This window comes from Gossypium arboreum, chromosome 2 (genome assembly GCF_025698485.1).
Source record: "Gossypium arboreum isolate Shixiya-1 chromosome 2, ASM2569848v2, whole genome shotgun sequence".
In the NCBI taxonomy this organism is placed as follows: Eukaryota; Viridiplantae; Streptophyta; class Magnoliopsida; order Malvales; family Malvaceae; genus Gossypium; species Gossypium arboreum.
The window spans coordinates 3215282-3287153 of record NC_069071.1 but is presented as its reverse complement, the minus strand read 5'-3'; the positions used below and the strand labels follow the sequence as shown (position 1 = coordinate 3287153).

At 32.9% G+C, this 71872-nt stretch overlaps 6 protein-coding genes and 2 pseudogenes across 9 annotated transcripts; 4 read left to right on the top strand and 4 right to left on the bottom strand.

Moving 5' to 3' along the window:
- Positions 1-20469: 20469 nt before the first annotated feature.
- On the bottom strand, positions 20470-24760 carry LOC108470284 (casein kinase II subunit alpha-like). 2 transcript variants are annotated; one of them, XM_017771579.2, is made up of 10 exons: positions 24236-24760; positions 23964-24096; positions 23675-23869; positions 22748-22905; positions 22459-22549; positions 22016-22081; positions 21177-21259; positions 21025-21088; positions 20864-20932; positions 20470-20769 (listed from the first exon to the last, which is right to left on the bottom strand). In XM_017771579.2, exons 1-10 carry the CDS (start codon positions 24625-24627, stop codon positions 20713-20715), a joined length of 1308 nt encoding a protein of 435 aa, XP_017627068.1. In that variant the 5' UTR covers positions 24628-24760; the 3' UTR covers positions 20470-20712. The 2 variants fall into 2 exon arrangements, with proteins under 2 accessions (XP_017627068.1, XP_017627069.1); XM_017771580.2 differs by having other exon boundaries at positions 23964-24093; positions 24236-24759.
- Positions 24761-29174: 4414 nt separating this feature from the next.
- LOC108467571 (casein kinase II subunit alpha-like) lies at positions 29175-33612 on the bottom strand. Of its 2 annotated transcripts, none has more exons than XM_017768246.2 (10): positions 33143-33612; positions 32866-32995; positions 32577-32771; positions 31445-31602; positions 31173-31263; positions 30733-30798; positions 29882-29964; positions 29733-29796; positions 29572-29640; positions 29175-29473 (listed from the first exon to the last, which is right to left on the bottom strand). In XM_017768246.2, exons 1-10 carry the CDS (start codon positions 33505-33507, stop codon positions 29417-29419), a joined length of 1278 nt encoding a protein of 425 aa, XP_017623735.1. In that variant the 5' UTR covers positions 33508-33612; the 3' UTR covers positions 29175-29416. The 2 variants fall into 2 exon arrangements, with proteins under 2 accessions (XP_017623735.1, XP_052879638.1); XM_053023678.1 differs by having other exon boundaries at positions 32866-32998; positions 33143-33599.
- Positions 33613-35846: 2234 nt separating this feature from the next.
- On the top strand, positions 35847-37769 carry LOC108467837 (uncharacterized). Of its 2 annotated transcripts, none has more exons than XM_017768637.2 (2): positions 35847-36043; positions 36361-37769. In XM_017768637.2, the coding sequence occupies exon 2, from the start codon at positions 36400-36402 to the stop codon at positions 37483-37485; it is 1086 nt and encodes a 361-aa protein (XP_017624126.1). In that variant the 5' UTR covers positions 35847-36043; positions 36361-36399; the 3' UTR covers positions 37486-37769. The 2 variants fall into 2 exon arrangements, with proteins under 2 accessions (XP_017624126.1, XP_052879637.1); XM_053023677.1 differs by having other exon boundaries at positions 36353-37769.
- A 155-nt stretch (positions 37770-37924) lies between these two features.
- On the bottom strand, positions 37925-39691 carry LOC108468447 (linamarin synthase 2-like; annotated as a pseudogene).
- Positions 39692-45613: 5922 nt separating this feature from the next.
- Positions 45614-46315, top strand: LOC108468446 (uncharacterized). Its single transcript, XM_017769330.1, has one exon. It carries the CDS (start codon positions 45614-45616, stop codon positions 46313-46315), a length of 702 nt encoding a protein of 233 aa, XP_017624819.1.
- Positions 46316-47181: 866 nt separating this feature from the next.
- LOC108468445 (uncharacterized) lies at positions 47182-53461 on the top strand. The gene is made up of 4 exons (XM_017769329.1): positions 47182-48288; positions 51587-52179; positions 52400-52616; positions 52700-53461. Exons 1-4 carry the CDS (start codon positions 47182-47184, stop codon positions 53459-53461), a joined length of 2679 nt encoding a protein of 892 aa, XP_017624818.1.
- Positions 53462-53891: 430 nt separating this feature from the next.
- LOC108468444 (uncharacterized) lies at positions 53892-63519 on the top strand (annotated as a pseudogene).
- Positions 63520-64706: 1187 nt separating this feature from the next.
- Positions 64707-67839, bottom strand: LOC108467615 (peroxidase 73-like). Its single transcript, XM_017768322.2, has 4 exons — positions 67566-67839; positions 67269-67469; positions 66347-66512; positions 64707-65375 (listed from the first exon to the last, which is right to left on the bottom strand). The coding sequence occupies exons 1-4, from the start codon at positions 67782-67784 to the stop codon at positions 64969-64971; spliced, it is 993 nt and encodes a 330-aa protein (XP_017623811.1). The 5' UTR covers positions 67785-67839; the 3' UTR covers positions 64707-64968.
- Between the last annotated feature and the right edge of the window lie 4033 nt (positions 67840-71872).

Genomic DNA, 71872 nt, shown 5'->3' with positions numbered 1-71872 from the left:
CATATGAGTAGAATTTTTTGCCTAAACAAGCAATAGGAAAAAGAGAATTTTGTTATGGAGAGAGTAAATAACCCTTATACTTGGGTGTTTTGTTATGACCATTGTCATTAGGCGGGGTGAAGCCCGTTCTCTTGGCTTTTGGTTGATCCTACCAAGAGGGGATGAGACATCTCTATTTACTCTTCAAAGGCGTGATAAGGACGAGACCTCGCATCTTATCCAATTCCTCAAGAAGGATGAGCCCTCACACATTGACCTTTTTTTTATTCTAAAAAAGGGGAAGAAACCTCACAATTTACCCAATTCCTTAAGGGAGACAAGACCTCACACCTTAGCCTTCGTTTGCCTCTACCAAAGGGGACAAGACCCCTTAAGGGAGACAAGATCTCACACCTTAGCCTTCGTTTGCCTCTACCAAGGGGGACAAGACCTCTCACATTGGCTTATACTTGTAGCAAACCATTTTCCAATAGTGTCAGAAACAGTGGTTTCGGGACAACCATTTTGATGTGTCAGTCCTTAAATATTAATTAAATTTTGGTGTCAGAAATTTTAATGTTAGATTAGTTAATTAAAGACAAAATGATTAAATCGTAAAAAAGTGAAAAAGTTAATTGTGTATTCAAGTGAAATAGGATGATTTAATATGGCAAATAAGTCATTTGAAAAGTTAGTGGTCCGCCATGTGGTTGTTATTTGATTTTTTTAAAGCATAAAATGTTATTATATTAATATTAAAATAGTGGGAAAAAAAAAAGTAACGTTTGATTCATCTTCTCCATTAATCATTTTACAAACTGAAAACCATTGTTGAAAGCTTAAGGGTTCGATTACCTATTTCCACTTGCATGTAAGTCTATTTTGGGTTATTTTCCATGAATTTTAATATTTTTGTGATCATTATTAAGACCTCTAGCTAGCTGATGGATTATTTTGTGAAGTTGTGTTAGTTTGAAAATTTTACCATTAATGATTTTGAAGCTCTTGAATAGTAAATGATTTTATTGGAAGCTTGATGGTGATTTTGAGTTGGTTTGTATAGTATTTTAGTATAATTTATATGATTAGGGACTATTTTGAAAATAGATTAAATTGGACATAGTTTTCATGGAAAATTTCAGCATGTAAAGATTGTCCTAGGGTGTTATATGAATTCGGCTCATAGGTATGGGGAATAATTGTGAAAATAATATTGTTTTGGTCTTAAGGACCAAATTGATTATAAGGTAAAAGTTTAGGGTAAATGTGTAAAATAACATTAAAGGGTCGATTACATGAATTTAATTATTTTAAAATGTTTGAATTAGTTAATTGAATTAATTATTATATTTAGATCAAGAAACAAGTCCATCGGTTGTTAATTAGGGAAAAAGAAGGTCATCGAGTAGGTGTTGTTGCATATTGGTAGGTATCGGATCTCGGTAAGTTCGTATTATGTAATTTATGGTATAATTAGTTGCTAATTACATATTCATTGAAGTAATTATTGTTATTATGATAATTATCGTTGGTTTGATGAAAGATTAGTTTTGAGATTGAAATGTATCAGAAATGTACAAGTGGCTCGAGTGAACTTGGCAAATAGTTGGAATACAAATGACAAGTTATTAGGAAGAAGCAGGCTTTGAGCTGGTGTATTTGTACCAGGCCTCGGGCTTAACAGGCTTTGAGCCGGTGAATAATTATATTGTGTATTTCATACCAATAACTTGAGGTCAAGCATGTGTTGCATATTCTCTTAAGCTTGATGTGTCGATTAATGTCATATAGTTGACATGTTTGGATATTTCTCTTCCATGTATCCAAAATGATTTATCATTGTTCTTCGGGCCAATTGATTGTTTATATATATATCATGATTGAATAACATGGTAAATTGATGGTGTGATGATTACAGGTTGAATTGTCTTGGTTGATTAAGATAGGTGAATTATGATCGTTGATCTTATGTTATGTTCTAGTATTAATGTAATTAAATTGTCGGGTATGATATGTCATTTTGGTAAAATTGGAATGGTCATTATGTGTAATTGAGTAAGAATGTTGTGTTTGGTAAAATGGATGCTAGTGAGTTGGTATGTTTAAGTTATTATGAAATATGTGAATATGGTAGTTGTCTATGATTTATTTTAGTGTTTGAATTGTGATGCCAACGAGGGCATATTGGTTAAGCACATAGGTTGAATAATTTTGGCATGTTTGAATATGTTTTAACCATGTGAATGTGTTTGGAAAAGGATTGGTTTGGTGTGCAAGAAATGGTTGATGAATTGGCTTACATTAAAGGTCATTTTGGATGCATAAGGGCTGCCACACAATCATTAACTCTGATAAAGAAAGATGTGATCTGGGTCATAGTTGATCGGTTGACAAAGTCCGTACATTTTATACCTGTACGTACAAATTATTCACTTGATAAATTGGCAGAGTTGTACTTTTCAGAAATAGTCAGATTGCACGATGTTACATTATTAATAATCTCCGATTGTGATCCAAGGTTTACTTCCAGGTTTTAGGGTAAATTACATGAGGCTCTGGGTACTAAATTAAACTTTAGTGCAACATTTCATCTGCAAACAGATGGTCAGTTAAAATAGGTAATTTAGGTGTTGGAAGACATGATATGGTGTTGTATTCTCAATTTTGAAGGTAGCTGGGAAAAATATCTGTCGTTAGTTGAATTTGCTTATAATAATAGTTATCAATCCAATATTTAAATGACACGATTTGAAGCTTTATACGGACGAAAATGTAGAACACCGTTATATTGGTCCAAGTTGAATGAATGCAAGTTAGTTGAAACTGATTTGATTCGTGATACTGAAGACAAAGTTCGTAATTGTAACAGATTAATTTTTCAATGGTGTCGACAACAGTGGTTTGAGGCCACCAATGCTGGCAAGTAAGTTCGTAAATATTATTATTTAATATTTACGAGTCAAATATGGTTTTAAAAAGGTTTTTGATTTGGTAGTTTATGTTTTACAATGATTTATTAGGTCAAGTGGTTTTAAAAAGTGAGGTATCAGGACCTCGTTTCTATAAACCGAGCTATAAATATTTTTATAAATATTTACAGAGTGTCATTAAGGTAATATTAACGTTTCGTTGAAAATTTTTAACGTTTCGATAGTTAATTAATTAAAAAGGACTAAACTTGAAAAGGTGCAAAACTTGCCAAATATAATAGTTAAGTGATTAATAATAAAATAAAGCCATTCAATGGCAAAATTGTAATTTAATTGAAATTAAAATGAAACAAATTGAAAATTTTCTAGACATTTCTTATTGTTTCGGTCTAAACTGCCATAGGAGAGAAAGTTTTAAGTTGGTTCTTCAATTTTTGCTTCTATGAGTTCAATTCTTACCCGTTTCTTGTAATTTTTATGATTTTGAGATTGTTACAATTAGGTCCAACTAAACCTTACCTTAGTTTTTGATTTTATTAAAAAATTTTGGAAGTTTCCATTGATAAATATTAGATGTTTTTGATGAATAACATGGATTTAGAGCTTTGATTATGTTGTATGATGATTTTATAAAGTGATTTTCTTAAAGATTGATTTTAGGATTAAATTTTGAAAATATCGAAATACTAGGGTTTGATAGTGAATTTTGGGTTTATTAAGGGCTATACGAAAGCCTAGAATATTTGGATAGATTATTGATTTAAAAATTAGTTAATTTGATAGATTAACTAATTAAGGGATTAATTGTAAAAATTGTAAAAGTTTAGGTAATTGTGTAAATTTGAAAAATAAAAGGGTATTAATTGTAAAATAAATTGGAAATGAAATATATGCTAATAAATGAATAATTTTATATTTTAGATTAAGATCCCGTAGGTACTCGAGAAAAAGGAAAAATAGCAGAATAGTCTCTAAACTTCTACAATTACTTCAATTCAATCCAGGTAAGTTCGTACGGTTAAAATTTAATATTTGTATTAATTTGATGAGTGGTATTATGCATTTATTTTATTGTTGGAAATGAATTATTATTAGAATTATAATATTGAATTGGATATTTGGTGTGAATGGAACGCAGGATTTGAGTACATTCGTGATTTGGTGTATAATGGTATTGAAAGGAGATATCAAAATTTTACCCAAGTAAGCTAGGGTTCAGCATTTGTTGCGAACTCTCCTATTTTACTTTCTGTTTGGGGTAATTGGGTGGATTAGCTCTTACGAGCTTCTGTTCAGCTCTCATGAGCTTCTGTTTAGCTTTCGAGCTTCTATTGACGATGTACTCTTATCCATAAGTCATTTTTCGAATGGAAAGATTTCAGTAAGGTGATTTATTAAATAAATTTGAAAGACATGTTATTTATTTTTATATTTATTTGAATACGGATGTATTTATCAATAGAAGTTATGAATGACAAGGAATTTGCAGTGAATGATAAGGAATTGATATGAATGATTTTAGTTATTTGACTTGTTATAGTAGGTTCAGTAAGATTTTGTTTAACCCGTCGAACTTATTAAGCTTTATTAAGCTTATATGTGTTGTTTAATGTCTTTGTAGATTTTCGAAAGGTTGGACGATCAAATCAGCACTCAAGTCACACTAACCAGCTTATCTCGGTAGTTTTGAAACATTAAATACGATTTATATGGCATGTATAGGCTTTTGTACGGACTTAGTCAAAGTTAGCTTATGTAAATATTATGAATAATATTTTGTTTATATAGCGAACATACATATTGGAATGAAATTAAAGTATGATTATGATGTTAGTATAGGTTATATATGTATATATATAATTGAGTTAAAGTGAAATTTGGTAACTTGGTTAGATAAGTTAATTAAGTAAGGTTGTTTACTTGGTTGACATGTTTTTAAGTTATCAATTGAGGTGCCTAAGGGTATATTAGTTGTATATGGTGATAATACATGTTTAAGACTTAATTTTATCTTGTGTGAATTCATTGCTATGGCTTGTTGATGTGCATTTTGTTGAGGTTAGGTTGATGTCAATTTGGGTGAGAAATGTGGCCTAGAAATGACCTATTTTCGTCCACACAAGTGGAGACACGGGCGTGTGTCTCAACCGTGTGTGACACACTGCCAGGTGACATGGCCGTGTGTCCCCTGTATCTTCTTAAGAATGCAAGTCAGTATGCTCACACAGACTAGCATACGGGCGTGTGACTTGGCCGTGTGACCCAAGTCAGCATACTTACACGGGCCGGACACGAGCTTAGACATGGTTGTGTGTCCCTATTTTGAACGCCCACACGGTCTAAGACACGGGCGTGTCTCTTGACTATGTGAGTCACACGGCCTAGCCACACCGCCGTGTGACCCCTGCAATGTTGAAAATTTTAAATATTTCTGAAAAATTCTCTGAGTTTCTAATTTATTCCCGACTTATTTCTAATATGTATTTCAGGCCTTGAGGGCTCATTTAAGAGGCAATATATATATAATTTTGATTGGTTTTATTATGAATATTGATATGTAATGAAACATTTGAAATTTCTGTCTAATTAATCCGTAAACCTTGTTCATGCTCTATAACCCTGTTCCGGCGACGGATATGGGTTAGGGGTGTTACGATATTATTTGTGAGTGTCTGAAAGTTACATCATATAGAATTTGTCGTTAGCGATCGAGTGTTTTAAAAAGTTTTACCATGGAAAAAGATTTCATGGTTCGGTAGAAAAGGGAAACTGAGTCCAAGGTTTATTAGGTCTTATGAGATTATTGAAAGAATTGGTCCTATAGCTTACAGATTGGCTCTATCTTTTGAACTTGAAAAGATTCACAACGTTTTCAATGTTTCGATACTGAGGCGATATTGACTAGATCCTTTACATGTGATTTTTCCCAGTGACATTGAATTACAACCTTATATGTCTTATTCCAAAGAGTCTATTAAGATTTCAGCTCATGAGGTAAAAGAACTTCGAAATAAACGAGTGTCGTTAGTAAAAGTTTTGTGGCACTGTCACGGTGTCGAGGAAGTTACCTGGGAAACTAATGAATCAATAAATTTGCAATACCCGAACCTATTCTCTTGTAAGAATTTCGAGGATAAAATTTCCTAAGGGATGAGAGTTGTAACAACCCGTTTTTCTAGTAGTGTCAGAAATAGTGGTATTGGGACCACCATTCCGATGTGTCAGACTACAAATATTAATTATTTAATATCTACAAGGTTATTTATTAAATTTTGGTTCAGAAATTTTAATCTTTGATTAGTTAATAAAAGAAAATTGATTAAATCGTAAAAAGTGTAAATGTTAATTTTTATTAGTGTTTTAGTGCCAATTGTATATTCAAGTGAAATAGGATGGTTTAGTATGGCAAATAAGGCATATGTAAAGTTAATGGCCGACCATGTGTTTGCTATTTGATTTTTTTAAAGCATAAAATGTTATTAGATTAATATTAAAATAGTGAAAAAAAAGTAAAGTTTGATTCATCTTCTCCATTCATTATTTTACAAACCAAAAACCATTGTTGAGAACTTAAGGGTTCGATTACCTATTTCCACTTGCATGTAAGTCTATTTTGGGTCATTTTCCATGAATTTTAATATTTTTGTGATCATTATTAAGACCTCTAGCTAGCTTATGGATTATTTTGTGAAGTTGTGTTAGTTTGAAAATTTTACCATTAATGATTTTGAAGCTCTTGAATGGTAAATGATTTGATTGGAAGTTTGATGGTGATTTTGAGCTAGTTTGTATAGTATTTTAGTATAATTTATATGATTAGGGACTATTTTGAAAATAGATTAAATTGGACATAGTTTTCATGGAAAATTTCAGCATGTAAAGATTGTCCTGGGGTGTTATATGAATTCGGCTCATGGGTATGGGGAATAATTGTGAAAATAATATTGTTTTGGTCTTAGGGACCAAATTGATTATAAGGTAAAAGTTTATGGTAAATGTGTAAAATAACATTAAAGGGCCGATTACATGAATTTAATTATTTTAAAATGTTTGAATTAGTTAATTGAATTAATTATTATATTTAGATCAAGAAACAAGTCCATCGGTTGTTAATTAGGGAAAAAGAAGGTCATCGAGTAGGTGTTGTTGCATATTGGTAGGTATCGGATCTCGGTAAGTTCGTATTATGTAATTTATGGTATAATTAGTTGCTAATTACATATTCATTGAAGTAATTATTGTTATTATGATAATTATCATTGGTTTGATGAAAGATTAGTTTTGAGATTGAAATGTATCAGAAATGTACAAGTGGCTCGAGTGAACTTGGCAAATAGTTGGAATACAAATGACAAGTTATTAGGAAGAAGCAGGCTTTGAGCTGGTGTATTTGTACCAGGCCTCGGGCTTAACAGGCTTTGAGCCGGTGAATAATTATATCGTGTATTTCGTATTAATAACTTGAGGTCAAGCATATGGTGCGGATTCTCATAAGCTTGATGTGTCAATTAATGTCATATAGTTGACATCTTTGGATATTTCTCTTCCATGTATCCAAAATGATTTATCATTGTTCTTCGGGCCAATTGATTGTTTATATATCATATCATGATTGAATAACATGGTAAATTGATGGTGTGATGATTACAGGTTGAATTGTCTCGGTTGATTGAGATAGGTGAATTATGATCCTTGATCTTATGTTATGTTCTTATATTAATGTAATTAAATAGTCAGGTATGATATGTTTAATTTTACGAACTTACTAAGCTTTGCATGAACTTACCTCGTTTTGATTCTATTTTTGTAGATTTATCGAGATTGTGACATCGATTGGATCAACTCAAATGATCACACACTATCCGCTATCTTTTTGATAGTCTTTTTGTCATTTTGGAACGGTTAAAAGTGGCATGTAATTAGGGTATCCATGTGTAACACCCCCTAACCCCAAACCGTCGCCGGAACGAGATTATGAGGCATTACCGGACATATTAGACAACTTACGAATAATTTACAATTAATATAACTTTCATAGTATAATATAATAATTAAGTCCCTATATTGGACTCTCGAAGTTCAAACACGTATTAAAAGTAGAACGGGACTTGTTCGAGTATTCCGGGAATTTTTTTTATAAAAATTTCAAACATTCGCTTATTTTACCTAAAACAAATTCAAACCAAAACAACCAACACCAATGTTTCACATTCATATAACTAATATTTATATCATTAACATAATTTTTAACTTAATAACTAACACAATTTTTAACTTAATAACTATCATAGCATCATTCTAAATTGATTAAAACTTCATTCATTTAACCATTTAAATCTTATAATTCATCCTTCACTACCCAAAGTAATATACATATTCAAGTGACTAAACAACACCTATTTACATGCCACCTTTACCCAAAAGAAAAATATACATCACCAAATTTGTGTTGGAGTCAGGATTGTTCTTGTAACAACCCGATTTTGGGCCTAGTCGGAACAGTAGTTTTGGGACCACTGTTCCGAGGCCAGAGAAAATTATTTTAGTATTATTTTGTGTTATAATATAATTTTATAAGTGCATGTAAATTTTGGTAAGTTAATTTTAGCGATTTCTAGTCCAATTTCAAAAAGGACTAAATCGTAAAAGGTAAAAGTTGAGTTTTAATACCTAAAGATGTTAAATTGCCTTGTATTTTAAATTGGGGGTCTTTAAAGTGAAATTAGGCCATTTAAAGAGTGATGGACGGCCATGAGACAAGGAATGAAATGGTCAAACATGTTAGGTAAGTGTTGGGTGACTTATTTGACAAATAAGTAATAAAATAAAGAAAAGAAAATATCATCTTTTCTTCATCTTCTCTCCACCGAAAAAAATGGCAGCAAAGAAAGGGTTTAGAAGCTGGAAACTTTCAGCAAAGAAACTCCCTTTATAGCAAGTGATTTTAATGCTTTTTCTTGATGATTTTTATATTTTTGGAACCCCTAAAGCATGAGCTTTCATATGAGGGGTCTATTTTGCAAAATGATGAAGAGTCTAGGGTTTTTCCATGAGAGTAAATGTGTTGTTTGCTGTGTTTTTATGGAAGATTATGAGTCCTAGTTGTCTAATAAACAACTTTTGTGAAAGAAATTGCATGAAAACACCTTAAAAAGGGCTAGATTGCTAAGTTGTAAAATGAGTTGTAAATGTGTGAAATAGTTGAAATTATGAGTTGCTATAGTTATGAAAATGGTTCATCTAGACTCAAGGAGTAAAGAAATGTGATAAAAATTATTTTACGAGCTTAGGGGTAATTTGGTAATTTTGGCAAAATATAGGGCAAAATTGTAAAATTGCCCAAGTGTGTCAATGGACTAATTTGATCAGTACATTGTTTTAATAAGTTGAATGTGATATTTTAGATGATGAAAATTGAGATTTGGACCTAGAACGGAAAGAAATCGATTAAGGGATAATTACGCTTTTTTTTCACCTTTGTGGTATCGAGGTAAGTTCATGTGTAAATAATGTAGCATAATTGTTATTTTTAAGTTATTGATGTTAAATATATGATATGCTGATTTTATCATGAAATATATGCTTTGTGGTTATTTTCAATAAAATGCAAGTTATGTGTATTATCTGTTAAATATAAAGTGCTACCGAGTATTGGTTTCGGTATTTTACGGAAGATGGCAAGGATATGTGTTCGAGGAAAATCCCGTTTGAACCTTAGGAATAGATTAGGATACAAGTGACATGTCACTAGGATGGTTAAGCATCCGAACTCGTTGAGTTGAGTCCGAGTTCACTTATGGATGCGAATGTTCGAACTCGTTGAGTTGAGTCCGAGTTCGTGAGATGTAACTAGGCATCCAAGCTTGTTGAGTTGAGTCCAAGTTCACTTATGGATGCGAACGCCCGAGCTCGTTGAGTTGAGTCCGAGTTCACTTATGGGCGGGTTACATGGTAGCTTGGCTACATATGTGGCACTTATGTGCAAACTTTCCATGTATCCGAATTATATTCCGATGTGTTCAACGGGTAAAATTCTACTCAAATGGAGGAATACTAGAGATGAAAGGGACGTATTGGTAAATATTGTGAAATGGATACTTTGAACAGGTATGTACTTAACCCTCGGGTTGAAAACTCGACATAACAACAATATGGTAAGATGGTAAATGAAAATGTGATATGAATGTCTCGGTGATGATTATACAAACGATGTTGTATTAATTTTGTGAACAATGATCATGAATGAGTAATTTAGCCTTGACAGATTTGAGTTACTGCAGTAGTGTAACTTTGAAAATACACTAAAAATAGTGGAAAATGAGTTAGAGGCAGAATAAAATATGAGATTAAAGCTTAATGAGTCTATTTTCACATGAAAGAAACAGGGGAAGAAAAAGAATTCCATATTGTGTGATATTTGAATTCTTGTGAAACAGGGTCTGAATGAATTCGAGATCCCCTGTTCTGACTTTATAAATTCACCAAAAATTGTACAAAAATTATTAAGAGTCATACCTTACATTCATGGATTCCTTATTGAGTCTATTTTTAGGTGAAATAAACGCCATGGTCGTTGGAATTTTTTACAGGGAGAAACTCGGTTTGTAGTGCACAGGGGTCAGAGTGGTCATACCCTGAAACAGGGGAGATTTTAACTAATAAACTGTACTAATTGGCCCAACCAAAAATTCTAGAAAAAAATTAGTAAGTATACATATGAGTCTAGTTTCAAGAGAAATAGACAAGAACATTATTCGGTCTTTTAATATGAGATAATTGAACTTTAGTACAGAAGGGTCGGAACTGTCAAACAGTGAATCAGGGGTAAATTTGAGGAATAAACTGTACTATTTGGCTTAACCAAAAATTCTGAAAATTTAATGGAAGAAAGGAAAATAAGTCTAATTTCAAGGAAAATTAACGGAACTTAATTCGTAGTTTCGTAGCTCCAGATATAAATAATTTAGTGACCGTTGCTCAGAAAGACAACTTGTAGTGAACTTGAGAATATGTTGTAAACATTGATAAAACAAGTTAATGAGTGCTTTTTGTTTTCATATGAACTTACTAAGCGAAAGCTTACCCCCCCTCTTCTTTCCCATGTTTTCTAGAGTTTCCAGGTTAGCTCGGGTTGGAGGCCGTCAGAGATATTATCACACTGTCAAACTAACGCTATTGGTGTAGTGATTTCAAGTACTTTGAGCCTATGGCATGTATAGGAGTTTAAATATTAGAGTATGTGATATGGCTTTAACCATATGTGTTGGCCTATTTTGATTACGGTGTTGTAAATCTATTTTAATTATGCATGCATGTGCTATGGTATTATGTGATGAGTTTATAATGATTATAGTATGAATGTGGTAAAGATGTGAGTAAAATCTATGATATCTATTGCATGTGAAATTGCCATAATCATGACATGTTAGGAATGTTTAAGTACCTAATTTTGTCATGTTGTATGTTATTGTATAAGTATGTGTGTATCTATTGTGAGTGTGACAAAATGGCTTAGAAAATAGCCTTGTATTTGTCCAGGTTTTTGGACACGGGTTTGGGACACGGGCGTGTCCCTAGCACACGGGCGTGTGCTCTATACCCACACGGGCGTATGAAGCCTTGATGCAAGAGATTTTCTAAGTTTTTCATGAGTTCTCGGTTGGGTCCCGAACCACTCCGGATGTATGTTTTGGGCCTCGTAAGCTCGTATATGGGACAGATTGTATGTGAAAATAAAAGTTTTTAATTATTTGAGATTTCATGGCCCTGTTTAGTATGGAAGTGTTAGTAAAAGTCAGGTAGCACCTCAACCTCGTCCGGCGTCGGATGCGGGCGAGTGGTGTTACAGCTTTTTGATGCTGAGCCGAACACTTGACTTCTACTAACTCAAGCACGAAATAATCCGTCTGCGAGTATGGATATACTCATGGTATTACCATAATTCAAAATATATCATCAATAATAAAAATATAAATATTAAAATACATAACAATTAATTTCTCAAATACTAATTCATACTTTATTTTTATTTTTATTTTCATCATTTCATAATAACAATTCAATTTAATTATTCGTCAATCAATGTATTTTCACAAACTTGAATTTAAACCACTTATGAACATTTAGTTGATACTTTTCTCTTTCTATCACAATTCCAATTTCTATTCATAATTCAATTTCTTCTTCTTCTTTTTTTATTTTTTTTATTTCAATGCCTTAAATTCACATTTCAATTTTTCACCCTATTAACGTAACTCGAACTTTGGCGGATATACGGATCCAACCAAACACACCAATATGGCACCCAGTGCTTCATCGGATAGTTCGAAGTAATAGTTGACACCCAGTGTCTCATCGGCCTAGCCGAAGTAAAGTTGGTACCCAGTAGCTCATCGAATCTATCCAAAGAAATTTAGCGACACCCAGTGTCTCATCGACTCGAGGTCGAAGCATCCCTAAACACTTCTAATCCTATGGCATGCCAACTATATCCGACTCAGCCCGACTAGTTAATAGGGTATTCAATTCACTTTCTCAATTCTATATCACTTTCAATTCACAATTCAAATCACCATTCATTTTTCAATCAATACACTTTTCAAATAATCACATATTCCATAATTCACTTATTCTATTCAATTTAATTCAATTTGCATCACTTTCATTTTCACTCAATATTCATATCAATTTCACATACTTACCTCAAGTCTTGCTTACCATACATAACAATTAAAATTCAGCAATCAATAATAATTAAAATTGAATTATAGTAATACACACGTAATTCTCCGCTTTAGTCCTCGATGACTTTCTCCTTTCCTTTTGATGCTGATGCTTGGGTTCTTTGTTGGCTACTGAAAATAATAGTAATTTACATTATTATTTACAGCATTAATTATAATAAATAATTAAATTTCTAAACAATTCCTACCTTATTCCCAATTTAATCCTAACTAAACTTAATTAATTTTTTAATCCAATTCACTCTCTTTTTCTATTCAAATTTTGTCTAAACTTATATTTAACTATAAAGTTTCTTGCATATTTCCCTAATTTCGAAATTTCTTCAATTTAGTCCCTACAACATAAAACTTATGCCTAGTTTACAATTTAATCCCTTAATCAATTCTAACTTAGAATTCGTTCAATTAAATCCCTAATTCCATAATTTGTCCAACATGAACCATATTTGGAAACATATGAACTCTTGAACTATCAACTTAATTTCATCAAAATCTTGTTTCAAAGCTTCTAAAACATCAAGATTAACTAAAAAGGACTTAATTGACTTACCAATTTAACTCCAAGCTTCAAATCCTTAATTTTCTCTTTTTTTTCTTTCCTTTTCTTTCTTTTTCTCCCTGCTTACCGTTTTCAATTATGTTTCTATTCCTTTTGTTTCTTTATTTCTCTTTTATATTTATTTGCTTTAGTTATTTAGTTAGCATATATTATAATATATTTATTTTAAATATCTATTTTAACATCATTTACATATTTTACAATTGTACACATATTTAATTCTACATTTGTACCAATAATTTTATTACATTTGTCATTATTTAATTTGTTTCTCAAACAAAAATCTCATAATTTAAAATTTTAATTATTTAATTAACAAATATCTTTTACTTAAATTATAAGTAATTTAGTATTTAAATTACAAATGTACTAATATAATTTTTACACATGTATATTTTATTACCATATATTTATCAACTATTTAATTTATTTAAAATATAATATTCATTAAATAATCATAATAATTATAAAACTATAATAATAATAATTTTAATATATATAATACATACATTCAAGAAAAATATTGATTTTTCTTCCATTTGCCATACTCAATTTATGTAAATGGCTTAATTGCCATTTTGATCCTTTTTATTTTCTATTACTTTAGAATTAAACTTTTACTCCTTTTTCAATTTAGTTATTTTTGCTAATTATTCTAAATTAAGCTAATTTCACCTAATTAAATCTAATTAGACACACCACTAGGCTCATAAATATTTTTAATAATTATTTTCGAACTTATTTCACTAAGACGGAGGCTCTATAACTCACTTTTCCGGTGCCCATGGATTTTGGGTCATTACACCATGTGTATATATTTTAAACATGTAGTTGTTAAGTAGCTATGGTGGAATGATATCTTGTGATTATCATTTTGATACTTGGCTGGTGTGGTTGGTAATATGTCAATTAATGGTAGCTATCTTTTAGTATTTTGGTAAAATTGAAAGGTCATTATGTGTGATTGAGTAAGAATGTTGTGCTTGGTAACATGGATGTTAGTGAGTTGGTACGTTTAAGCTATTATGAAATATGTGAATATGGTAGTTGTATATGATTTATTTTGGTGTTTGAATTGTGGTGCCAATGAGGGCATATTGGTTAGGCACATAGGTTGACTAATTTTGTCATGTTTTAGGTATGTTTGAATGTGTTTTAACCATGTGAAAGTGTTTGGAAAAGGTTTGGTTTGATGTGCAAGAAATGGTTGATGAATTGGCTTGCATTAAGGGTCATTTTGGATGCACACGGTCTGGGACACAAGCTGCCACACAATCGTGTGCCACACACGGCCATCACACGGTTGTGTGTCTTATTAATTTTAAGTCCAGGATTTTTCACACAATCACAGTTAGTTAAATGGGCGTGTGGAGTAGCCACACGGGCGTATGGGGTAAGCACACGGCTATGTTCTAAGTGACACGATTTGGGCTCTGTCACACGGCCATATGATCCCCTATTTCCAAAAAGTTTCAACTTTTTCATGTTTTTCAGTTTTGATTCAAATTAGTCCCTGGTTGTATCCATAGCTACATCCATACTTCCATACTAAGAACAATTTAACAATTAGCTAGAGCTTTAAATGTTAACTCAGATATAATATGTAACATATTTAAAGTATATAAATTAAATTTTAAACATGTGTATATCTATCATCCAAAACGTATCAAAATAAGATTGCATCGATACATCTAATACTCAGATTATGTTATGTTAAGTTAATAGAATAAAGATTTATTTAATATGATACTGATATATTAAAGCTCCAATAAAAATATTCTAAAATATATGTATAGTTTGGGATGTATCGTTTGAGTTAACCCTATTATAATCTAAATATAAGTAATATAATATATAGTCCCTTGAAATGAGCTTTCGTATAATCAAGTTTTGGTGACACGTTGGGAACAAGCATTTGAATAGTAATCTCAATCATGGAGACAAAATAACAACTGTCCAAATTTTTGTATCATACATTTATATAATATTATAAAGTTTATAATGTTGTTTGGTGGATTTCTCTTTTCCTTTTCCTTTTTCTTTTTGAGGTTTTTCATTTAACAATTTTATTATAGGTTTTTATCAAAGCTTTACACAATATTTATAATTATTCATAGCCTCTTGCTATCCTATAAATAGGAGAATAATAAGCTTCAGCACGCTCGAATTCACATCCTCCTGCATTAACAATAATACTCATACTAATCAAATTAAAACTCATTCAGCAAACCATTAGAGTTATATCAATAATAATCAATCGAGTCAATCATGTTTTTAAATTTCACAAACATTATAAATGAAGCATATTTTTTTAAAAATCTTAACATTATTGAAAATTTTATAATTATGGATTTAGAACACATTGTTGTGTTTAAAAGTAATATATAATAAATAATAAAATATATAGTTTAAAAATAATTAATAATATGTATAATATTAAAATAAAAATTAGATTAAATTGTGAGTAAAACGAAATTTAAACACATAAATATATCAAATTAAAAATATTAAATGCACAACAATTGATGAAACTAATAAAATGTCCAAAATATTTCATGATTAAACACTAACTGGTTGAGTGATATAATTAAAATTTTATGAATCCAAATTTCATGAGTTCAAATCCCACCATATGTAAATTATTTATTGTTTTTCAAGTAAAAGACTAAAATACCTTAGATAATGTAACTTGTTTTAAATATTGAAGAGTATTTTTCTAATTTCACTAATCGAGTTGGTATCTGATTGACTTGTGATAGCAACTCAGTTAAAGATTTTTTTTATTTAATAAAAAAGAGATTTAAATAATAATATAGATATCAGAGAATATGTAGATGTATGTGTCTTTACTTTTATTTGGGTTTTTTTTATATGATCCATCTAGACCTGATCATGGGTCGAGCTACTCGATTTCAGGCAAAAATACAAGTCCGAAAAATGAGCTTGAACAAAATGAGTCTGATATTGTATAACTCTTGTCTTACTATTAATTTTGCTACTATTTTAGAAGCATTTGTTTACTAAGTTTCAACTATCTTAGTATTATTTAATTATAAAAACTTTTTTTAATGTATTTTTAATTTGTTGGGAAACATTTATCTTAATGTTTTTAGTGTATTTGATGTATAATATTTTTAAAAAATTTTTATTTAGAAAACAATCTAAAAGAAATTAATACGGGCGGACTGAGTCGGGTTCAAGTTTAGCATCTTTAATTTGGGCCAAGCTTGGATAAAATTCTAAGCTCATTTTAGGGTTGGGCCCGAACTAAAATTTTATATAAGCCTGACTTGAACGTGACCCGGTCCAACATATGATCAGGTCTAAATATATCATGTTGTATTATATGTATCTCTAATAATTAGAGACCATTAAAGAAAAAAATACAAATATATATTTAATTATATATATATTTTTGGACGTGATGACCTAAAAACCTTAAACCCTTATATTATAAATTATTAATGGGAAGAATTACAAGACAACCAAAGTACATTTTAACTAATAATATTTGTCCTAAAAGAACTGAACTTGTAAGAGAGATCATAGGCAAAAATAAACTCTCTTTTTATCATTAACCAGCATTCCACGACAATCATACCTTAAATGATCAGTTTTGTTCATACATAATCGATCATTGCAATTAGATCCTCGTTATTCATGTTTTATGTAGATAGAAATAAATAATGAAGTTTATGAAACCCAATATAAGTTTCTTTTAGTTCAAATTACTATGCAGCTAAATTTGAGTGATATTATATGATTATAATTTCCTTGATTATGATTAATTTATGGGGTGAAAAATATGTAAAAAATATATATTTATTATTTAATTAAATTAATTAATAATATTATTTGAACCGGAACGAATCAACTGGTCAAATGGGAAATCAATCAGGATATTGGTTTGAAAAAAATTACTATACTGGTTGACTTAAGAATCAATATGAACCTGTTGAATCGAAAAAAAAATCAGTTGAATTGATTAAACTGTTTTGCTAACAAATCTGAGGCTACGGATAGATAATAATTGGAAACCCTTAAGAGTTTAGAACAATTGCAATTCCTCCAATTATGTCATTATGTCAATTCTGAACAACACTTAAAGAAAGAGATCATTGTGAAAAGAGGTCATCCAAACTGATAACCAATTGGATCCTTTATTATCTGTTTTGACAAAAGATATCAGAGAAAGAGTCAGGAATCGATTGGTAAAGGTCAAAAATTCTTTTAATTGTACCAATAAGGCAATGGTTGGACTCTCGAAATATGAGAGTAGATGTGGTTTTTCTAAGAGCGTACATTTCTACTTTCGTAATTTAAAAATAAAATATTTTTTTTAGTGGAAAGCACAAAATTAAATATAGTTTAGATTCAACGGTTTAAATTTAACGAGTTAAATGTAATATTTGGCACTTAAATTTAACTTCAACATTTAATTTGGGATCTAAATTATTTTTGTCTCAATTTAATATTTGAGTTTGATTTCAATGTTCATTTTGGTACTAAAATTTTTTCTGAATTTGATATTTGAATATTTTTGTCCCAGTTAAGTACCTAAGTTTAACTCTAATGTTTAATTTAGTATCTAAAATTTTCTTTATCCCAATTAAATACCTATTTTTTATTATAGCACACATGTCAAATATTTATTAGACTACATGAAATTATTTTATTTGATAATCAAATTAAACATCTAAGCTAAGCTTAAGTACTAAATTAATATAAAAATATTTAAAATTAAACTATATTTAAAAAGAAAATAAACTGAACAATCGACAAGACAGTAAAACGTGCCACGTCGACAGTTGACTAGGCAAAAACAAAAAATTTCGCTAAATAAAAAAAGTGTAATATTTATATATTTATATATTGAAATTGTGATATTGGCTTATACACATAGTGGTAAGACGACACATGTAAAAACATGGTGAGAGCGAGTGCTATGGCAAAGGATAAGACCAAATTCAGAAGACCTTACACGTCGTCGTTCAGCTCCCATCACCATCACAATCTCGTCATAATCGTAACATCGTATCATAATCTCATGCACATGCATCATCTAGTGGCAGAGTAAAAAAAAAAATTGAGAATCGAAATTAAATTGTATATTTTTATGATCATTATTTTAATAATTTATATTTTATAACTTTTAAAAATTAAATTAGATTTTTATCATTTTGAAAGATTAAAGTGTAATTTTACCATTAAAATTTAAAATTTTATAAATTATAAAGAGTTCAAATAAAAAAATTTTATTTTAAGAGGACCATTGACATCATAACTCATATGATGTAGGATATATTAAAATGTCTATATATATTATCAACAAAATTAAATGATATCATAAAAAGAAATTAAAATTTTAATTTAATTTTTTAGTAATGTTTTATCATTTTATGTTTTATCAATAATATATAAAATCGAAAGCTCTCAATAAATCAAATATTAACCCTATTTTTATTTGATTTTTTTTCAAAATTTTGTGGTTCATAATTCAATTTGACTTCCTTACCAACAAGTTATAAATTCGATAGCAATGTCAGCGGCCATTGTACTATGTATTTGTATCAAGTGGATGGTTTTGGCCAAATCAAATAGTGAGTTTTTGAGCTAGAATTTAATTTGAGTTTTATTGAAATCCGAGTTTAGTTTGTGATTTAAATAATTTGATTAAATTCGATTTTTAATTTTGTATTCAAGACCAAACACGATTAAGATTTTTGTATTTAAATTCTTTATATAATAAAGGTAAAAATATTAGAATTCGACTTGATAAATAACTAAGTTTAATAATTATTAAATCAAATTTAAATATTTTTTCAAGTAGAACTCAAATTGCTTACTAATATTTCATTCATACCCCATATTCATGAGTCGAAATTCGATTATATCCTAAAAATTTTATATTTATTATAAAATATGAAAAAAATTATATTATTAAAAAATTAAATTTAAGAAAAAACAAAAATCTGAATTTGTTGAAACCAATGGGAATGAAAATAAATACTTATGTAGACCACACTAATTGCCGGGCCGACCTGTCGGGCCGTAATTTAAAATGTCTGAATAAGCAGGTAAGCTATGGGATTCCCATGTCCCAAATTTGTCTCCAATTATATGATGATGCAATTTATGTTTATTTAATCCTTAAAATCTCTTCTTTTTTTTTTTCAGTAATCATCAATGATTGGTGAGAAAATACTTTTATGAATTTGGGGACACAATTCACCTAAACAAGGCATGTATTGCATTATTCATCGAGTTATGATTTTTGGCAACTTGATACTGTTGTTGTAGTGTTGGTCGAAATGCGCTTAATATCTTTTAATTTAAAAGTTGAGGCATGATTTAATATATATATTTTAATTCCACGTAATTTAATTATTTTATATTGTTGTTAATTAATTATTTCTATTAAAACTTTCATAATATCATTAGTAAAAATAATTAATAAGTAAATTATATTTAAAATTATTAAATTATTAACAAGTTTAAGTTTTCATTACTCAACTTTAAAAATTATAAAATTTTCATTTAAATTCCTAAACTATTCATAAATTTCTATTCAAGTCCTTGAATTGTTTGAATGTTTTAGGTATTTCACTGTGTTAATTATTTTTTAAATACAACTAATAAGTTTTGAAAATGATTTGACAATGAATATAATGATCGATTTAACATTCAATATCAAAAATCAAAAAGAAAATTTAGATTTTAAGTGATAAATTTGTAATATTCAAAACTACAACTTTAAGATACAAGTGACAAAAAAAATCATATAACAATGATTTTAACAACTCAACAATTATATAACATTTATGAAATTGAATACCCGGAATATAAACTTCTTCCTGATAATTTAGTGATCATAATTAACACAACATTTACATGGATTTTTCTTAAAACACATTTTCTAGCCCATAATCCAGTTGTTTTTTATTAAAAAGAAGTCTTATGTATATAACACGTCAAACATTTTATCAAAATAAATAACAAATATAAAAATAAAGAAACCATTGATCTAATTAATGATATTATAAAAAGTACAGGGACTACACTATGCCAAATTGAAATACACAGGACTAAATCCTACATTGGAGCATAATAGAGAATCAAATTCATAACTTTATCTTACATTTTACAAAGCATAATATTTTATTAACACACAAAAATAATTATATTAAGGGAAAAAGGATAACGTAAGAGTTAACTAATAGATAAAGGAAATTAACAGAGAGCATTAAAAGGATGAATTAAAACAAAATAATATTATCATAAATGTAATTCAGTACTGTTTTTCATCTGAAAAGAAAAAACACAAATATGGTATAATTCAAAATAAAACATAAACATTTCCCTTGGGGGAGACACGAAAATCACAAAAAAAAAAAAAAGACTTTAATCTTCTGCCATTCTATAAAGGGATATGGATCTAACCATGCATATGAAGAAAGAAGAAGATGCCATGCCTTAACATCATCATCGTGAAGTTGGCATGCTAGGTCCGAGTTCTGCTGCTTTCCGCATTTCTAATCGGGTAAAAATAAGGATGAGCCTGCAAGATTGCATAAAAAAAAATCATCCCATTACTAGGGGTGTTCGATATGACCGGTATTCTTAGATATGTTAATAAAGATGAAGAGGTTTACCATTGCTTCTTTTGCAGTTAGCCTTTCCAAATGATCATATCGAAGCAACTTATCGAGGAAATCGATGGCCTTATGAGAAGAACCAAAATACATGTTAAAGATGGAATACGATACTGTGAGAACGTTGAGAATCGTATAAGAAATTTCTAGTTGTGTACTACCTCAGGTAATGCCAGATGTTGATTCTCAGCATTAATGAACTTTGTCCAAGGTTTGCGACTATGCCTGTATCAAGAAAAAATTATAATACTTCTCAATTGAAATTCATTGTACTTCTGCGCCATCGATCTACAAAGAAAATATATATACCAACCTCCCAACAAGAAATAAAAGATGGGGATCCAATTCGATACCGTACTTATTTAGATAAGCATTTAATTCATCTGTCCCAAGAACCTAATGCAGCAAAAGAGAAAGAAGCTAATTTAGAACCATAGGAATTTTATATCCTCAAATAAGGGCACTTTTAAACACTCAATGAAAAGAGTCTATGCATGACAGAAAAATGGTATTTCTTTTAGGGTAAACTACACCCAAGGTCACTAAACTATTAGTAAGTTTACGTTTTGATCACTCAACTTCAAGAAGTTGCAAAATGATCACTGAATTATTCGAAAGTTTTCATCTAAGTCACTGAACAAGTCACCGGGTGGTTAAGATTTTTTTTTTAAAAGTCCAACTAGCATGCTCTGAGAGACAATTTGATGATTTGTACGGTGAATTAGTACTCATCAACAAGTAGAAAAATATAACTTAGATCCAAGTTGATCAGACATCAGTGTCAAAGATTGAAAAAAAAAAAATTTGATTGGATTTTGTTTCGTGGATTTATGACATTCAAAGTTGTTTCACAAAAAAATTGAACTTTAGGAGAAAAGGGGAAGGAAAGCATTCAATTGGTGCAAGCAATGCGACCAAAGAAGGCTATACAGCAGTGATTTTAACAGCCTATGACTTAAATGAAATTTTTGAATAATTCTGACTTTGAGTGACCAAAACATCAATTTTCGTTTACCCTTTCTTTTAAAACAGCACCAAATTTACAAAATGAAGAGGAAGAATCAGCTAGACAAGCCTCAACAATGAAGATGTACATATCGGAATATAGTTGTGCTAAGATCAGTGTTACTTAAAACATCAACAAGTTCATACCTTGGCTATCTTGACTAGTTGATCATAATTATCATGCCCGTAAAAGAATGGCTCCTTCCGGAATATCTGTATAGCACAAACCTCAAAGATAAGAATCTCAAGAAAGACAAATACCCTGGCAATATATCAAATTTCACTCCTCCTCGGCTTAATATGCAAGCAGATCAAGATAAGCACTTGTATCCCATAAAAATGCAGCATCTTCGAATGACCATGAAAAAAAACAGATTCCATTTGCTTGATTGCCAATGACTGAAATTGAGCGCATGCTCCGGCCTTTCAAAAGACATGCGCAGGTCTACTTGCATAACACCACAAATGTCACAAACACACGAGAGGAGAATTTGATATATGAGGTGCCAGGGTAAGGATCACAAAAGCCTACCTCTGAAGAAGTGTACTAACGCCTTAAAAAGGTGAAACAATCCAAAGGTAATACTCACCATTCCAGCAAACATACAACCAAGACTCCACAAGTCTAAAGAGTAATCATAGTCTTGCAAATCAACAAGAAGCTCAGGACCTTTAAAATATCTGCAATCCAGAAATGAAATGATAAAGGGGAAAAAAAGGGCCACATTAATTATGGAGGGCAACATTTTAGATATAGAAAAAAACCCTTTATTCTTAAAAAGCACAAGTTGATTAAAGTGACAAGAATCACAAGTGGCATGCAAACAAATATGAAAGCCACAAAAAGCACCTTTTCTAATACGTAACCCCTGAACTAACCTCGAAGCAACACGAACATTGTATTCTTTCCCTGGATGATAGAACTCAGCAAGGCCCCAATCAATAAGACGAAGTTTACGCTGCTCGTGATCAATCATGACATTATGGGGCTTCACATCTCGGTGCATAATACCTTGTGAGTGGCAATAATCCAATGCCTAAAAATAAAGACTCACGATATTCAAACAATTGAACCATCTTCTTCTTTCCAAAGAACAGAGGAAAATATCAAAATTTACATTGTAAGATATAATCAATGGAATCGAGAGATAATTAAAATTTTGGAATCCATGGCAAATGAACATGCAGAAACATCAGCTAAATTTCAACGAGCTGTGATTAATCACTAACAGGTTCTGCATGCAATGAATTCATATCACAAAATAGCAATAGTCAACATTAATAGTGACAACAACCTACTGCAATCTTTCAATCATGACAAGCTCAATAGCCTCCAACAAAGAATTTAAATAATTTTAGACATCAATCAGAACAGGAAATATTTTAGTTGTTAAACTAAAATGAGCATCCCTGACATTGCAGATGTATATTCACACAATTATTCGCAAGCCAACACAACCTATACCTAATAAATACCACAATCAAGTCATCCAGTTGCTTTAAATACTTCGAACCACTACAAGCATGCTCATATAAGATCCTTCAACTCAAATAAAGAAAACTAGAGCAAACTCTGTGGGCAGCTGGTATAATATCGAGAAAGATTCTAACCATTGGTCCATCATCACTCAGATACATTTAAATTTCGGTAGCCCCTCAGTGACCCCTAACCTAAACAGAGCTTTGAATTCAATAATAAAGGAAATACAATGTTAGGCCTACAGGTATGCATCTTATTTCAACTTAAATTACATTTTCAATAAGCATATATGATTAGAAAAAGGAAGAAGCAATCCATTTACTTGCCTTCAAAAGTTCATAGATATAATATCTAATATCATAATCTGAGAGTGTCGGATAAAGCACTTTAAAATCCGTATTATTCACGTATTCAAATATAAGACTTGGTGTCTTCGATTGCTGATCCCTAACTATATCGAGCAACTTCACAATATTCGGCCCTCCACAAAGATTTTGCAGAATTTTAATCTCCCTCTTAATCTGCATTCCAAACAGTCATTTTCTTTATCATACCAAGTTACACAAATACAGAAACAAAATCAATTGAAGCAAAACAATGCCACCGAGAACGAACCTTCTTCTTCTTTACAGGTTTGAGAATCTTGATAATACATTTCTCATTATCAGTACAATGAACGCCTTCGAACACCTCACTGTATTTCCCTCTTCCAACTTTCCTAACCACCTCGTAATCATCTTGTTCCCTGCTAAAACAGTAAAAAAAAAAATCAAACAATTAAGTTTAACCTAATTTTCAGTAAATATAAAACAAAATTTAAAAAAAAAACACTGGAGATTCAAAATTTCACAAGCACCAAAAGAATACGGAGAACAATATTATAATACCCCCATTGGACAATTAGGGACTCGTAATCCCAGTACTCTTTAGGACGAATAACATTGACATCGGCGTAAACCCTAGACTTAGAAGGAAAGCCAGGGTGCCTAATGGCTTTCCCTATCTTTTGCGCCAGGGTTTCGGTTTCTTTCAGCTCCTTCAGCAAAAGCTCTTTCCTCAGCTTTTGTTGCTGCTGCTGCTGTTGCTGTTGAGAAACGGCGGAGTATGATGTTTTGGAGGCGATTCCGCGGAGGAAGGAAAGGGTAGAAGCAAGAGAGGAGGATATTGGTGAACGGGAGAAGAGGAGAGAGAGGCTGAGACGGGGGCGGTGGTGATGGTGATGGTGATGGTGATGGTGGTGAAGAGAGATTGTCGTGAAATTCAAGGGCCTTATGGCCATTTACAGCTTTGGCCTCTCACAAAAAGGGAGAGGGAGGAGGCTTTTAGCCGCTAGGCGCTGACCCGTTGACGGATATCTAAAATATTTTTTTCCGTTTTCCCATCTATCTTTTTTTTTTTTTTTAAATTCTAGCAGAGCTCCCGATTTAATCTTGGGTCTACCACTTAAACATCACTAAACTATTAGTAAATTTATGTTTTGGTTATTTAAACTTAAAAAGTTATAAAATGATAACTAAATTATTTAAAAATTTTTATTTAAGTTATTAAACTGTTAAAATCGTTCTTGTATAGTCTTTTCTATCTATAAAAGTTAAAATCATTATTTGTAACTTCAAAAGTTACAAAATAATCATTAAATTATTTAAAAAAAATTATTTAAGTCATTAGGTTGTTAAAATTATTATTGTATAGCCTTCTCTGTTCGCAGAAAGTTAAAATCGTTGTTTGTAACTTTTTGAAGTTACAAAATAGTCACTAAACTATTAGAAAATTTTCATTTAAGTCATTAGGTCATTAAAATCGTTGTTATATAGCCTTTTCTGTTCATATCGTCTACACCAATTGAAAGCTTTTATTCTCTTTCTTTGCTATAGCTTAGTTTTTTTTTTCATGAAACAAATTTTAAATATCAAGAATCTACGAATCAAAATCTAAACAATTTTTTTCTCCAATCTTCGACACTTACCATTACATCGGCTTAACGTGAGAATTTTTTTTTCTTTTATTTGATGTGTTTCACAATTTTGCATACAACATAATTATAATAACATGAAAGTTTACATTAAGATATAATACAAAGTCTATAAAATTATATAATATGAAAATGTATTACAACATCTTTATTCATGAAGGCTTGTTGCTTGCTGTTTATATCCATGACCTCTTTTTGTATAATTATTTCAAGACAATACCTTGTATGTGAAGTAAGGTATTCTTCTAGTTACAATGGATTTTGTTGAGTTAATTGCACTAAACCATCCTAAACTATAACCATCGTTTTAAATTGGTCCCAAAATTTTTGGAATGTTCTAAATTACATTCCAAACTATCAATGTTATGTCAATCAGATCTTTCCATTATTGAAACCATTAATTTAAATATTAAATTATATGTAAAATCTTATGTGATAGACTTTAAAATGTTGTCACGAAGCTTTTAAAATTAAAAACTAAAGATAAAGTAAAATTGAAGGAAAGAGAGTGAACATTGTTTCTATAAAAGCTTCGAAAACCTCTAAACCAAAATTTTCACAACATTCATTTTTCTTTAAATTTTTCATTTTAAATTATATAATATAAGATTTGATATTTCATTTAACGATTTTTATTGAAGAAAAGCAAAAATAGTTAGAAAAGATTACAAGAAATCTTTTTTTTTTAACATTTGGACCAAATTTGAATTTTGAAGTCATCATTATTGGAGATATTTTACCTAAATACCACATCGACCCGAATATTATTAGTCTCATATAGTTAAATGGATGAGGATACTTGTTATTATACCAAAAAGACCTTGTACATCATATTGAACTCGAGAGTTAACTTTTAGTGTTTAATTTGATTTTAGGATTGATTTAATAAAAGTTAAAGTGAATTGCCAAGAATTTTCATCATTTCATTAATAAAAAAAGTTAAGTGGTGATTGTGAATTTGTTTAATTCGTTAAATGCAGTCGTGGTTTTTTCTCGAAATTTAGGATTGATGTGATAAAAGTTAATTGCTAATATTATTAGGTAATGATGATTTAAAATAATATTTATTTTGGATAATAAAAAATAGATAGTGAGTTTGATAACATTGTAAGTCCTGGGTTTAGAAGTCCATGAAAGACATAATTTGATCCAATACATGAAAGACATAATTTAGGGTGAAGCCTTTTCCCCTAGCCTTCAATTGATTCTACCAAGAGAGATGAGACCTCTCACCTTGATCTTAAAAAGCATAATGAGGACAAGACCTTGTTTCTTATACAATTCCTCAAGGGCATGAAGCCTCTCACATTAACCTTCCGTGATTCTACAAAGGGGAAGAAACATTGTACTTTAGCCAATTCCTTGAGGGGGATGAAACCTCACACCTTAGCCTTTGGTTGATCCTACCAATAGGGGTGAGACCTTATACCTTAGTCATTTCCTAAAAAGGGATGAGACCTCACACTTGACTTTCGTTGGATTCTACCTAAGGGGATAAGGCCTCTCGCCTTGGTCTTCAATGGCATAAGGGGGACGAGACCTTGCATTTTAGCCAATTCCTCAATGGAGATAAGACTTCACACCTTAGCCTTTGATTGATTCTACCAAGAAGGATAAGTCATCTTGCATTGGCCTTCAAGATCATAAATGGGACAAGACTTAGCAACTTTGCCAATCCCTTAAAGGGACGAGACCTCACACATTAGCCTTCTGTTGATTCTATCAAGGGGGACGAGACCTCTCATCCTAGCCTTCAAGGTAATAAGGGGACAAGACATCACACCTTAATCAAAAGGGCCAACCTTCGCACATTGGCCTTCAATTTTTCTCTATATAACCATACATACCAAACTACACAACATGCATCCTATGACTATCTTTCTTATTTTTATAAACATACCTAAGCTTACATAGACGGGGTGTGGGCAAGGTTTGCCCCTTGTGGTGCGAGGAATCCTTAGTGTGTTGAAGTACTCCTTAGGTGGCCCCCTGATGGTGTGCACAAGAGGTTCTTTGCCTTGCGTGTGTAAACAAGGGGCTCCCTTAGATGTGAAAAAGGGCCCACTATATACAAGTAAGGTGCCTTCTTGGATGCCCACTTGATAGTGTAGGCTAAGGGCTCTTTAGATGCGAAAAGGTGCCTCTTGACGCATTGGCAAAGGCCTTCTGGTTTACAAGTGAAGGGCCCCTTAGGTGTTGAAAAAAAGCCTTTTAGTATGCAAGGGGGCTTATTCAATGTAGTGAAAGGCCTCTTTATGTTTAGGCGATATGCCCTTTTGGGTGTCTGCAATAGGCTTTCTGGTGTGCAAAGTAAAGCCCCTTTGGATGTGACAAAAGCCAACTCGTATGTAAGTGAGAAACCTCATTAGATGTTGGCAATGTACTCATTGATTAGCTTCCAAATGATGCATATATCATCTCCTTCAAACTTATCAATTTTGTCCCATCACCTTACTCATTCCTTTCACTTTAACATTTTCATCAATATATATATAACTTAATTGCACCTATACATGTCCAAATTATGTAATATTTAAATTGATCCATAAATTTTAAAACGCTTTAATTGAGTTCTTAATAAGTGCCATTATTATATCCATCAGGTCTTTTCGCACAAAGACAAAGCTAGAAATTTAATATTAAGGAGACCAAATAAAATTTTAAAGGTGTAACGTCAAATTTAACTCTTAAAATTACATTTTTTTATCAATTTAGTTCTTATTCTTTTTATTTAAAACTAAATTTAACCATCGACCTTTTAAATAAAGTCACATTCGATCATCAACCTTTCAAAAAGAGTCAAATTGTTAGTTTTTAATGAAAATTAAGACTAAAATCTTAATTTTTTTAGCAAAGATAGCTGACATGGCAATACACATGTACTCCATGCTATTTTTTTGAACTTTTTATATGTTTTTTTAAAATTATTTAGTGACGTAACATATAAAAAAAATAGTGCTATTTAGTATGAAGTACATGTAAGCTGCCACACGAGTTACGACATCAACATTGTTGAAAAGTTGATGTTTTAATCAACATTTCCATTAAAAAAAAAGTAAATTCACTCTTTTTAAAAAGTTAAAAATCAAATTTAGTTCAAAAAATAAATAACGGTCAAATAGACAAAAAAATATAAATATTTTAAGGCTAAATTTGACATTATGCCAATTTTAAAAGTTTGAAGGGCCAAAAGTAAAAAGTTTATTTACAAAAGGCCTAAATTAAATACTATACATCTAAAAGGGACTAAAGTCGACATTATTCCACTTAACCACGGGGAGCCTCCATGTTTACATCTATTTAGTCATTAACTAGAGTGTTAAATGTTAACTTAGAACTGACATTTAGAACTTACATGTAACATATTTAAAAAACACGTAAATCAGGTTTAAAACATACTTATATCTATCATATAAAAACGTGTTAAAATAATAACCCTCCTGATTTTCAATTGCATCGTCAGAATTCTTTTTTATAAGTGCAACAAAATAAAGTGTTTTAAATATGCTCTATATAAAATTTAAGATGGCATTTAACACCCAAAATTATGTTGCATTGATGGAAGAAGATTTGCTTGATACAATATTAATACTTTAAAAATTCAATTAAAATATTTTAAAATCTTTAAAATTAATTTAAATTTTATGTAATATTTTTGGGGATGTATTGTTTGAGTTAACCCTATTATATTCCAAATATAAAACATATAACATGTAGTCCCCTGAAATTTCGTATAATCAAGTTATGGTAACATGGTGGGAACATAATCCCGATGTTGTTCTTTTTTTTTTTTTTTTTTAGGAAATAAGTGTTTATATATATACTATACGTCAAATATTAATGCAAAAATAATATTATCAGACATGTAAGTCAGTATTGTTCTTCATCTTCAAAAACATACAAATATGATATAATTCAAAATGAAACATAAACATTTCCCTTGGGGGAGACATGAAAATCACAAAGATAAAAAAGATAAAGAAAAAAAGACATTCTTTCATCTTCTGTCATTCTACAAAGGGAGGAGGATCTAACCATGCATATGAAGAAAGAAGATGCCATGTCTTGACATCATCATTGTTGTGAATTTGGCATGCTAGGTACGAGTTCTGCTGCTTTCCGCATTTCTAATCGGGTAAAAATAAGGATGGGCCTGCACGATTTTATAAAAAAAACACATATATCCCATGACTAGGTGTCTTCGATACCACCGGTATTCTTCTATATGTTCATAAAGATCAAGAGATTTACCATTGCTTCTTTTGCAGTTAGCCTTTCCAGATGATCATATCGAAGCAACTTATCGAGAAAGTCGATGGCCTTACGAGAAGAACAAAAGTCCATGTTAAAGATGGAATTCAATACGGGGAGAACATTCAGAATTGTATAAGAAATAGCTAGTTGGGTGCTACCTCAGGTAATGCCAGATGTTGATTCTCAGCATTAATGAACTTTGTCCAAGGCTTGCGACTATGCCTGTATCAAGAAAAATTATGATACATTTCAACTGAAATTAACAGTACTTCTGTGCCATCGATCCAAAACAAAAATATATACCAACCTCCCAACAATAAATGCAAGTTGGGGATCCAATTCGATACTGTACTTATTTAGATAAGCATTTAATTCATCTGTCCCAAGAACCTAATTACCAAAAGAGAAAGAAACTATTTTAGAACCATAGGAATTTCATATCCCCAAATAAAAGCACTTTTAAACACTCAATGAAAAGAGTCTATGCATAACAGAAAAAAGGAATTTCTTTTAGGGCAAACTATAAGTTTACATTTTAGTCACTCAACTTCAAGAAGTTACAAAATGGTCACTAGACTATTTGAAAGTTTTAATTTAAGTCACTAGGCTATTAAGGCTTATTCTTTAAAATCCGGCTAGCGAGCTCCAAACAACGAATTGACCACAGGTATAGTGGATCAACACTCATCAACCAATAGAACATACCTTAGATCCAAATTGATTTGACGATTAGTGTCAGAGATCAAGGCAAAAGCTATTTGAATATTGGTTTGTAGATTCGTGAAATTTAAAGTTGTTTCATGAAAAAAATTGAACTGTAGAGGAGATGAGGAAGGAGAGCTTTCAATCGGTGTAGGTAGTGAAAACAAAGAAGGTCATACAACAATGATTTAATAGCCTAGTTACTTGAATGAAAATTTTCAAACAATTCAATAACCATTTTGCAACTTTTTCAATTTAAGTGACCAAAACGTAAATTTACTAATAGTTTAGTAACCTTAGGTTTAATTTACCCTTTCTTTTAAAACAGCAACAGTTTTACAGAATGAAGAGGAAGAAGCAGCTAGACAAGCCTCGACAATGACATCATGGGGATGTACATAATGGAATATAGTTGTGCTAAGATCAGTGTTACTTAAAACATCCACAAGTTCATACCTTGGCTATCTTGATTAGTTGATCATAATTATCGTGCCCATAGAAGAATGGCTCCTTCCGGAATATCTGTATAGCACAACCCTCAAAAATAAGGATCTCAAGAGAGAAAAATACCCTGGCAATATATCAAATTTCAATCCTCCTCAGCTTTCAGCCACTCATGGTTTAATATGCAAGCAGATCAAGATAAGGACTTGTACCCCATAAAAAACATGGAAAAAAACATACAACCAAGGCTCCACAAATGAACAAAATTGAGCGCATGCTCTGGCCTTTCAAAAGGCATGACCGGGTCTACTTGCATAACACCGCAAATGTCAGAAACGCACAAGAGGAGAATTTGATACATGAAGTGTCAGGGTAAGGATCACCAAAAGCCTACCTCTGAAGAAGTGTATTAACACCTTAAAAAGGTGAAATAATTCAAAGGTAATACTCACCATTCCAGCAAACATACAACCAAGGCTCCACAAGTCTAAAGAGTAATCATAGTCTTGCAAATCAACAAGAAGCTCAGGACCTTTAAAATATCTGCAATCCAGAAATGAAATGATAAAGCGGAAAAAAAGTTCACATCAATTATGGAGGGCGGAATTTTAGATATAGAAAAAAACCCTTTATTCTTAAAAAGCACAAGTTGATTAAAGTGCCAAGCAAACAAATATGAATGCCACAAAAAGTGGATTTTTTAATATGTAGCCCTTGAACTAACCTTGAAGCAACACGAACATTGTATTCTTTCCCTGGATGATAGAACTCGGCAAGGCCCCAATCAATAAGACGAAGTCTTCGCTGTTCGTGATCAATCATCACATTATGGGGCTTCACATCTCGGTGCATTATACCTTGTGAGTGGCAATAATCCAATGCCTAAAAATAAAGACTCAAGATATTCAAACAATCGAACCATCTTTTTCTTTCCAAAGAAAAGAGGAAAACATCAAAATTTACATAGTAAGATCCAATATATGGAATCCAGAGATACTCTGAGTTTTGGAATCCATGGCAAATGACAAGCTCAATAGCATCCAACAAAGAATTTTAATAATTTTAGACATAATCAGAACAGGAAATATTTTAGTTGTTAAAATAATATGAGCATCCCTGACATTGCAAATGTATATTCACAAAATTACTCACAAGTCAACACAACCTATGCCTAATAATAACCACAACCAAGTCATCCAGTTGCTTTAAATATTTCGAACTACTATAAGCATGCTCGTATAAGATCCTTTAATTCAAATAGAGAGAACTAGAGACCGTGTGGGCAGTTGCTATAATATCAAGAAAGATTCTAACCTTTTGTCCATCATCACTCAGATACATTTAAATTTCTATAGCGTTCAGCAAAATGTAAACATATCTAAGTACATTCCAAGTATTTCTCAAAACTAGAGCCAATGACTCAAGTCAATGTTACTAAGAAGCTACTAGTCCAGCTCCACAGCATATATTATACTAGGTATGAATGAGCCCTACAATTTTCACATACATTTTCATCATCATTTTATTACCCTCCTTCATTTTTACAATAAGTAAAACAGCATTTGTGAAGTGCAAACGAAAAATCGCTACATACATATCTACTAGAAAATAGACTTTTCCTTCTTTGACTTAGAAGGTTGATTCTAGAACCAAACGAAACCATCCCTTATCTCCCACAGTAGCCCCTAACCTATCACCTCGGTTAGAATTTAAACTTTCATTGCAACAGAGCTTCGAATTCAATAATAAAAGAAATATGATCTTAGGCCTACAGATATGCATCTTATTTCGACTTCAATTTCATTGTCAATAAGCATATATGATTAGATATAGGAAGAAGTAATCCATTTACTTGCCTTGAGAAGTTCATAGATATAATATCGAACATCATAATCTGACAGTGTCGGATAAAGCACTTTAAAATCCGTATTATTCACGTATTCAAATATAAGACTCGGAGTCTTTGATTGCTGATCCCTAACTATATCAAGCAACTTCACAATATTTGGCCCTCCACAAAGATTCTGTAGTATTTTAATCTCCCTCTTAATCTGCATTCCAAGCAGTCATTTTCTTTATCATACCAAGTTTCACAAATACAGAAACAAAATCAATTGAAGCAAAACAATGCCACCGAGAACGAACCTTCTTCTTCTTTACAGGTTTGAGAATCTTGATAATACACTTCTCATTATCAGTACAATGAACGCCTTCGAAAACCTCGCTGTATTTCCCTCTTCCAACTTTCTTAACCACCTCGTAATCATCTTGTTCCCTGCTAAAACATTAAAAAAAAGCAATCAATCAATTAAATTTAACCTAATTTTCAGCAAACATAAAACAAATTTTAAAAACAAAAAAAACCTTTAAGATTCAAAATTTCACAAGCACCAAATTAATACAGAGAACAATATTACAATACCCCCATTGGATAGTTAGGGACTCGTAATCCCAGTACTCTTTAGGACGAATAACGTTGACATCGGCGTAAACCTTAGACTTAGAAGGAACGCCAGGGTGCCTAATGGCTTTTCCGATCTTTTGCGCCAGGGTTTTGGTTTCTTTCAGCTCCTTCAACAAAAGCTCTTTCCTCAGCTTTTGTTGCTGCTGTTGCTGTTGAGAAACGGTGGAGTACGATGTTTTGGAGGCGATTCCGCGGAGGAAGGAAAGGGTAGAAGCAAGAGAGGAGGAGATTGGTGAAGGGGAGAAGAAGAGAGAGAGGCGGAGACGGTGGCGGTGGTGGTGGTGAAGAGAGATTGTCGTGAAATTCAAGGGCCTTACGGCCATTTACAGCTTTGGCCTCTCACAAAAAAGGAGAGGGAGGAGGTTTTCCCCTTTTCCCGTCCATCTGTTTTTTACTTGGTAAAATTCTATTAGAGGTCCCTGTATTTTCAGTGATTCAATCTTGGGTAAACTGCACCTAATGTCACAAAACTATTACTAAGTTTACGTTTTGGTCATTCAATTTTAAAAGGTTACAAAATTATTGTTGATCTATTCAAAAGTTTTCATTTAAATTGTTGAGTCGTTAAATCGTTATTGTATGGCTTCTCTATTCATATTTTTTACGCCAATTAAAAGGTCTCCTTCCTCTTCTTTTTACAATTCTTTTTTTTTCATGAAATATCTTAGGACGTCAAAGTTTTGCGAAGCAAAATTCAAATAACTTTTATCTTCGATCTTTGATATTGACTATTAGATAGATTTGGATCTAATATATGTTCTTTTACTCGTCGATGGTATTGATCTTCCATACTGATCATCGAATATTAGCTTGAAAAAAAAATTAACAGCTCAGTCTTTAAAATAATTTAATAATTATTTATAAATTTTTAAAGTTGAATAATCAAAATGAAAACTTACTAATAGTTTAGTAAAATTGGGCGTTTAATCTTTTACCATATAATTCCATAATTTGATATTTTTAAAGTTTGTTTTCGTGAAAGTATTCCTTTTATGTAAAAGTTAGCTTTGTTTCTCTTGTATATTAAAATTTATGCATTTTGTCAAACACATATACCACATTAGATAAAAAAGAGGCCGTTAAGTACCAAATTAAGAAAAAATTGTGACAGAGGTGGATTAAGCCAAATTTAGAACACTTTTTTGGTAAAAGAACTATTCAATCCCTCTCAATTTTAATATTGAGCAAATTGACCATTCTTAGAAAAATTAAGCAATCGTTCGTATTTTTGGTCAATTGTATATATTTTTATTGGTGTAACTAGTTTTTCATCCGGTGCATTGCTCGGATTAATTATGTATATTAATTAAAATATACTTTTTAAATTTTTATAATAAAATTTGAAATAGATATTTGTTTTAAAATCAAAATTTTAAAAATTAATTAATTAAATCTTAAAATAATTAAACTTAATGCAAGAGATGATTTTTTTATATTTTTAAATTTTTACTATAAATATATTTTTTCAATAAATTATATAATATGTTTACTATACTTAAAAAAATAAATATCGGGCAAGAAACCGATTAAACTTATAATTTTAGTAACTATTTAAAATTATTATTTTATTATGGTTAGTATTAATTGCAAGAAAATCATATTTAAAATTTAATTTAAAAATAGGACCCACTTTAAATATACTTTAGGAACTCAAAAGATTTATTTTAGAACTCGAAATTTTCATATATGGTTCCGTACCTTCTTTTATGTAATATATATATTTATAGTTTTATATAAATGTTAACAAAATATGTTAATGTCACGAGCTAAATTTATTAAATCAAGAAAAATTGATAGAATGTATAAATGTTGTTGGCTAAATTTGTTAAATTAAAGATCAAATTGATAAAATGTGTAAATTTTGAGAGCTAAATTTGTTATTATACCTAAAAAATATGTATAATTGGCAAAAAATAATTAATTATTTTTAGTCGCTCACATTCGAAATTGACAAAAATTAAATTGACAATAATTAATTATTTTTTTTAGAGGTTCTTTTACCACACTTGTTTTGGTACAAAAAACTCTAGGTTCTATTATACTATTAGTCTTTGTATTTTTTTTGCGAAAATTATGGATTTAGTCCCTATACATTAATTGATCAATTTTAGTCCTTATTTTTTTTGAATTGGTCAAATTTAGCCATTGCACTTTTTAAAATTTGATATTTTAGTCCTGACCCCAAACAGTAGTTGTTAAATTCATTTGGTTACATTCAATAACTAGTTTTATACTCTGTGTATGGTTGTAGATTTAATTCCACATTCTCAAATTTGATCATTCTAAGTCTCTATACTTTTCAAATTTTCAATGTTGATACAAATTACAGTTGTTAATCCATTAATTGGATTTTTATTGAGTAATATGTGAAAATAACAAGCTGACATGACATTACACATATGATAATATGTTTTCCATATCAAAATTTGAAAATAGCATAACTTAATAAATTTAAAAGTCATCATTTGATGAGGGCTCGAATTTTAAATTTTGAAAAGTATAGGGACTACAAAGGACCAAATTAAAGTACATGGATTAAATTCAAAACTTTTCCAAAGTATAGTGACTAATAGCAGCATTTAACCAAAACGCAAACACTGATTGGTCAAAACCGAACACGCGACTGAAAACACAAAATCAATCCAGTTTAGAAGTTGTCGCACGTGTTCCTTTGACCTTGTTGACTCCAAAAGAAGCTTCCAAAGTAAAAAGGGCCAATTGCTTGCTTCTTGCCCTAAATCTCTTTTTTTCCCCTACTTTCTCAAGTTTCAAATGGACTGACAATAATAATGATTATTATTTTCATATGAATTCAGTTGATGTCAACTGAAAATTCAGCTGCACAGTTCCTTGATCCAGGTGGGTTTTTGCTTTCTTTCCATTTTAGTGTTTTTTTTTTCTTACTGTCTGGGTTTTATGAATAAAGCTGGATTTTCTAGTGTAATGATTTTTAGTGAATTTAGGGTTTTTGATTTGGTTCATTAGTTAAATGAAGTTAATTCATTTGTTTAGTGGTTTCTAATCTGGGTTTTGTTCATCTTGTTTGAATTTAGCAACTTTGGAACTGTTTGAATTTGGTCGCCCTGTTGAATTCTATGTTATAGAAGAAATTAGGGGTTTCTTTTGGTGATTTTGATTGAGAATTAAGTTTAATTCGTATCTGGATAGTGAATTAGGTTTTGGATGGTGAGGAACTTGGCAATTTTGGAACCGAAATGCCGGGTGATCGGTATTTTACTCGTGTAGATACTTCAGAGTTGAAATCTCGGATCGAAAGGAAGATTGGTCGTGTAAATGCTGGGAAATATTTCCATCTGGTTGCTAGATTTTTGAGTCTTAAGATCGGAAAACCCGAGTTTGATAAGCTCTGCATTGATACAATAGGGCGAGAGAATGTTTATCTTCATAACCATCTCCTTAGATCAATTATTCGAAATGCTTTGTTTTCGAAGAATCCTGCATTGAAATTGGAAGGTTCTTTAAGTGTTGAATCGCCAAATGGGCATCGGAGAAGTAATCTTCAGTCGTTGTGCAAAGATATTCCTCAATCCCCTCGTAAAGGTCGGACCCCGAATCTTCGAGACCGTAAGTTGAGGGACCGATTGAGTCCTTTAGGGCCTCATGGGAAAAACCCTAAAGTTCAACAACAGCAGAGTGTGACTGAATTGCTTTCGTTGGGTAGCAGACCCCCCGGTTCTGTGGAGGACGGAGAAGAAGTTAATCAAGCTGAAGGGAGTCCGAGCATTCACAGTAGGAGTCCTGTTAGAGCCCCACTTGGCATCTCTTTCAACGCTAAAGAAACACGGAAAGTTCCTCGGAACGGATTGGAATCTGCTCCCAGGACTTGTCATTATAGAGGTGAACTGCCCGATACCAGTTCATTGAAAAAGAGGTTGGAACGGAAGTTGGAGATGGAGGGATTAAGCATTTCAGTAGATTCCGCTGATGTGTTAAACAATTGTCTCGATGTTTTCTTGAAGAGATTGATAAAACCGTGCTTGGAACTTTCTAGTTCGAGATCCGGACAGAAACTTATAGAACCAGGTCATAATTGGTGCATGTCCTCTTTGAACAGGATTCAACCCGTGAAATTTGGCCTAAATCAAAGTCGGCACATTTCAGCATCAATGTTAGACTTTCAAGTCGCAATGGAGCTAAATCCCTTCATTCTTGGAGCAGACTGGCCAACACAACTCGAGAAGGTCTGCTTGCTTGCCCTAGAAAGTGAGCAGTATTTTGCCCGATTATTTGGGTCAGAAGCAGGTTCCATCCCGAGCAATTTTGAAGTATTTCGATTATGAAGTCCATTCTAGCATGGATCTTGGTCATACTATTAACAGATGAAGTAAATAATAAAGGCTACAAGAGCTTCGAGTCAATCTGATTTAGATTGTATATAGGTCATCACTCTGATCGATCCCGGAGTAGTGACATTTTAACACGGTGAAGCCCAACTACATTGAATCTACTTGTTTCGAATAGGTTAGCAACTATCTCACTTTGGTATCTATAGTTTTCGATTTGCTTTGTCGAACACTTATTTATAAATAATGAATTTCATCTTCCAAGTTTTCATGCCTGCAAATCCGATTATATGATCTACAATTTACAAAGTAGGGTTAGAGTGATTATAAGTGTCCTATAAAATATAATAAAATATTAAAAATAATTTTATAAAATAAATTAGATACATAACAATTTTTAAGTTTACTTGTGGAACTAAAAAAAGTATATTGCCGATTTACACAATATTAACCCATTTAATTAATAGTGTATTATAAAATTTAAATAAAAAAAGCATACACACACAACATTCAATACAGCAATTTTTCTGATTTTAATGTTCAACCTTGATGTAGGGCCTCGTTGATCATTCTATCAAAGTTGGTAACAGAAGGTCCTCCAACGCTAATGGCAGATTTAGCTTTTTTCTGCCATTCCAATGCCTTTTGCCTTATCCTTTGCCCATTTTCTCCTTCCATTATCTCTTTAACAAGAGCTTCCACATCCTTACGCTTTATGTCAGGGTTAATTTCCATTCCATTGCCCCATGTGGTGCACGAATATCGACAATTCGTTTGTTGATCACTAAAGAAAGGCAAACAAATTAAAGGCACACCTTCGGATACAGCCTCCAACAGAGAATTCCATCCGCAGTGTGTTAAAAAAAGGGCAATCGCTGGGTGAGACAACACTTGTTGTTGGGGACACCAGCTTGTTATGAAACCCTTTCCTTTTATTGCCTCAATGAATTCTCTTGGCAAAACAGCCGATTCACCCATCACAATGTCAGGCCTAAATACCCATAAAAACGGGTATTTACTATTTGCAAGTCCCCAAGCAAGTTCTTCCAAATGATGGTTCGACATCACTACTATACTTCCATAATTCACATACACTACCGACTTGGATTTCATTGTGTTAAGCCATTCGATGCAACTTGTATCCTCCTTCCATAAGCTTAAATTTAGTGAGTTATGTTGGATTTCAAGTAGGTTCCTACTAAGGGAGGTGAGTGGACCAATTGCATAAATATTAGGGGATGGAAGCAATTACTTGTAGCACTTCTTTCTCGAACTCATAGAATGTGTTAAAGATTATTGAAGAAGATTTTAAGCATTCTTGTGATGCTTCCATGGCATAATTCCACAAGATGTCGTTGGGATCGGTGGTTCTAATAAAGCTTGGAAGGTCCTTGAGGCGCATGTTAGGCATACCAGGGATCCAATCAATGGGCATCTCAAGTGTCCCATCGCTAACAAAGCCTTCATCTACAAAGGAAAATAAAACGTAAATTTTTGTTTCAATATGCAAAAGAATATGCATGGATGTGCGTGTAACACATAGAACCTCAAAGAGATTATTATGAATGAACATAAAGCACAAAGAAAACATAAAATGTGTAACCTTTGAATGGAACAATGCCTCTTTGAGCTAGTTCTTTGTAGTGCAGAAATCCCAGAAAGCTAACGGTTGAAGAAGTCCAGAGTTGAACATAAGGCACCCCAATGAGTTGAGGTGCCTTGGTACCACAGTTCATGATTCCATCACAAACTATGCAAGTAACAGGGGGCAGCTGGGGTGAGGAATTAAGCTTAGATAGTAGCTCCAAGAATGGAGCCAAACAATTATTTCGTGTGAAATTGAATATTGCCGGAGCAGACGGAGTCAAATCGGAATCGGAATCTGAAGGTGACAGCCCATCGAGTATGGCTTCGAACCGGAAATCGGGCAGACCCTTAACAGCTTCTTCCCCTCTAAACCGTATCAACCGTCTATGATTGAACTCGGTGTTGGCAAAGGTTATATGGAAGCCTCTAGAGTGCAAGAGCTTGGCCAGTTGCATCATGGGGTTAATATGACCTTGTGCTGGGAATGGAAGACAAACTGCATGCGATTTAATTGAACCCATCTATCTGCAAATAATAACTAAGCAATGAAGTCAAGTAGCTGGTGAAAGTTGAAGATACTATATATGAATATTCCTTCCTAACTTGTGGCGGGGATAAAAATAAACAGGATAAAGCTGTCGGCAAGTATGGTGTAAAATAATTGTCATTGGATGAGGTTGAGAAAATATCAGCTGCTTCTCAAGAATTTTGATATGTTACCTCATTAGCAAGAGGAATGATAATATGAAATTCTGATTTCACGTTATTCTTATCTCTTTCTAATAAAAAATTATAAATAATTTTTTTTAATTTTTAGCATTTTTAATTGAATTTGATTTTTGTCAGGCGGAAAAAAAATTAAAAATCAAGAAAAAAAATCTAATTTATTATTCTCTAAATAGAAAAAGATAAATAAATCACAGTTCGTACAATCCCTTCTTGTATTGGCAATAAATTTTTTAATAATAAGTAATAGTGTTAAATTAAAAGCATAATTCACCAATCATGATCAATAGTCATTTAATCTTTACCAAATTATCTATTAATGGGTATCATTAAAAGTCAACATATGCAAGTTTGGACTTTGATATTATCCATAGTTTTTATGTATTTGGTTGGATTCCTGTTTACTCCAAATCAAGCTTAAAGACATTATATTTAAATTTGTTATTATACCTATTGTTGGACCTAATTTTTTGCTCGGCCCAAAATTTTTTAAAACCCAAAATACAACCCCCAAACCAAAGAACCAAACAGTTCAGTTTTAAGCTCAAAATATAAAAAATAAACTAAATCCTAGCCTAAGTTTTTGCCCAATAACTTAATTTCTTTTTCCAGCAAAAGGAAAACCCTTAGGCAAGCTGCTACTCGTGCCCACGCCCAGCGCACCTCCCCCGCACGTCGTTCGCCTCCACCGAGCCATACGCTCCACTACTAGCCCACATCAGAGACGTGCTTAATCGAATACAAAAATCAGTTATAAAAAAAAGGTTATAAAAGCCTTCAAAAACAATGTAAAATGGGATCTTTTTTTTTGGAGAAAATAGAGAATACACACAAAAGAGGAATCAATAAAACAATCAAACTCAAAGTTCTAAAGGTTACTTTACTTCTTCTTTGAGTTTTTTTTTTTGCTTTATATTTACGTTTCTTTTTTCTTTCTTATTTATTTACTGGGTTTTATGCAAATATATTTGAAACAAGAATTAAATAGAAGGTTTTACCTAGGTCTTAGTGATTTAGAACCCGAATGCCTGGGAAATGTGAAGATTCGGGTAGGGGATTTCGTCCATGGCTATAACAGAGGCCTTCTTTCTCGCCGAATTTGGCGTTCGTGTAGAGAGCTTTCACTCTGTTTTTAAAAATGAATAAGGAGGGTGATGCTTTAAATTTTTGGGTGTTCTAAAAGTTTTTTTTAAGGTTAAAATAAAATGAAACAAATAAGTTTCAGTGGGTAAGGAAACAAAACAGCATTGGGGAATGAAATTAGTACGCCTTTTGGCCTGGATCCACGCGCATTGTACCTTTCAATGGGTAATTTGCGCAATCAGGCCCTTCCTTTGCGCTAGTCTTCAATCGGGCCATGTTAAGTTTATTAAATTATTTAAACTTATCCCTGTAACCTGCACACTATTTCAATTTGGCCTTCCCCTTTTAGTGCAGTATTTTAAGATTTGGGGCATTTTCAATTTTAGACCTCGAACATTTATACGCATTTAATTTTAGCCCAAAATTCTGTTTTAATAATTTGTTTTACTTATAAATTGTCCTGTGGATTTTGTTTTTTCCTCTCAATTAAATTTCAGTTATTTTTTAGAATAATCATGTTTCAACATATTATTTTGATTTTATACTTTTGTGTGTTTTTTTTTCATGTATGTACTGCTTATATGAAATACCTTTATATATTATTATTACTACTATATGTATTATTTATATTAAGCTTTTCCTGTGCATATATTACTTTGTATATTATTTACTTTTAATCTTTTATGCATATTATTTTTTTGGAATTTCATATATGCTACATATTTTTTCTTCTTATTTTTATTTTGATACAATTCAAGCTTTCATTCAAATTATTTACTTTACAATATTTATTTTAAAATTCATTTGTACATTACTATTTGGTAAATTATTTTTCCCCTATTTAATTTTTTAAAATTCTTATATTTATTACCCTTTTAAAATTTTCTTATAGTTTATGTAGTTATATTTCCAAATTTTCTTTTTCCTATATTTATTTTATTTTAAAAACTTGTTATATTTTATTTGGGTGATTTATTTGAAACTTCTTTTAAAATTGGTTTCTTATGCATTGACCCTTGGATATAAATGGTGGTATTTTTATAATATATGATGTCTGTTTATTGCAAGTATTCTAAGTTGTTCTTTTGCATTTCCTTATTATTTTAAATTATTCATGAGATGTTATTGCCACATGTTTTATTCCTTATGTTATCAAGTTTGTTTTTTATAAAAAGACATTTCATTTATTTATTACATTTCATTTGAAATTTTTAAACGAGGCAATATTCAGTATTTGAAGAATTCAAAGGATCGTGCCTTAACGTACTGGGTTTCGCTTTCTTTGTTTGTTTTGAATATTCGAATATCCTCTTAAAGCTAAAACGCACGTTTTAAAGGCAAGATCACATTTGAGGGTAAAAAATGTTGTGTCCTAATGTACTGGATGTAATGTTTTACCTCAAGGTGAGATGGTCTTTAATACACATTTGACTTATCTAAATGTTTTAAAAGCCAATAAAAGAGGATCGCATTTTGAATTCTGTCCAAATATTTAATTTTCGACATTTAAGACACTAATTGATCGATTAAGGACCAATTTTGGGCGTGTCGAGGGTGCTAATCCTTCCTCGTACGTAACCGACCCCGAACCGGTTTTCTATTTTCGCAGACTAAAATCGTCGTTTTGAAAATTTTATTTATTTATTAAAAACGACCGTGTTTCGAAGTGATCCAATCACACCCTATTAAAAACGATTGGTGGCGACTCCCAACTTTTCGTTTTCAAAAGTCGATTTTCCGTTTTCAAAAAAATGGTTTCGACAGCTTGGCGACTCCGCTGGGGACCAATAAGAGAGTCGAGCTGTAAATTGATTATTTTCTGTCTTCTTATTGAAATTTAGAAATTCGGTTTTTCTAAAAATACACGATCCTCGCTTTGCATTTTCTGTGTCCTTGTTGAGTTTGTTTTTCCGTTGAATTTTTTTATATATTCTCGCATCATATCGCATGACCGTTGTGGTCACACCTTTTAAGTGGGAGTGAGAAACTATGCTTTCGCGAGGTTTTCACCTCCACATAGGCTAGGGGATTGCTTCCGGAATATATCTGTACTTATGTCTTCGTGAGGTTTTCACCTCTGCACGGGTATAAGGAAATGTATTCCCCTGAACCGAACTTGATCCATATGAACCTATAATGGGCGAGGGTCGAAGAATCTGCTGGTTCAGGTACCTTTACTCTAGAACTAAACCACATATAGTGAGCTGTAGGAACCCGCCTTAGGTAGAATTACACCTAGCCCTAGTGGTTTCCCGAATAGGCGTTTGATAATTTCTTGATTGCTTTGATTTCTATTCTTATGCATAATTCTGACTTGTGCTTTTCCTTCTTTCTTTAATAGTGATTGCATAACATTTTCATCATAAAAGGAGGTGTCGATATACGGTTCAATTACTAATAGAAAGTTTTTCCATGAAGAACGAATTCATTGATAAAGTGAAAGACAACGCGTTTGTCCAAAGATGGTCGAAGAATACACAGTTAGAGAAAGGTGACAGTTTGACAAAGGGGTATACGTCGGAGTTATGGGACTTTACCCGTATTAGTGTGGTTCAGAATGATCTTCAAGACTTGAAAGAATTATGGAGTCACTAGGATGAGGAGATGAAGCAGCTACTCTACTGTAATTATGGTGATATTCATTGTCTCCTCGATGTTAAGGTAGATAGGTATTTGTTCCGCGCCATGGCTCAATTTTGAAATTCCGCCTACAGTTGTTTTACTTTCGAAAAGGTAGATCTAGCACCTACTGTCGAGGAATATACAGTCTTACTTTGTTGTCCGAGGTTTCAAGTTGATAAGATTTTTTCTAGAGCTATCAATACCCCAACCTTTGTAAAGAGGTTGATGAATATCACTGGGATGAGTGAGCAGTGGGTTTCAGCTCGAGTCCAGCAGAAAGGCAGTGGAAAGTGCATCCCTTGGGAGAATTTGAGAGAGCTGATCCTGACACACCCTGATATGAAGAAAAGAGTTGATGCCTTCGCCTTGAGCATTTATGGTTTGGTTATTTTCCGTAAGGCTTTAAGGCATGTAGATGAAGCAGCCGCCGATCTATTTGACTGATTTGGTAAAAGAGTCACTCATGTTCCTGCAATCTTGGCTGAGACTTTCAGTCTTTGAGTGCATGTCGGAGGGCAGGTGAAGGCAGATTTATTGGGTGTGCACAACTCTTGTTAGTATAGTTTCATAGCCATTTTTGGAGGGTAGAAAAGGCCTCTTACCGACCTTTTTCGGATATTACTCACCTTTGAAGGAGATAGTGACCATATCGAGAAGAGATGACATAACAGAGGAAAAATGGATGGCGATACTTCAAAATCTCAAAGGGGAGGATATCGAATAGAAGGCCCCTTGGATGGTTTCCGATGAGATTCTCTACCGATGTGAGAGTTATGATTGGGTCCCTTTGTTGGGGATTTGGGGAGCCGTTGGATACGCCCCTCTGCTTGTATTGAGGCAATATAGATCAAGACAATTTATACTGATGACGCAGGGGCTAGCTCAGAGTGGGTTCTCGTATGAGGAGAAAGACTCCAAGAAAAAGAGCCGCGAGATTTATAATGCCTGGAACCAAACTTACCGGATAAAGGAAGTTGCTGTGAATCTAATGGTGACTCCTGAATATAATGAATGGTGGAGTAGAAGGGTTAACGACAATATCCCGAGGCCAAATTTAGAAGAAGCTCGACCGATAGAGGAATATCTACGAGTGGTCCCCTCTGAATTGGAAATCATAAAACAAGACTTTGAAAAGAAAACCTTGGAGTTAGAAAAGAAAATAGAGCAGTTGGAGGAGGAAAAAGTATACTTAAAGCTGGATGTTGATGTTCAAAAATCCGAGGCTGAAAATTTGAGAAAGAGAAAGAGAGAGGTTGAGGAGGACTTGGACAGTCTGAAGACTGATTACAAGCAGCTGCATAAGTCAATGAGAAATGCTGGCTTGGGTAAAACGTCTGAACAATGGAAGCAAGAAATCCAAGAGGAAAAGGCTAGGGCTGATTGGTGGGAAAGAAAGTTCCACGATGCTCAGGCTCGAGAAGTCTCTTGTAAAAAGAGTTTGGACGATAGCCAGAATGAAAAATAGATGTTAAGAGCTCGTGTGGCAGAGTTAGAAACGACACTACAGCAACATCGGAATCGTAACTCGGTGATTGAATTAAGGGCTAGCCTAAGTAAGATCGAGAATTTGAAGGGGAAAGTAGAATAACTTGAGACTACACTTCAGAACTATGAATATCAAATTGAATTATTGGAAACGAATAATGAGCAATTAGGGAAGCAACTTCACCGATCTCAAGATCAGGTCTGAGATAGGGATTACTTAATGGGCGAAGCTATAGCTCAGATACAAGAGGTGGCTGATCATTTACAGACTTTGACGGTCCAAGCAGATGTGCTAGGAGTTAAATATGAGTTAGAGTCAAATCGAGGGCGAGAGTTAGCCTACCTTCTTAGGAAAGTAAAAGCTTTGGGTGTTAGGGCAAAACCGTATATGTAATTCATTTTATGTAAAAGATTTTATTTTTCAGTGAAGTTTTCTAAATGAAATTAAATTCGAATCGACGTCTCCTTTTTGCATTCATGTCATGCATTTGCATTGCATTGCATCGCATAACATTATATACACAAAAGAACCCTATTAATTAATGGTTATTTATCTAGTTACCTTGGAACACCGGTACGATCAAAGGATATGGATCAGAGGCTTGAGCAAATGTAAAAGGAGATGCAAGAGCAACTGCAGGCTCAGATGCAAGAGCAGCTGGCTAAGATCCAGCAGGAAATGAGAGACCAAATGCTGGAGTCGCAGAGAAACATGCTGGAATACCAAAACAACATGATAAGCCAGCTGACACAGCTGTTTAAAGGAGGGTATGACAAAGGAAAAGGCCCTATGGGGGAGACGGGAAATGACAATGAGGATTCCGCTTGTCCTACAAGTTTTGCGCCAGTGAACATGCAAACACAACCACCAAAGGTGTCTGTTAATGTCCAACCTCTTTATCAAACTGGTACCTCGGCACCAGTAAACTTCCCAGCAGGATCGAGCACCAACCCTAGAGATAATCTGGAAAACCCCCAGGTCCCTGACTTCGACAACGCAACAGAGGTGGAAAAGACAATGGCTGAGGTCCCAAAACAATTTGAGGATCGATGCAAATGGTTGGAGGAAAAGTTCAAGGAGTTTGAGAATGCTGATCATTACTGCGGAATCGATGCAAAAGAACTGAGTTTGGTCCTAGACTTAGTACTTCCCCCGAAGTTTAAAATGCTGGAGTTTGAAAGATATAACGGAACCAGCTACCTTGAGGCTCACATTACGATGTTTTGTCGAAAGATGACGGCGTATGTCAACAACGATCAACTGTTGATCCATTGTTTTCAGGACAGTTTGAGTGGGTTGCAGCGAAATGGTACAATCAATTGAGTAAGACCCAAATTAAGTCGTGGAAGGACCTAGCTCAGGCCTTCATGAAGCAGTATGGCCATATAACGGATATAGCACCTGACCGGATCACACTCCAACATATAGAGAAGAAGCCAAGCGAAAGCTTCCGGCAGTATGCTCAGAGATGGAGAGAGGTCACTACACAGGTCCAACCATCGTTGCTAGAAAAAGAAACAACCATGCTCTTCGTCAATACATTGAAGGCGCCTTTCATTACTCACATATTAGGTAACGTAACCAAGAGTTTTGCGGACATAGTAATGTCTAGCTAAATGATAGAAAATGCCATAAGATCGGGTAAGATAGTAGTTGAGGAAAACACGAGAAGGTCAACCCCGAGGAAAAGAGAGAATGAAGTAGGTAATGTAAGCTCAGGCTACACAAAACCTCCCACTGTTAATCAGTCAAGGGCGATGGTCACAGGCCAGCAGGCCTCACCGATGCGGAAGCCTAACACGAGACAGAATACAGAGAAGTTTCAATTCACTCCTATACCAGTGACATATAGGGAGTTGTACAAAAGTCTGTTTAATGTACATGTAGTGGTTCCTTTCCACTTAGAACCGTTGCAACCCCCACACCCTAAGTGGTACGACGCAAATGCTCAATGCGAATACCACGCAGGGATTACGGGGCACTCGATAGAAAACTGTACCTCTTTCAAAAGGTGCATGGAAAGGCTTATCAAAGCAGGTGTCGTAAAATTCGATGATACACTTGGTACGGGAAATCCGTTGCCCAGTCATGCTGATAAAGGGGTAAACGCGATAATTGAGAATATGGGGAGGAAAGTCAAGGTGAATATCGCGGAGGTGAGAACCCCATTGAAGCTAGTTTGGTAGGAAATGCAGAAGAGAGGTTTAGCCCCGCAGGGGTTGGGGGATAAAATCCAAGATACACGGAACTACTGTGAGTTCCATCATAAGAAAGATCACGAGATCCAGAATTGTATTGAGTTCAGAGCTCTAGTACAGGGTCTAATGGATAATAAGAAATTGGAGTTCCTTGAGTCTGTTGAAGAGGAAGATGTATGCTCTCTAGGAGGAGAGTCAAGTAAAGAAGGCTGCAGAGCCAGCCGTCTAGTGATAATTATTTCGAAGCCCAGAATTAGTGAAGTAGAAGCAAAAGTTACACCAAGAGTTATAATCCGGAAGCCAACAGCTTCCCTTTATAAAGATAACCATAGGGTGCCTTGGAATTATAATTGTAGTATAGCAGTTTCAGAGAAGAAATGTTCAATTAACACGTCAAACGCAGAAGCCGAACCAGCAAAAGGGAAACCCATCATGCTCAAGCAAGAAGTAGAGAGATCAGAACCACTAGTTAATGAGCCAGTAATGGAAAATGAAGCCAAGAAGTTCTTGAAGTTCCTAAAGCACAGCGAGTATAGTGTTGTGGAACAACTACACCAACAACCGGATCGCATATTTGTATTGGCTCTGCTGTTAAATTCAGAGGTCCACCGCAACGCATTGACGAAAGTGTTGAACAAAACCTATGTTGCAGATGACCTTTCGGTTAACAAATTGGATCGTATCGTCGGCAACATAAGTGCTGACAATTTCATCTCCTTCAGCGATGATGAGATACCGCCAGGGGGTAGGGGGTCTACTAAGGCTCTACATGTCACTACACGTTGCAAGGGGTATACGCTACCCGGAGTACTAGTTGATAATGGGTCCGCATTGAACGTATTGCCTTGGGCTACGTTAAACCGTTTACCTATAGACAGTTCTCATATGAAGACGTGTCAAAACATAGTAAGAGCATTTGATGGCACAGAAAGGAAAGTAATGGGAAAGATAGAGGTACCTCTTCAGATTGGCCGAAACACGTACAAGGTCGATTTCTTCGTAATGGATATTAAGCCTTCCTATAACTGTCTATTAGGAAGACCTTGGATTCATTCAGTTGGGGCAGTGCCATCCTCACTGCACCAGAAGCTAAAGATGGTTACTGAGGGATGGCTAATAACAATAAATGCGGAAGAGGACATTATTGCGTCAGTGTAATGACCCAAATTTTACGGTTATCGAGAAAGTAATTTTTGGGTCTCCATTTCTAAAAAAATAGATTCGTAAATATTTATTAAAAATATTTACGAAGTCAATTGAGTGGTTAATTAGACTTTAATTAACTAAATTTAGCTTAATTAAGAGTAATTAGTGGAAAGGATTAAATTGAATTAAGTGTGAAAGTTTAATTATAGAATAAAGAAAAGTGAAAGGACTAAATAGGAAATAAGCCAAAAGGGGTGACAAATGTATGGTTAAAATAAGTTAAATGTGTACAAATATAAATGGTACACATGTATTATACATGTGTATTTACTTATTATATAAGTAAAATAATAATAATTAAAGTATATTATATTAATATTATTTTATATTAATTAATTAAATAAATAAAAGTTATGACAAATATAAGGTGAAAATTAATACATGTGTATTAATAAATATACACATGTATAAATAATAAATATTATAATAGTTTAATAATAAAATAAAGAAATGAAATAAAGAAATAAAGGAAATAAAAGAAATGAAAAGAAAAACAAAGCAAACGAAACAGAAACAGAGAAGAACAGGGGAGAAAGAAAGGAAAGAAAGAAAGGGAGAAAAAGGAAAATCAAGGTTTTGAAACTTTAAATTTTAATAGGTATGTCAATTTAGCCCTTTTTACTTAATTTTGATGTTTTAAAAGCTTTAGAACAAAGTTTTGATGAAATTAAGTTGATATTTTGAAAGTTATTAGATTTATAAATATTGTTCATGTTGAGTAAAATGATGAATTAAAGGCTAAATTGATAGAAATTCAAGTTAGAAATGAAATAAGGATTGAATTGTAAAGTGATTCATAAGTTTTATACTTTAAGGACTAAATTGAAAGAATTTCGAAATTATGGTTTTATGATGAAAAATAGATAATTATGTCTAAGTTTGGTTAAAATTGAGTAGAAATAAAGTATGAATTAAGATAGAAAAGTAAGTGAATTTAGTTAGGATTAAATTGAAATTAAAAATAGAAAATCAACATTTTGCACTAAGACTATTTTGGACAGCAGCAGTAGTCTAAATTTGAAAAATCACCAAAATTTTAGAAATTGAATTAAAAGATGAATAAAATATGCAATTAAAGCTTATTGAGTCTAGTTTCTTATAAAAGAAAGGTTTTAAGCAATTGAATTGTAAATTATGAGATATAATGAATTTTGTGAGACAAGGTCAGAATGAATTCGGGTTCCCCTGTTCTGACTTTGGAAAATCACCAAAAATTTGAGAAAAATAATTAGAGGGTTAAAGTTATATGTTTAGAATCCCTAATGAGTCTATTTTTAGGAGAAATTAACGAGAATATTATCCGAGTTCTGTACTGTGAGATAATTAATTTTTAGTGAAGAAGGGTTGAAACTGTCAGACAGCAGAATAGGGGTGAATTTAAAGAATAAATTGTACTTAATGGCTAAACCAAAAATTCTGAAAATTTTATGGTAAGAAGATTTATGAGTCTAGTTTCAGGAAAAATTAACGGATCTTAATTTAGAATTCTGTAACTCAAGATATAAATTAGTAATGTATTAATGATTATGAATTGTATTAATTTCGTAGTCAATGTGGTACCGAAAATCCCGGCTAAGAAAGGACAAGACAAAGTCAACAGGAGTTAGCTCGAAAATTTCGGTTTGTATTTCTATAATCTGAACTCAGTCATTATTTGTTATATTTATATACATATAACAATTGTTAGTGTTAGAATTATGATGTTTTACAATTGAAATGGATTGATTTTGGTATGTGATGAATTTATCAAATTTATATTGATTAAAATCGTTTTGATTGAATTTATATTGATTAAAATATATTATATATATATGATTTATGTAAAAATTTGAATATTGAATAAATGTTATATTGAAAAATTATATTGATTGGAATATGAGGAATTGATATGAATATATGAGATTTGTGATAATTGAATATTGATATTGAAAAGTGAATTGAGTTGTATTGAATTATGAATTAATGTGAATAATTGAAATATATTTGTTGAATTGAATGTAAATGTATGAAATTATGAAAATGTGTGAATATATGTGATTATTAGAATGGTATATTGATGAAAGATTTATTAAATTGAGAAAGTGAATCAAATACCCTATTAACAGTATCGGACCAGATTGGATACAAATGGAATGCCATTGGATTTGTGATGTGATGAGGAGATTTGTAGTTCGGCCGAGAAGATGTTTCTGTTATTATATACTTCGGTTTATCCGAAGAGGCATTTAATGCCTTATTGGTGTGTTTGGGAGGATATGATATACTGGTGTGTTATGAAGGATTTATAATATTCCGGGTGTGTTTGGGTTGGATATTCTGGTGTGTTTGGGTTGGATATTCTGGTGTGTTTGGGAGGAATCCACGTATCTATCAGAGTTTGAGTCATGTTAATAAGGGTAAATAAAGGAACTGGAAAGATCGACTGTTACTGAATAATTTAATTGTTACTATATATCTGATTTTTACTGAATAATTGACTGTTATTGGATAACCGATCAGTTGATTGATACTGAACAACTGATTATTATTGAATAATTGATTGTTACCGAATAAGTGGCTGTTATTGAATAAATAATTGTTCTGATTATTAATGAACGTTACTGATTGATTAATTGCTATTGAAATTAATAAATGATTTGAAATTTAAAGTAGACCAAAACAATGGTTGGAAAGTGAATGTTTGAATTCTCATTGAGTTTGAATAGTTCAATATATATAAATTAATATGTTTTATAATTGTTTGAGTGTTCGATTATAGAAATACCATCGAGTGTATACTCGTGCACGGTTTGTTTCGTGCATGAGTTAAGTTAAGGTTAGACTGTTGAATTAGCATTCCAGCCGATCCGAATTCAATGAGGTAAAGTATGTTGAGTATTGATAATGGCATGTACCTAGGATGTTTAATGAGAGTCATTTAAGTTGTAAAAGTATTGATTAAATAAGTAAATTATGGTTGGCAATGGTATATAGTATGAATTTTGAAAAAAAAATCGTATTAATTCTAAATTAGTTCCAAATTGAATTTATTGTCCATATTGGACTGCGAGGGCCCATTAAAGGGACGAGATCTTAAAACTAGGATGAGTGTGAATATTTATTTTAATTAATGACTGAAATTGGACTGTACTGACTGGTAATGTCTCGTAACCCTGTTCTGGCGATGGTATAGGGTTAAGGGACGTTACAGTCAGTTACCAGTGATGCACCCTACGTAGAGAATGACAACGAAGCAGTTGAATGTTCATTTCGAGCGTTAGAGTTTGTAAACGCAACGTTTATAGCTGAAGGAAGCAGGATTCTGATACCTAAGATATCAGGGGCTACGAAAATAAGCCTGCAACTGACAGTTGGGAAAGGGGCGTTACCTGGCAGAGGACTCGGGAGGCACCTCCGTGGACAAGTTAGAGTGCCAGTCTTGGTTGGCAAGTGGGATAGCTTCGGTTTGGGATTCAGGCCAGATGCAAGCCAAGTGAAGAAGGAGTTTGAAAGGAAACAAGAACAGCGGAGAGGGAGATTGAGTGGAACAGAAGTTAGGTGGGAACCGATGAACTTCCCCCACATTACCCAAACATTTGTATCTGGAGGGTTTATTCATTCCATACAACATAAGGTGAAAGAAAGAATGGCTGAAGATGCGATGGGAATTTGGAGCATCAACGCCACATTTGAAGAGGAAGCAATAGAAAGGAATTTATCAGACATTTGCCCGTATGAGCCTGGGAGTGTTTTGGATAATTGGACTGAGGAAGAAATTCCTGTAGTCTTTAGAGCTAACGTAGAGTAATATTCAAAACCCACATGTTGTCTTCTAGCCTAGGGACAATAAGAATCTTTTGTGAAATAGGCTCATGTTCAAACATTATTATTTTCAATAAAAAATGCATTTTTATATATCAGTTCGAGCAATTATTCTTCCTTACTTTTCATTTCATACACAATCATACCATACAAATGAATTATTCATTTCGTTTTCTTTGGGATTCTCTTATACTCATAATAGGCTTCAGGATGTCAACGTCACGAGTAATGCTGATGCGAGTCCGGAGTCTCATTTTGAGCGAGACATTTGCTTTGAGGGATTTCAGGATTTTGAAAAGGACGAGGATTGTGGTTTATCTCCCTATTTGTTAAGGATGGTGGAGCGAAAAGAGGAACAGATCCTGCCACACAAAGAGACTACTGCGATTGTGGCCCTGGAAGAGGGGAAGTTAAATTTGGCACTTGCGTTAACGAAAAAACAAGACAGAACATCATTGAGCTGTTGCAAGAATTCAAAGACGTCTTTGTATGGTCATACCAGGATATGCCTGGTCTAAGTACTGATATCGCAGTGTATCGTGTCCCTACAAAAAAGGAGTACAAGCCAGTTCAGCAGAAGCTCCGAAAGATGAGACCCGATGTAGCAATGAAAATAAAGGAAGAAGTCAATAAGCAATTTAATGCCGGATTCCTACAGGTGGTCAATTATTCAAAATGGGTGGCCAACGCCGTCCCTGTCCTTAAGAAAGATGGGAAAGTGGGGATATGTGTAGATTACAGAGATTTAAACAAGGTCAGTCCAAAGGATAACTTTCCATTGCCTCACATAGACACTCTAGTGGATAATACGGTAGGCTATTCACTATTCTCCTTCATGGATGAGTTTTTCGGGTACAATCAGATTAAGATGCATCCTGAGGACATGGAAAAAACCACATTCATAACTTTATGGGGAATGTTTTGCTACAAGGTGATGTCTTTCGGGTTGAAAAATGAGGGTGCCACATACCAAAGACCCATGGTAAGCTTGTTCCATGACATGATGCACAAGAAAATTGAGGTCTACGTTGACGATATGATTGCAAAATCCCGAACCGAAGAGGAGCATGTGCGAGTGTTGAGAAAATTGTTCTTGAGGTTGAGAAAATTCCAATTAAAGCTCAATTCGTCAAAATGCACCTTCAGAGCTAGATTCGGAAAGTTACTCGGCTTCGTAGTCAATGAGAAGGGAATAGAAGTCAACCCTGATAAAGTCAAGGCTATAAAGGAGCTGCCTCCGCCACGAACTCAGAAAGAAGTCTGAGGTTTCTTAGGGAGACTAAACTACATCGCACGGTTTATTTCGCAATTGACTGAGAAGTGTGACCCCATATTCCGTCTTCTTAAAAAGCACAATCCTGGGGTATGGGATGATGAATGCCAAAAAACCTTTGAAAAGGTTAAACAATATTTGTTCAGTCCCCCAGTGCTAACACTACCAAGCCCTGGTAGACCATTGATACTGTACTTAACAGTATTTGATAATTCATCATGTGCTCGGCCAACACGATGAGACTGGGAGAAAAGAAAGAGCAATATATTACCTCAGTAAAAAATTCACTGAGTGTGAAAGGAGGTATCCGCCAATTGAGAAGCTGTGCTGTGCTTTGGTTTGGACAACACGAAGGTTGAGGCAATACATGTTGTACCATACAACTTGTCTAATCTCAAAGCTAGACCCTCTCAAATACATGATGGAGTCAACCGCTTTAAATAGAAGGATGGCCCGATGGCAGATTATGCTCTCTGAATTTGACATAGTCTATGTAAACCAAAAAGCTGTGAAGGGGAGTACAATAGCAGACTTCCTAGCCAGTAGAGCTTTGGAGGACTATGGACATTTGAATTTCAATTTCACCAATGAATATCTAATGTATGTAGTAATCGCTGAAGGAGACATGCCTGAAGATCATTCTTGGAAATTAAATTTTGACGGAGCATCAAATGCCGTTGGAAATAGAGTTGGGGCAGTACTGATATCCCCAAATGGAGATCATTATCCATTCACTTGTAAGCTGGATTTTGACTGCACAAACAACATGGTAGAATACGAGGTATGTATTATGGGAATTCAGGCAGCTATAGACCGCGAAATCAAAGTATTAGAAGTGTATGGAGATTCTGCATTGGTAATTTATCAGCTTAAAGGCGAGTGGGAAACGAGATATCCCAAATTGATCAGTTACCGAAAGTTAATCCTGGAGTTAATTGAAGAGTTTGATGATATTACCTTTCATTACCTCCCGCGAGACGATAATCAGATGGCTGATGCCTTGGCTACACTAGCTTCCATGATCAAAGTAAATGAACAGGAGGATATGAAGCCAATTCAGATGAGTATTTGTGAGGCTCCAGCTCACTGCTGTAATGTCGATAAAGAGGAAGAGAGAGATGATCATCCTTGGTATCATGACTTACAATATGTGAAGAGCCGTGCGTACCCAGATCAAGCAACCGAAAATGATAAAAGGACATTGAGGAGGTTAGCCAGTGACTATGTCCTAGACGGTGAGGTCCTATATAAGAAGAGAAAGGATCAGGTGCTGCTAAGATGTGTTGACGCTGTTAAGGCAAAGAAAATTCTAGAGGAAGTCCATGATGGTGTCTGTGGGACACATGCCAATGGTTTCACAATGGCTCGACAAATCATGAGATTCGGATATTACTAGTCTACAATGGAAGGAGATTGCATCAATTACGCTAAGAAGTGCCATAAGTGTCAAATTTATGGAGACAAGATCCATGTGTCTCCTTCACCCCTCCATGTTATGACTTCCCTATGGCCATTCTCAATGTGGGGCATGGACGTCATTGGGCTAATTTCGCCAAAGGCTTCCAACGGACATCGATTCATTTTTGTAGTCATTGACTACTTTACCAAATGGGTAGAAGCTACTTTGTACGCTAATGTCACAAAGTCAGCGGTCAGCAAGTTTGTGAAGAAGGAGATCATATGTTATTATGGTATGCCAGAAAGAATCGTATCTGACAACGCGTTGAATCTGAACAATAGCGCAATAGCAGAAGTCTGCAGTTGGTTCAACATTAAACATCACAACTTATCACCATACCGCCCAAAAATGAATGGGGCGGTTGAGGCAGCTAATAAGAATATCAAGAAGATTGTGGGGAAGATGGCGGAGACTTACAAAGATTGGCATGAAAAGCTCTTATTTTCCCTTTATGCTTATCGAACATCTGTTAGAACTTCTACCTGGGCAACACCTTTCTCATTGGTTTATAGGATGGAGGTAGTGTTACCTATTGAGGTCGAAATCCCTTCTCTCTGAGTTTTATCAGAGCTGGAGTTAGACGAAGTAGAATGGATCCAATCTCGTTACGATCAACTAAACTTGATTGAAGAGAATAGGCTGAAGGCTATTCGTCATGGTTAAATGTACGAGAGGAGAATGATGCGAGCCTACAACAAAAAAGTTCGCCCTAGGGTATTCCATGAGGGAGACTTAGTATTGAAAAAGATTCTCCCTATGTAAAAAGATTTCAGGGGGAAATGGATGCCAAATTGGGAAGGACCGTATGTGGTAAAAAAGGTTTTCTCTGGAGGGGCATTGATACTAGCAGAGATGAATGGCAAGAGCTTACCTAACCCGATAAATTTAGATTCTGTCAAAAGATATTTTGCTTGAAGCAGTTGAGGTGAAAACCCATAAAGGGTGCCAAAAAAAAAAAAAGGAGAGCCAAGGTGAAAACCAGTAAAAAGGCGCCTTGAGACTAAAGGGGTTTTGAATTGAAAACCCGCAAAGGGCAATTCAAATTTCGATCCAAACTGGGGCAAGCGGCAATCTTACTACACTTGAATCGACAAAGAGGAGATAAGCTACATCTTGGGGCATCAACAAAATGCTATAGATCCTTTGAGCGCGTGCCAAATTTAAAAAGGTCTGCGAGGAGTTCGTGCAGAGAAGCTCAAACTGCGAAATCTGGGGCACCTATTTTGTTCCTTTTCATTTGTTTTTGTATCTCAAACAATGGCTGCTTTCTTTGTTGATACATCTTTTACAAATTTTGACTCAAATTAATTTCAGTTCTACCTATCATTAAAATATTTTTCAAGTATTTTTATTGAAATAATGATTAATGAACTAATAATGCTCTCAAAAGAAGGTTTTGCATATTACTCTGAAAGGTTTCTAAACAATACGAGAACCTGAAACAGGACAATTATTTAGAACTCACTGAGCTTAAAAGGGCTAGAAATGTGTGAGAAATAAGAGATTAGCCGCGTCTTCAAGTCCTCTTTTACCGAGTTGAACAAGAAGGCATATGTCAGGGATGTTACCTTAGTAAACAACGAGCGATGACAACCCAAAAATTAAAAATGGATCATTCTCATAACATTTTGCATTTTGTGCACTTAACATCCATAATACATGTAGTTAGGAGCATTTGATTCATATTAATCATGGCATCTTAATCATCTAGCATAAGCATATCACTCTTCTACAGATGGATTCCCCAGTGGACAATGTAGCAGGATTACAGATATCATCAGCCTTATCTTCACTGAGCAAGAGTGGAGCAGGCTAAATACCAAATCTTATCTTCGCTGAGTAGGAGCGGAGCAGATCAAATTTTGGTGAATCTTATCTCTACGTACCAGCGATGGAGCAGATTCCAATTATCAGCCTTATCTTCACTGAGCAGGAGTGGAGCAGGCTAAATACCAGATCTTATATTCGCTGAGCAGGAGCGGAGCAGATCAAATTTTGGTGAATCTTATCTCCACGTACCGGCGATGAAGCAGATTCCAATTATCAGCCTTATCTTCACTGAGCAGGAGTGGAGCAAGCTAAATACCAGAATGTATCTTCGCTGAGCAGGAGCGGAGCAGATCAAATTTTAGTGAATCTTATCTCCACGTACCGGCGATGGAGCAGATTCCAATTATCAGCCTTATCTTCACTGAGCAGGAGTGGAGCAGGCTAAATACCAGATCTTATCTTCGCTGAGTAGGAGCGAAGCAGATCAAATTTTGGTGAATCTTATCTCCACGTACCGACGATGGAGCAGATTCTAATTATCAGCCTTATCTTTACTGAGTAGGAGTGGAGCAGGCTAAATACTAGATCTTATCTTCGCTGAGCAGGAGCGGAGCAGATCAAATTTTGGTGAATCTTATCTCCATGTATCGGCAATGGAGCAAATTTCAGCCACCAGCCTTATCTTCACTGAGTAGGAGTGGAGCAGGCTAAATACTAGATCTTATCTTCGCTGAGCAGGAGCGGAGCAGATTAAATTTTGGTGAATCTTATCTCCATGTATCGGCAATGGAGCAGATTTCAGCCACCAGCCTTATCTTCACTGAGCAGGAGTGGAGCAGGCTAAATACTAGATCTTATCTTCGCTGAACAGGAGCGGAGCGGATCAAATTTTGGTGAATCTTATCTCCATGTATCGGCAATGAAGCAGATTTCAACCACCAGCCTTATCTTCACTAAGTAAAAGTGGAGCAGGCTAAAATTTACAGATCCTGGCTCTCCGAGCAGTGGTGGAGCAGGTCGAAGATCTACTTTAACCCTCTAAGCAGTAGGGTAACAGGCTAAAATTTACAGATCCTAGCTCTCCAAGCAGTGGGGTAACAGGCTAAAATTTACAGATCCTAGCTCTCCAAGCAGTGGTGGAGCAGGTCGAAGACTCGCCTTAATCCCCTAAGCAGTAGGGTAACAGGCTAAAATTACAGATCTTAGCTTAGCAGAGCGAAAACGGAGCAGATAAAGTTTCAACAAATCATATCTTCATGAAACAGCTATGAGGCATTTGGAAGCAATAGGATGCAGTGGGTTGCGATAAGGTTATACCAAGAAGCCAAGATCTGACAGGACCGGGCAAAATTGGCCCTTCTAAGTCTTTGCTCTATTCTCGTTACACGATAATGAGCAAAGAAGGGCAGCTGTTGGACCTAATTTTTTGCCCGGCCCAAAACTTGTTAAAACCCAAAATACAACCCCCAAACCAAAGAACCAAACAGTCCAGTTTTAAGCCCAAAATACAAAAAATAGACTAAACCCTAGCCCAAGTTTTAGCCCAATAACTTAATTTCTTTTTCCAGCAAAAGAAAAACCCTCAGGCAAGCTGCTGCTCGTGCCCACGCCCAGCGCACCTCCCCCGCACGTCGCTCGCCTCCACCGAGCCGTACGCTCCACTACTAGCCCACATCAGAGACGTGCTTAATCGAACCTACAAATACGAAAATCAGTTGTAAAAAAAGGTTATAAAAGCCTTCAAAAACAATGCAAAAGGGGATTTTTTTTTTGAGAAAATAGAGAATAAACACAAAAGAGGAATCAATAAAAAAATCAAACTCAAAGTTCTAAAGGTTAATTTACTTTTTCTTTGGGTTTTTTTTGCTTTATATTTATGTTTCTTTTTTCTTTCTTATTTATTTACTGGGTTTTATGCAAATATATTTGAAACAAGAATTAAAGAGAAGGTTTTACCTGGGTCTTAGTGATTTAGAACCCGAATGCCTGGGAAATGTGAAGATTCGGGCAGGGGATTTCGTCCATGGCTATAACAGTGGCCTTCTTTCTCGCCGAATTTGGCGTTCGTGTGGAGAGTTTTCACTCTGTTTTTAAAAATGAATAAGGAGGGTGATGCTTTAAATTTTTGGGTGTTCTAAAAGTTTTTTTTAAGGTTAAAATAAAAGGAAACAAATAAGTTTCAGTGGGTAAGGAAACAAAGCAGCATTAGGGAATGGAATTAGTGCGCCTTTTGGCCTGGATCCACGCGCATTGTACCTTTCAATGGGTAATTTGCGCAATCAGGCCCCTCCTTTGCGCTAGTCTTCAATCGGGCCATGTTAAGTTTCTTAAATTATTTAAATTTATCCCTGTAACCTGTGCGCTATTTCAATTTGGCCCTCCCCTTTTAGTGCAGTATTTTAAGATTTGGGGCATTTTTAATTTTAGACCTCGAACATTTATACGCATTTAATTTTAGCCCAAAATTCTGTTTTAATAATTTGTTTTACTTATAAATTGTCCTTTGGATTTTGTTTTTTCCTCTCAATTAAATTTCAGTTATTTTTTTAGAATAATCATGTTTCAACATATTATTTTGATCTCATACTTTTGTGATTTTTTTTTCATGTGCGTACTGTTTATATGAAATACCTTTATATATTATTATTACTACTATATGTATTATTTATATTAAGCTTTTCCTGTATATATTACTTTGTATATTATTTACTTTTAATCTTTTATGCATATTATTTTTTTGGAATTTCATTTATGCTACATATATTATTTTTTCTTATTTTTATTTTGATACAATTCAAGCTTTCATTCAAATTATTTACTTTATAATATTTATTTTAAAAATTCATTTGTACATTACTATTTGATATATTATTTTTTCCCATATTTATTTTTTAAAATTCTTATATTTATTATCCTTTTAAAATTTTCTTATAGTTTATGTAGTTATATTTCTAAATTTTCTTTTTCCTATTATTTATTTTATTTTAAAAACTTGTTATATTTTATTTGGGTGATTTATTTGAAACTTCTTTTAAAATTGGTTTCTTATGCATTGACTCTTGGATATAAATGGTGGTATTTTTATAATATATGATATGCTTTTATTGCATGTATTCTAAGTTGTTCTTTTGCATTTCCTCATTATTTTAGATTATTCATGAGATGTTATTGCCACGTGTTTTATTCCTTATGTTATCAATTTTTTTTATTATAAAAAGACATTTCATTTATTTATTACATTTCATTTGAAATTTTTAAACGAGGCAATGTTCAGTATTTGAAGAATTCAAAGGATCGTGCCCTAACGTACTAGGTTTCGCTTTCTTTGTTTGTTTTGAATATTCGAATACCCTCTTAAAGCTAAAACGCACGTTTTAAAGGCAAGATCACACTTGAGGGTCAAAAATGTTGTGTCCTAACGTACTGGATGTAATGTTTTACCTCAAGGTGAGATGGTCTTTAATACACATTTGACTTATCTAAATGTTTTAAAAGCCAATAAAAGAGGATCGCATTTTGAATTCTGTCCAAATATTTAATTTTCGACATTTAAGACACTAATTGATCGATTAAGTACCAATTTTGGGCGTGTCAAGGGTGCTAATCCTTCCTCGTACATAACTGACTCCCGAACCAGTTTTCTATTTTCACAGACCAAAATCATCGTTTTGAAAAATTTATTTATTTATTAAAAACGACCGTGTTTCGAGGTGATCCAATCACACCCTATTAAAAACGATTGGTGGTGACTCTCAACTTTTCGTTTTCAGAAGTCGATTTCCCGTTTTCAAAAAAATGGTTTCGACACCTATATTTGGCAAAAACAAGAAATTATTCTTAGTTGTTCATATTGAAATTGACAAAAATTAATTTTTTTTAGAAGGACTAAAGAGGTTTTTTTTACCACACTTTTTTTGGTACAAAAACTCTAGGTTATATTCTACTATTAGTCTTTGTATTTTTTTGCGAAAGTTATAGATTTAGTCCCTATGCATTAATTGATCAATTTTAGTCTTTATGCTTTTCGAATTGGTCAATTTTAGCCATTGTACGTTTTAAATTTTAAGATTTTAGTCCTAACCCCAGAAAGAAGTTGTTAAATTTGTTTGATTAAATTCAATTATTAGTCTCATATATGGCATATATTTGTAGTTTTAAATCCACATTCTCAAATCTGATCATTCTAAGTCTCTATTCTTTTAAAATTTTAAAATTTTAATTTTGATACAAGTTGCAGTCAGGGGCGAAGCCAGGGGCTGGCATGGGCCCCGGCCCCCCTAAAATGTAAATTTTCTCTTTTGGCCCTTAAAATTTTTTAAAAAATTTAAATTAATAAAGATAAAATTGCACTTTGCCCCCTTAAAATTATAAAATTTTGATTTAATCCTTTACAAATTATAAAGATATAAACTATAAAAAATTAAAATTTTATCCGGCCCCTCTAAAAATTTGTTCTGGCTTCACCCCTAATTGCAGTAGTTAATCCATTAATTGGATTTTTATTGAGTAATATGTGGAAATAACAAGCTGATATGATATTACACATATGATAATATGTTTGCCATATCAAAATTTGAAAATAGCATAACTTAACTTAATAAATTTAAAAGTTATCATTTAATGAGGGCTGGAATTTTAAATTTTGAAAAATATAGGGACTATAAAGGACAAATTAAAGTACATGGATTAAGTTCAAAAGGTTTCCAAAGTATAGTGACTAATAGTAGAATTTAACCAAAACACAAACACTGATTGGTCAAAACCGAACACGCGACTGAAAACACAAAAATCAATCCAGTTTAGAAGTTGTAGCACGTGTTCCTTTGACCTTGTTGACTCCAAAAGAAGCTTCCAGTAAAATGGGCCAATTGCTTGCTTCTTGCCCTAAATCTCTTTTTTTTCCCCCTACTTTCTCAAGTTTCAAATGGACTAACAATAATAATGCTTATTATTTTTTTATGAATTCAGCTGATGTCAACTGAAAATTCAGCCGCAAAGTTCCTTGATCCAGGTGGGTTTTTGCTTTCTTTCCATTTTAGTGTTTTTTTTTGGTTTCTTACTGTCTGGGTTTTATGAATAAAGCTGGATTTTCTAGTGTAATGATTTTTAGTGGATTTAGGGTTTTTGATTTGGTTCATTAGTTAAATGAAGTTAATTCATTTGTTTAGTAGTTTCTAATCTGGGTTTTGTTCATCTTGTTTGAATTTAGGAACTTTGGAACTGTGTGAATTTGGTCGCCCTGTTGAATTCTATGTTAGTAGATGAAATTAGGGGTTTCTTTTGGTGATTTTGATTGAGAATTAAGTTTAATTCGTATCTGGATTGTGAATTGGTTTTGGATGGTGATTGGCATTTTACTCGTGTAGATACTCTAGAGTTGAAATCTCGGATCGAAAGGAAGATTGGTCGTGTAAATGCCTAGAAATATTTCCATCTGGTTGCTAGATTTTTGAGTCTTAAGATCGGAAAACCCGAGTTTGATAAGCTCTGCATTGATACAATAGGGTGAGAGAATGGTTATCTTCATAACCATCTCCTTAGATCAATTATTCGAAATGCTTTGTTTTCGAAGAATCCTGCATTGAAATTGGAAGGTTCTTGAAGTGTTGAATTGCCAAATGGGTATCGGAGAAGTAATCTTCAGTCGTTGTGCAAAGACATTCCTCAATCACCTCGTAAAGGTCGGACCCCGAATCTTCGAGACCGTAAGTTGAGGGACCGGTGGAGTCCTTTAGGGCCTCATGGGAAAAACCCTAAAGTTCAACAACAGCAGAGTGCGACTGAATTGCTTTCGTTGGGTAGCAGACTGCCTGGTTCTGTGGAGGACGGAGAAGAAGTTAATCAAGCTGAAGGGAGTCCGAGCATTCACAGTAGGAGTCCTGTTGGATCCCCACTCGGCATCTCTTTCAACTCTAAAGAAACACGGAAAGTTCCTCGGAGCTGATTGGAATCTGCTTCCGAGACTTGTCATTATAGAGGTGAACTGCCCGATACCAGTTCATTGAAAAAGAGGTTGGAATGGAAGTTGGAGATGGGAGGGATTAAGCATTTCAGTAGATTCCGCCGATGTGTTAAACAATTGTCTCGATGTTTTCTTGAAGAGATTGATAAAACCGTGCTTGGAACTTTCTTTCGAGATCCGGACAGAAACTTATAAAACCAGGTCATAATTGGTGCATGTCCTCTTTGAACAGGATGCAATCCGTGAAATTTGGCCTAAAACAAAGTCGGCACATTTCAGCATCAATGTTAGACTTTCAAGTCGCAATGGAGCTAAATCCCTTCATTCTTGGAGCAGACTGGCCAACACAACTCGAGAAGGTCTGCTTGCTTGCCCTAGAAAGTGAACGGTATTTTGCCCGATTATTTGGGTCAGAAGCAGGTTCCATCCCAAGCAATTTTGAAGTATTTCGATTATGAAGTCCATTCTAACATGGATCTTGGTCATACTATTAACGATGAAGTAAATAATAAAGGCTACAAGAGCTTCGAGTCAATCTGATTTAGATTGTATATAGGTCATCACTCTGATCGATGCCGGAGTAGTGACATTTTAACACGGTGAAGCCCAACTACATTGAATCTACTTGTTTCGAATAGGTTAGCAACTATCTCACTTTGGTATCTATAGTTTTCGATTTGCTTTGTCGAACACTTATTTATAAATAATGAATTTCATCTTCGAGTTTTCAGGCTGAACTTGTTGTTTGAGCTTTAATCATTTACAGTATAATTTTTCCTCTGCTTGTTTTATATCGATTTATCCTTCTGCTTGTTGTATTGGATCATTAAATTGCAAATATGGTTCTTTTGAAGGGAACTGTGTATCCCTACATATTTCTTGATGCTTTTCACTCATTTTTCTTCTGCTTGGCATGTGAGATTCATCTGTTTCCCTGATTCATGGAGCATAATCTTTTTGTCTTTTCCAATGTTTTACTAGTCGGATTACTTGGCCTGATAGATGAAAGCATAGAGCACATGGTTTTGTAGGAACCCGAAATCGTTTTGTGTTATTATGTTTGCATATGTTGTAGGAAGACACAAATGGTTCAAACTTGATATCCCAAACAAGGTGGTTCTAATGGTCTGGTTATTCGTTTGTGCACTTCATATGTCTAGCTCCGGTCTTATAATTCCCTCGTTGTTTGCTTTTTCGTATCTTGGATAGGTCGGCATCTAAACTCACTATTAGCGCATGCTTAGGCATTGTTTATCTATCTGTGATTCAGTGAGAATGACTAAAATGGTTCAACTTGTTTCTGATATGAACTGTAACGAAAATTCCGACTTTTGTTCATCAATTTGTCACTATACTTTTCTTCTGAATCACAGCTTATCATACGCTGTGATTTCCAGTCTTCCGGATATGTAGATATGTATGAGTTCTGGTAAGTATATTGAATGAGCCTAAGCAATGACCCTTTTGCCAAGTATTTGAAACTTTTTTTTCTTTTGGTAAGTATATTTTTATTGTTTTTTTTCTTTTTACATTTTTAAAAGGTAGAAAGGACTTCTCCAGTCTCACTCAAAAAAATTGGAGTAATTTAATCTCTATCAATTTTAAAAGTGAGCAATTAAGGACAATTAATTACGATATTAATGTCTTCAATCAATTGTACATAATTTTGATTAATAAAACAACAAAACCCTTGATGTTTGTATGTTTTGTAAATTTGGTAATTTACACAAATATTATAGGCTAAATTTATTAAATTATTACTAAATTGATAAAATATGTAAATATCGGGGCTAAAAATATGTAAATATCAATAAAATTATGTATAATTGACAAAAGACATTAATGTGGTAATTAATTGCTCACTTTTAAAATTAATAGTGATTAAATTATTTTGATTTTTTTTAGAATGATTAATTTATTCAATTTTAAAATTGAAAGAGAAAGAGGTATTTTTACCTTTCTTTTTCTGCTTTCGTGGTAGTGAAAAAGAGATCCATCTAGAAATCAACACCTAAAGAATTTAAGTAAAAGTTGAAAACGACATCTAAACTAAACATTAATTCATTTCTTTGACATTCAATCCAGGCTCAAACTACATTTGCTATCAGCCCCCGTCACTATTATTCTTTGACTTTTTTGACAAATTTAACTTATTACAATGCATTATTATTATTGTTTTTTATTTCTCGATATATCTATAGGAGTGAGCCTAGGTCCATTATAATGCATTATTAAACAATTATGTCCTCCCCTAAAAAAAAAACCGAGTTTACACAAGAAACCTACGACCAAAAAATAACATTCCCATCAATTAAAAGCATCACAGTTTCTCCTAATATTCCCATTCCTCCCCGTCTTAACACCGACACGGCCGAGCTTAGTAATGGCGGTGATGAAAGCGGAGTTAAATGTATTCGAATTAGCCGCCCAAGCGTCTACGACTGGTTTCGATCTCCTGTCGGTGAACAAAACCTGGTCGGAAGTGAACAATCCCTTGCCTTGTTGCAAGTTCTTGTAGTAAACATTGTCGAATGCACGTGGTGTGTTAGGGTCCATGTTAATGGCTATTCTGGGATCAACATTTTTAGGACACATTTGTTGTAGTTGGGTCGCATATGCTCGGTTCAATGTCGGGTCTACTGCACTTTGACGGCTGAAATTGTATATCCGGTTTGAAAACTTGCTGCAATGAGAGAATCCAACGGTGTGTGCAGCTGCCAAAAAATAAAATAGAATATAAATTAAAATTCTTATGGATGCACTTCTACCAAAAGTCAGATTGTCTTTTGCCCCTTCAACTTAAAAAATAGGTAAAGCAGTCACCGTACATTAGATCAAAGAGTAAAACGGTTCTTTCTGTTAAAAATTCTATTTATTTATATTACAGTAACACGTGAAATACCATGTGTACCCTATGAATTTTTAGAAAATGACCAATTTGCTCTTTGATTTAACGTACATGAACTAATTATTTTATTTTTAAATAGAGAGACAAATGTAATCTAATTCTTAATAGAGGACTATCATAATTTTTTTATGTACCAATATAAATGTTATATTCATGAGTTAACGTCCAAATTTTGGACAAACAGTCAATATGCTTTAATAATCAGTATTGAAAAGTTTTTAAAATTTTATTTTATTGTTTTTTCTATAATTGTTGATAATTAATGCCAGCTATAAAATGTTAACTTAAATTAGATCCATTCACAGAGACCTGACAATAGTCAAGTTTACTTTATTTATTTATAGATAAGAATATTATCCCTTAAAAGATTCTTGTATATGTAAAAAATAGGGTTAATTACACCAAATGTTGTTAAATAATAGGTTAGGTTTTAAATTCATCCTTAGATTTTAAATTTTAATTGAGCCATCAAAGTATCGATATCGTCTCTATCAAAATTTCCCATTAACCTAGTCATCAACTAAGGCGTTATATGTTAGATTAGATTTTACATGAAATTTATTTAACGTGAAATATGAACTAGGAATTTAATGTCCAAGCTCACATTAAGTTAATAAAAATGACTTGATTGATATGAGTAACTTTTGGAAGATTCAATTAAAATATTTTATAGTTTAAGATGTCTAGTGCAATTAACCCAAAAGCTTACAAAGATTGAACACCCCGTGCTAGACACGTAATTATAGCCATCACTCGCATGAGTCTAGAAGGAAGTACCCGAAAGAGCAATCATGTCAGTTTGGGTGAGTCCATGTGCTGCAAACATAGAGTTGAGCTGGTTCAAGTTGAAATCTGGATGAGGCAGCTTGCCATTGACACTAGCTGCTGTGGACCTTAACCCATCCAACCTCCCCAATTCAACTGCATAAGATGGTCCACCTGACTGCAACCCACCATCACATTCATCACCAAATTAAACAAAACACCTATTTTTTTCCCACAAATTTAAAATATTTTAAAATTTAGGTCTAATTATGAACATTATTAAATTTGTTGGTACGATATTTTGAAAAAAAAAACTTAATTAGCAGTCATGTAACTAAAAAATGACATTGTAATGACATTAGACCTGAAATTTAGAAAGTAGGACTAAATTTCTAAAGATAAAAGTATAGGTACTAAATTTTAAATTTGTAAAGAGAATAAAGACTTATGACATATTTTAACATAATATATATCACATCAATAAGTGTAGAGTGAAATAGTATAACACATTACTTTTTAATGAAAACCATTTTTAAATCTTGTAGATTAAATTGTTAGAAAGAATTAGTTATGAACTCCAAAAAAAAATAATCTTTATAAACAGTAAAATCAGTATAGAAGACAAGACAATCTGGTTAAGAAAAAGGGTAAATTACATTAATGATCATTCAACTATGTATAAAAAGTTAATAAATGATGATTTAACTATATTTAATTTTGTCTCTTTTGGTCACCCAATTATCTTGGGTTTTTAAATGTTTTCATTTTTACATTAGCCTATTGGTGACCAGAAAAATAAAATTAAATAGTTAGATTATAATTTCATAACTTTTCATAATTGAGTGAGTGATTAAAAAAGAAAATGAAAACATCTTATAACTTTTACCCAAAAAAATCTAACGTACGTTTGAGAAGGAAAAAAAAGAATACAAACCAGAGCAATAACATCACGAGTCGCCATTGCCAAAATATCAGCACATGAAACCTTGTTTCTACAACTCGGAACCGCATCGACCGCTTGTTTCGCCTTGATGACGGTGTCGAAACCGTCACCGGCTAACGACAAGTTGTCGGGGTGGTCCTTTTCGGCTTTGTTGCTGCCGGTGGATTGAATAATTACTGAAGCATCACAACCCTGAAAACAACATAATGATTGTTATATATATAAATAAAATAACATCAGCTCCAACATGGTGAAAAACTGGAAAATGGTTGTGCTCTTTAAAAGAACCTGGACAAAGCAATCATGGAAGAAGAGGCGGATAGTTGCAGGGACAGTGACAAAAGTTTGTCTGAATTTCTTAGTAACGGCGTTTCTTACAATGGATTCTGCATTGGGACAGGTTTTAGCGTAGTAATTTTGTCTTAGTTGAGCTGAAGCTGTTTCAGGGAGCAAGGAGAAGGTAAGAGAAAGTGACAGTACGAGTAGAAAAGTAATGAAGTGAGCCATTTTGGGTCTGAAAATTTTGAGTAATTGCAGTGAGGTTGAAAAACAAAGGGTTATTTAAAGAGACAAAGAGGAAGGGGTTTGGAAATGCTAATTAAAAAATAAAAGGTTAATTTAACCGGACGTCCCTAAACCATTGTCTAGATTTTAAATTGGTTCCTAGACATTAAAACATTATAATTAAGTCATTAAAGTATTAATATTGTATCAATTAAGTATTTCAATCAATTTAGATGTTAAATTTCAGTTTAGATTTAATGTTGGGTATATTTTAAATATGATAATCAAATTATATTAATAGAATATAATTTAAGAGCGATATACATTTTTTTTAATGCATAATATCTGTTGAGTAATTTTCTGTGTGTATCATTAAAGGAAACATTCGGGTATTTATACATATTATCATTATTCATCATTGACTTTATTGTTCACGAACTTGACTCTACTATTCATAGGACTGACATTCTAAGCAAGCATCGAGCATGTTGGACATGTGCACCGTTCTGGGTAACCTGTTAGACCTCGCGGCCCCCTATATGCAAATTCCTTGGGTATATACGAATTGGGACCGCAAACTCCTCTTAGCTCGTGCGAGCTGATACCGCGAATTCTCCTAACTGTCCTCTCGCTATATGTCTCGCACACATCTATCTGGTAGAGCCTGGTCGAGTCACGGATAGGTAACCCAGATATTACTTGGGTTTCGAGTTGCTGTTCATCGGTGTTTAATAATATCCAAGTGGTTTATAAGTCAAAGTTACAGGCCAAGGCTTTGGCCACCTTTGTTAAATGAAAAAATTGCATTTTTAATCCCTCTAACAAATTAACAATTCAATTTAAATTATTTTAACACAAAAATGTATAGCCTTCTGTACAAAAGTCTTGGCTTTGCCTTTGGTCCATGTTTTAAATATACTTCACGTTAGAACATATTAATACTTTGAGCAACTCGGGTATAATACAATACATTGAAATTCTAGTCCAATTTACAATGCGAATTGTAGTTTGAGGACTTTGGGTCAAATTAACCCGAAAATAAATGCATAGGAAGTAGAATTTTCAAAGGGGTCGGAAAGCCAGTTGGATGAGAGAATCTTTTGAAGCAGCATAGTAATTAAAGAATGTGTGTGCATAGTTGTTTTAATAATACAGAGAAAGACAAGTTCCAAGGAAAGAGACGTTAAAATGATGTTTTGTTTTTGTTTGATTTCCGTCAATGGCCGCCTCGGTCTTCTTTTCAAACACTCGTGAAGCTACTCTATACCAAAGGAAAAATACAAGTTCGAACTTCGAACACATAATATAAGAGTGAAGTAGAAATTTTTTAAAGGATTGAATTTAAATTATAAATTTTTAAAAATTAAAAATATAATTTTATTATTATTTTAATATAAAATTTTATGACTTGCAAAGGATTAAGTTATGAATTTTAAAATTTAAGAATAAATTAATTTAAAACTTTACAACTACCAACAGATTAAAAGGTTTAAATATAATTCGATAAGCTAAAATTTAGTTCAAAATGATATTATCGAGAGAGATAATTAGAATAAAATTTGCATTTTCAATTGGAAATTCGTAGCATGCACGTTAAGACTATCCCCTTTTGTGTGCTTCAATGACTAACAATAGTAAAAGAAAATTGAACTTTTTACATTTTAGAAAATGAAATGTTAAAAGATTAAGTGAATTTATTTGACAAGTCCTTCTATTATATCAATTAGATTAAATTAGTTCTATTATTATTAAAAGGAATTAAAATATATCATTTATTATTTAATAAATTTATATTCAAGAGATTTTAATGATTCGTAAATAGAATATGTTATTTAAACTTAAACTGCAAATGAAAAATAATAATTTTAATATTATTTTTAAAGAGTAAATGTTAATTTTATTTGATAATTCATGAATTAAATTAATTTATTTAATAGTAAAAAATTAATTTAATCCAAGGACTTCACAAGTAATTTAACTTGAAATAATATGAACATGATTGGAATTTGGAAATTTGACATCACCATGCAAGATTTTTATGAAATTATTGGTTAAATAGAGAGTGGGATCACCATGCAATCATTTGTTTAGGCAAATTACTAAATTATACCTTGCCATAACTTGGATTGTCTATATTTATTATTTGAGAAAGAGAAAATAATTATCATTATTATTATTATTGATGCGCTGGATGAACGGTTGTGATAAGCAATAAGATTAAATAGTTTTATTTTTTAGGACCAGAGAATCAGAAGTAGAGAGGAAGAAGAAGACCCCCTCTCTTTGGGATGTCTACCGTTTTTTATTATGCTGGGTTGGATTCTGGGTCGAATTTTAAATCGAGTGTATAATAATAATAAAAGTTAAGCATCTAAAATGTTCATAATTTTTTACACTAAAATGGAATCACTTTTCAATCATTTTTCCTTTAGAATTGGTTGGCATGATTGATTAATAAAAATAATGAAAAGATAAAAAAAAAGGAAAAATATATAATTTATGATTATACTTTTTCTATAAATTAAGTCAACCAATAAAACTTAAAAAAATATCCAACATCTATTATTTGTAATTTATAAAAAATTATAATTTATAAATTAAAAAATTTCAATTAGGTTATGATCCGATTGTTTTATTCCTTTATAATTTTATTCAAATTGATCCATATGTTCATTTTAATATTTAAAAAAATTATTTTATATAAATATTTATTATAACCATTACAGCACCACCAATAATTGTATATTTTAATAATTAAAACAACGTGAGCAAGGGCATTTTCTCTTCTCCACTTCTAATATTTTGCCTACAACACCACATTTTCCTTCTTTTTTTTTTTTTTCTTTTTTAGAAATTAGTCAACATAGTTGTAATGAGAGATCAGCTAAAATCGATGCTCGAACATTTGTTGAAAGTTCTGTAAAAGTATAAACTTTATTTAAATATCCAGTAATCATTTTCACTAAACAAACCACAATCTTATTTTATGAATATGATTTCGGATTAATCCTGACCCAGAAATTATTATAATATTAATTTTATGGATGTGATTGAGAAAAAAGGGAAATAAAGGGAATATAATTGGAATATGATGGCTTATTATAATTTGCTAACTCATGTACGTAACCTTTTATTTTTCTTACCTTTTTTGTAAAAAGATTCTCTTTTTGCCCCTTTTGTCTTAAAACATGATTTTTTAATAATTATAGCTTTGTCCAAGGCAAGGCTGCCCTTTGTTTGGTGTTATGTTATTTTCTATTGCAGGGCCAGTTGTTTGGTTTGCTTCAAATCTCAACCAAACTTTTACCAGTATGACAAGTTAATTAATTATCAGTTTATTTAAAAAGAGTTAATTATATCAAACATCTTTAAATTATTATCTTCATTTTAAATTGATCCTTAAAATTTAAACTATTCTAATTATATTATTAATTTATTGATGTTATATTAATAAAGTCCTTCCGTCATTAAAATTGTTAATTTGACCGTTAAATGAAACGTCAAATCTTATTAAAATAAAAATTTAAAGAAAATTTAATATTTTGAAAATATTAGCTTTGAGGTTTTCAATTTTTTATACAAACTATTGTTCACTCTCTCTTTTTCGGGAGGGGTTATTTTATTTTTAGTTTTTAATTTTAAAAGTAATGCAACAATGTTTTACTTTTCTTTAAAAGTTTCGTTTTAAATTATATCGTATAAAATTTTACATGTCATTTGATAGTTAAATTAACGGTTTCATAACGAAAGTGTCTGATCGATTTAACAAGGATAGTTTAGGATGTAATTAAAATGTTTTGATGTTTGCGGGCAATTTAGAATAAATGTCATAGTTTAGAGATATTTAGTGCAATTAACTATTTTTTAAACAAATAAAAAATATTAATGTTTTTTAATAATTATATAAAATCTTTAAAAGAAACTACTAAAAATATTAGGGATTAGTGTCATTTATCCTAAATATTAAATGAGTACAAAGAATTTTTTTGAACAATCTCATTATAGGTTCTGATAATATCTGTTCTTTTTAGGACAATGTCTAAAATTACCCATAAATAGGAGGATCATGCGTTTTTGCACACTTGAACTCA

Bases quoted from the DNA above. Each gene is read 5' to 3' on its own strand.
- LOC108467615 (XM_017768322.2), bottom strand. From the start codon at position 67,784: ATGGCTCACTTCATTACTTTTCTACTCGTACTGTCACTTTCTCTTACC. The intron at 67,470-67,565 runs GTTCTTTTAAAG...TGTTGTTTTCAG, and splicing joins TCCATGATTGCTTTGTCCAG to GGTTGTGATGCTTCAGTAAT. The intron at 66,513-67,268 runs GTTTGTATTCTT...GGTGGGTTGCAG, and splicing joins CTCGTGATGTTATTGCTCTG to TCAGGTGGACCATCTTATGC.
- LOC108468446 (XM_017769330.1), top strand. From the start codon at position 45,614: ATGCAAGAGCAACTGCAGGCTCAGATGCAAGAGCAGCTGGCTAAGATC.
- LOC108468445 (XM_017769329.1), top strand. From the start codon at position 47,182: ATGCAGAAGAGAGGTTTAGCCCCGCAGGGGTTGGGGGATAAAATCCAA. The intron at 48,289-51,586 runs GTTACTGAGGGA...GGGACGTTACAG, and splicing joins TGCACCAGAAGCTAAAGATG to TCAGTTACCAGTGATGCACC. The intron at 52,180-52,399 runs GTAATATTCAAA...TACTCATAATAG, and splicing joins GTCTTTAGAGCTAACGTAGA to GCTTCAGGATGTCAACGTCA.
- LOC108467571 (XM_053023678.1), bottom strand. From the start codon at position 33,507: ATGGCCGTAAGGCCCTTGAATTTCACGACAATCTCTCTTCACCACCAC. The intron at 32,999-33,142 runs GTATTGTAATAT...TTAATGTTTTAG, and splicing joins TCCCTAACTATCCAATGGGG to CAGGGAACAAGATGATTACG. The intron at 31,264-31,444 runs GTTAGTTCAAGG...TCTGGATTGCAG, and splicing joins AATGTTCGTGTTGCTTCAAG to ATATTTTAAAGGTCCTGAGC.
- LOC108467837 (XM_017768637.2), top strand. From the start codon at position 36,400: ATGCCGGGTGATCGGTATTTTACTCGTGTAGATACTTCAGAGTTGAAA.
- LOC108470284 (XM_017771579.2), bottom strand. From the start codon at position 24,627: ATGGCCATAAGGCCCTTGAATTTCACGACAATCTCTCTTCACCACCAT. The intron at 24,097-24,235 runs GTATTATAATAT...TTACTGTTTTAG, and splicing joins TCCCTAATTGTCCAATGGGG to CAGGGAACAAGATGATTACG. The intron at 20,770-20,863 runs GTAAACCTCTTC...GCAATCTTGCAG, and splicing joins TAACTGCAAAAGAAGCAATG to GCTCATCCTTATTTTTACCC.